At 35.6% G+C, this 72,089-nt stretch overlaps 6 protein-coding genes, 1 long non-coding RNA gene and 2 pseudogenes across 7 annotated transcripts; all 9 read left to right on the forward strand.

The window, feature by feature from the left end:
- Window positions 1–4,132: 4,132 nt before the first annotated feature.
- Window positions 4,133–5,782, forward strand: LOC149257982 (COBRA-like protein 1). Its single transcript, XM_089394638.1, has 4 exons — window positions 4,133–4,259; window positions 4,491–4,570; window positions 4,960–5,419; window positions 5,526–5,782. Exons 1-4 carry the CDS (start codon window positions 4,133–4,135, stop codon window positions 5,780–5,782), a joined length of 924 nt encoding a protein of 307 aa, XP_089250764.1.
- Window positions 5,783–5,800: 18 nt separating this feature from the next.
- Window positions 5,801–8,453, forward strand: LOC149257983 (protein MOTHER of FT and TFL1-like). The gene is made up of 3 exons (XM_089370507.1): window positions 5,801–6,051; window positions 6,164–6,225; window positions 8,408–8,453. Exons 1-3 carry the CDS (start codon window positions 5,851–5,853, stop codon window positions 8,451–8,453), a joined length of 309 nt encoding a protein of 102 aa, XP_089226633.1. The 5' UTR covers window positions 5,801–5,850.
- A 1,770-nt stretch (window positions 8,454–10,223) lies between these two features.
- LOC149257984 (dynamin-2A-like) lies at window positions 10,224–10,533 on the forward strand. The gene is made up of 2 exons (XM_089370513.1): window positions 10,224–10,333; window positions 10,432–10,533. Exons 1-2 carry the CDS (start codon window positions 10,226–10,228, stop codon window positions 10,501–10,503), a joined length of 180 nt encoding a protein of 59 aa, XP_089226639.1. The 5' UTR covers window positions 10,224–10,225; the 3' UTR covers window positions 10,504–10,533.
- Window positions 10,518–11,987, forward strand: LOC149257985 (GTP-binding nuclear protein Ran1B-like). Its single transcript, XM_089394745.1, has 5 exons — window positions 10,518–10,528; window positions 11,265–11,354; window positions 11,464–11,643; window positions 11,733–11,810; window positions 11,918–11,987. The coding sequence occupies exons 1-5, from the start codon at window positions 10,518–10,520 to the stop codon at window positions 11,985–11,987; spliced, it is 429 nt and encodes a 142-aa protein (XP_089250871.1).
- Window positions 11,988–26,403: 14,416 nt separating this feature from the next.
- LOC149257986 (COBRA-like protein 1) lies at window positions 26,404–34,579 on the forward strand (annotated as a pseudogene).
- A 68-nt stretch (window positions 34,580–34,647) lies between these two features.
- Window positions 34,648–40,375, forward strand: LOC149257987 (protein MOTHER of FT and TFL1-like). Its single transcript, XM_089394957.1, has 5 exons — window positions 34,648–34,848; window positions 34,961–35,022; window positions 37,222–37,290; window positions 40,080–40,169; window positions 40,279–40,375. The coding sequence occupies exons 1-5, from the start codon at window positions 34,648–34,650 to the stop codon at window positions 40,373–40,375; spliced, it is 519 nt and encodes a 172-aa protein (XP_089251083.1).
- Window positions 40,376–40,400: 25 nt separating this feature from the next.
- On the forward strand, window positions 40,401–40,901 carry LOC149257988 (uncharacterized). Its single transcript, XR_016245994.1, has 3 exons — window positions 40,401–40,458; window positions 40,548–40,625; window positions 40,732–40,901. It is a non-coding gene; the product is annotated as an uncharacterized LOC149257988 (long non-coding RNA).
- A 1,077-nt stretch (window positions 40,902–41,978) lies between these two features.
- Window positions 41,979–42,640, forward strand: LOC149257989 (protein DMR6-LIKE OXYGENASE 1 pseudogene; annotated as a pseudogene).
- An 8,722-nt stretch (window positions 42,641–51,362) lies between these two features.
- On the forward strand, window positions 51,363–52,121 carry LOC149257990 (germin-like protein 8-2). The gene is made up of 2 exons (XM_089395158.1): window positions 51,363–51,492; window positions 51,580–52,121. The coding sequence occupies exons 1-2, from the start codon at window positions 51,363–51,365 to the stop codon at window positions 52,119–52,121; spliced, it is 672 nt and encodes a 223-aa protein (XP_089251284.1).
- Window positions 52,122–72,089: the final 19,968 nt, after the last annotated feature.

Raw genomic sequence — 72,089 nt, forward strand, 5'->3', positions numbered from 1 at the left:
CAATATTGAACACGAGGCAACAAAAGGGAATAATAGAGTAACACAACAACAATTGAATTTCATTAAAGGATCCATAAATGGGGAGATGATATATTAATATATTGCATATATTTAATCAATTTTTTGTTAGATTTCATATCCTTAATCTAATTAGTTTATATTTATATGAATTTAGGTAAGATATACAAAGGAATGTGGAATTTTGGTCATAATTTTCGCATCAGAAAAGTTGATGAAAAGAGAAAAACTTATGATTGTGGAGTTTCAGCATCATTTGAGGTGAATTCGTTCACATGCAAATGATAGACAACCAATCACAAGAACACTTCGCTACTATGGAGTGTTGGAGGACATTATCGAGCTTGATTTTATGTCTTTCAAGAAAGTTATTTTTCGTGTTGAATGGTACAAGCTTATTGAAGTGGGACAAGAAAAAACTATCTTGCTCCATGATAATGGATTCCACATGATCAATACATCTAGGTTTGAAGCCACTTCTGAACCTTATGTGTTTCCAAGTCAATGTGACCAAAATTTTCTCATTCCAAATTTAGAACAACCTGGTTGGTCATTTGTGATTGATTATGATCCAAGAGGACGAAGAGTAACATTTGTTCAAGATGTAGAGGACCATGATTTAATTGAAGATGTAGAAGTCCCCCCTGAAGACATAGATGGCCAAGATGGAGATGATGAAGAATTTATTGTCAATGATGCATATCACCAAGATGAAGACCAAGACGAGTTTATTGAAGTTTCTGAAGGACATGAGCAACCACATGGGCATCAAATCCATGAAGATGATGAATTCATTGATTTTAATTTACCTGTAGTTGAAGGTGATGAAGACTATGAAAATGATGGTATTAATTTATTTGTGGATTTAGGGTCTATTAATGATGGGGTATATATGCCATTAGATGAGGAGATTTCATCCGAGAATGACATTTTATGAACACTATGTATACTTTAAGATAGTTTTAAGGATTCACTACAATATAATTTTTCTTTACAAGTTAGACATATGAGTTTTTAATTGTAATGAACATTAAGTAATTTGAATGTTTAATGTTTTACTTGTGAGGATGACATTTTTCGATCACTATGTTTACTTTAAGATGGTTATAAGGATTCACTGCAATATAATTTTTCTTTACAAGTTAAGTATTGAGTTTTTAATTGTAATGAACATCAAGTAATTTGAATTTTTAAGGTTTTACTTGAAAGACATATATATTTGGTGTTACCGATTCTATTTTCTTATCGGTTTTTTTATCAAGGTTTTCTTATTTTTATGTTATTATGTGTTTTCTTAAGAATGTACCCATGGGTGTTACCGATGCTACTATGGGGGATTCAATGATATTCACTACTTTTATGGAAATGTTAACAAATGCACGAGGGCAAGACGTTGCTATGATGATGCATGAGGTAAGCTTGAATATTGTCTTTTATATGTTCAATTATCTTATATTCCTTATTATATTATGCTAATTTATGTTTGTGGAATGCAGGCAATCACTAAAGTCATTCCAACCCCTATAACACCTTATAATACATCTAAGGTAATGATAGTGGTAAAACTTGATCAATATTTTTGTGCATTTAGTTAACTTATTTCACTATATATATTTATTAATATTTGTGTTTTTACTAAGCGTGCATTTTGTTGGCATGCAGGATTCATTTATGCCCCTCAATACAACCAATGTTGGCATGCAGGGATCATTAATGCCCCCATATACATCTAATGTTATGCAAAATGTAAGATTCAACCATTTATTTGTGTGAGTTTGATTATGTTATTTGTTGAGAAATCTAGGGCATATATTTAATAAAGTTTTTGCACAACGACTCCATGATTTATGAGGTGTTACGAAGAGCTACATCATGCCTTCAAATGGATCACCCCATCCATTTTTTCTTCTTGTACATACAATACTATTTTAACAAGTAACCCAAGCAATATATTATTCCAAAACATGATGTCAAGTTACTTTTCTAGGGTTTTTATGTAATCAAGAGGCCTTTTTAGGGTTTCTTAAATTCAAACCTAGATCATACTCTTTTCCCTTTATGTCATTCTAGAGTTTATCCCATGCCCTAGAAATCAAATCATAGGGAACAAATAATTAAGATTAAGGTTTCTAAATACTAGGGTATTTCTTAAAATATAAACCCATAAATTCAACCCTACTACATCTTATGATGGACCCTTTAAAAGAAAATTATTATACATACCTCATGGACACCTATCTGTACTGATTAGTATTTAGTAAACAACACTACATGGTAAACAGTAGAGGCCCCTTCATAAAAACCACTTACAACCAGTACTCCCCTCCGCTAACAGCTTGTGGTTTCAACATACAGCTGTTACAACTCAAGGAGGACAGGAAGCTGTAAATCCATGTGGTCAACCAGAAATAGCCCAGCTTATTCATCGTGATCCTGAAAGGTGTGCAAGTGTTTAGCTAATCCGACATCAAGATGTTGACAACCGTAAGGTTGGAGGGCCATTGTTGCTCAAATTCATCAATGTAGATATGTTGATGAGGGTATGACCAGAGCTTACTTATATTGAAGCATGTGAAGGGATTCAAGGGAGAAATGGTGACCAAATCTTCCATAATGTTGGGTCTTGAAGAATCTGATAAAGAGATAAAGAAAACAATGAATGACACATGTGCTATGGGTGTTGATATCCTTACAATGGAACAGTATTTGCAGCCCATGGCTTTCAAAGAACGAAATTTGATTAGTATTGTTGATACAAACTCTGGAAAAACAATGGCATATCCTTTACCTGCTATTGTTCATGTTAATATGCAACCTTATCTAGCTTCAGATTCTGAACCCTGAATGCGAGCATTCTTGCATTCATAGTCGCTGCATTATTATTTGTGGAAGCTTACGCACACCTTTCATGAAGAAAAGATTATGGTGCTATTACTATTGAGGAAGCTAACTCCACGACAATGTCCTAATTGTTTTGATTGACATTGCTGATTCTTTGGGTGATAGTCAACAATTTGGATGAATTTCCTGGCGATAGATTAGAATCTGGATAAATATGATGCCAAAAAGAAACTGCTTTGAGCACATTGTAGCTAAACTCCAATTCATGTGTAAATCACACCAATTCTGGATTGAGGATTGTGAAAGCAGGTTTACTATGGAATAGTTTCTGGTGTTGAATCATTAGGTCTCAAAAGATATAGGCCTATAATATTGGTTAAGAGGTGCCTCAATTTCCACTATTCTGGACCTGTAGCACTCAAAGGAAGGCATAAATCATGCCAAGAATATTGTGGCCAATAACACTGGACGGGTGAGGAAAATCGCACAAGTATAAACTTGTAATGTCAATAGAGAAGGGGTTAAAATATGTAGAGTGCCCCAATCCAGATCCACCACATCTATTCAGCTACCATAGCTTTATCACACAGATCTTGTATATACAGCATGAAAGGGTATTCAGATTTATTTACGAAAAATAGAAATCAATCTTAGATGCCTTATAAAGTATTGATTTGGCCGTAGATTCAATGTGTGCAAGGTCAAGTTGCAGATTGGGTATGGGCATCTTTTAGAGCCCAGTTTTGATACAGAGACAACAACTCTGAGCAAAAATAAGGAAAATTCTTTTGTGATTTCAAGTGTGACTGCTTTTTCCAAATATCGGTTGAGTTTTTACTGCATTTTCCCATTCTTTTATGTCACTCTTGAAGATATTTTTACTGCTTTTTCCAATTCTTTTATGTCACTCTTGGCCTCAGAGTTAATCGTTTCTTTGGATATTTTTACTGCTTTTTCCCATTCTTTTATGTCACTCTTGGCCTCAGAGTTAATAGTTTCTTTGGTCTGCCAGTTGTTGTTCTTCTTCTTCTTCCCTGGCTTTTGGCAAGCACTGTTCTTCTCCACTTTCACTACTCTGTTTGAAGAATGAAGAAACCAACCATTACAGGCCTGCAGGTTTATACACTTCAGTTATTGGTTCTTCATCATAAACTAATGTTTTCTCCATTCCCATTCCCATTGCATTTGTGGAGCTACAGCTGCTCAGAAGGGTTGTTGAACTCCTCCTCTGGGGTTTCTGCCTGATTCATTAATTGATAATATCAAAGGCATCATGGAGAGAAGAGAGTTAAAGTCTTCAGAGGGAAGAAGTTGCATGCAGAATTTCCATATGTTGATCAGGAATGCAGCTGGGTTTTTCTTGGCATTAACTCTCTTGGCTATTGCATTTTCACCTGCAGGTGATGTTTCAATTCAGGGGTTAAATTTTGCTAATTTCCATTTTACATGTTTAAATTTTGCAGTTTCTTTTCTATAACATGCCAAGATTTATAATATAAACTTATTTTTACCATAAAATTTGGCAAAATTTTAAGTTTTAAGATCAATTTCCATTCTTAAACTTTTCCATCCTTATCAAGGATATGAATACAATATTAACTTAAAATTTATCTACATTGTGTTCTTTACAGGTGCTTATGATCCACTGGATCCAAATAGTAACATAACGATCAAATGGGATATTGTGTCTTGGACTGCAGATGGATATGTTGCAAGTAATGCCCTTTCATCAAATAGGTCTTGAATTATAATTCGCCCTCCTCATTTTCCTGAAATAGATGTTGAGCTTTTCTAAATTTCATTCCTAGTAGCCTACAATTTAAATTCTCAAAGCTTGACATCATGACAAATTTGGAAAACCTTCAAGTCAGGTAGAGTTTATTTTGATATTGATGAAAATTTCTGATAAATTGTGTTGTATTGATTGGTATGTTCGATATTTTGAGTAAATACTTCACTCATTTTTAATTAGCTTTATGTCCCTGAAATTAAGTAAGTATTCACTAGAAACATTGGTACAATTTACTAAACATTCCTTGAAAATCTTCATGCTAGAACTTATTTTACTCTTTGCTGATTCTAATGAGCTTCCCTCTGTAGGTGGTCGTGACCATGCACAATTTTCAGCAGTACCGCCATATACCAAGCCCCCCAGGATGGACTTTGGGTTGGCACTGGGCAAAAAAGGAGGTCATCTGGGCTATGGTTGGTGGCCAGACAACAGAGCAAGGAGATTGCTCCAAATGGAAAGCAGGTGTTCCACACTGTTGCAAGAAGGACCCCACCATTGTTGATCTCTTACCAGGTGTGCCTTACAATCAACAATTTACTAATTGCTGCAAAGGTGGAGCATTGGCATCTTGGGCTCAGGATCCTCCAAATTCCATCACATCCTTCCAAGTTAGTGTGGGCAATTCAGGGACCACTAACAAAACTGTCAAATTGCCAAAGAATTTCACTTTGAAGGCTCCAGGACCGAGTTATACTTGTGGCCCTGCTAAGATTGTTAAACCCAGCCTGTTCTTTAGTCCAGATCGCCACAGAACCACTCAAGTTCTGAGTAATAAACTATTATAATCCCTCATAATTTATATATTTGTGAATGTTATGTGTTTCACTCTGAGCTGGCTAAGTCTTATATTTGAATTTCCCTTGTCCTTGTGCAGTGACATGGAATGTAACATGCACATATTCTAAGTTCCTGGCTCAGAAAAGTTCAACATGCTGTGTCTCCTTATCATCGTTCTATAATGATACTATAACACCATGCCCTGCTTGCACCTGCGCTTGCCAGAACAACATAACTCAACCTGCTTGTATTGAGTATGATTCTTATTCCCTTGCAAATTCATTCAATTTATTTACATGCCATAAGACACCTCCACTACATTCGCCACTTAACTTGAATCGACTTCGACTGTGAATTTGAAGGAGGTGAGAAAGGAGAAGGAAGGAAATCAGGAAGCAAAATTGGGATTCATCTCTGCTGCAATGGCTCATTCAGCAGATCCCCTGGTAGTAGGAAGAGTGATAGGCGATGTTATTGACATGTTCGTGCCTTCAATGGACATGGCCGTCTACTATGGATCCAAGCAGGTCACCAATGGCTGCGAGATCAAGCCCTCTGCTACTGTTGACCGCCCCAATGTGCAAATAGCGGGTCGACACTTCGATGAGAGTCTCTATACTCTGGTACCCATTTCATCAATAATTTAATTCCAACACCTTTGGTTTCATAGAATGAATATTTACATATAAATTTGTTATGGGTCTTCTATGAATGCATGCATTTACATTTGATCAGGTAATGACAGACCCAGATGCTCCTAGTCCAAGCGAACCCAACATGCGGGAATGGGTTCACTGGTATAATAAATTCCTTCCCTTCTCCTTTCTTCAATTTATACAAACATGCAGGAATGGCTTCACTGGTATAATAAATTCCTACCCTTCTGCTCTCTTCAATTTATACAGACAATACACTGCAAAAAATTGAAAGAGAGACACTCTAATGGTAATAATATTTGGTTATTATTACCAGGTCTGATATGCACATCGAGGTTGCAGAGTTCATATCTCCAGTTTTAGTATTCTAATATGCATGCTTGAGCTTCACAGCCTCTGCAATCTTATCAAAGTTTCTAGTGCATATTAGACTAGATAGGTCTGATTTTATTTGGTAGTGCTCACATTCAATTATAACTTGATGGTGTCTAAACAATGGCACCAGTTTAGATCGTGTTGTGCCATTGTCCATATTCAATGAACTCACTACCTTTGTCCATATTCAATGTACTCAGTGCTGCCACAAAATGGCACATACATAGAAGCTGAGTCATTCCCATCCTCACATAGAGTTGCCAGCACTTCCTCTTCCTCCTTTTGCATTTGTACTATCACCACTTCATTGCATATTTGCCACACCATACTATTTAGTATTTTTATATGGGCCAATACACTGTCCTAGTCATCCCAGCTATATAATGCACAGTTGTACCGTTGTAACACTAACATAGGCACCAGAAGCTATGCTACTAGAAAGGATTAAAAGTAAAGTAGGATGCTAAGACCTTAATGTCTTTGCATGTCAAACACTATGTAATAAATATTCAGGTTTGCACATGGAGTTCATAGGTTCAAGGGTAAAACATTGAGATCTATGGCCAGCCCTAATAGATTCAAGGTTGTTTGCTTCTGGACTGTAACACTATCTAAGAAACATTTTGTTTGCTCATTGAGTCTGTCGATCCAAAGTTAAAATCAATATTATCTAATAAAGAGTTTCTTTTCAGCAAGAGCTAATAGATTCAAGGTTAAAACATTCAGGTCTGCAACTAGAGTTAATAACTTAATAGATCCATATTCAAGGTTAAGACATCTTTTTTTTTTGGCCTGGGAAACACTATATAATAAATATTCAGTTCAAAATAATAGTCTTTGGACAATCAGGTATTATTTAATAAATATTTTGAGTATTTTCAAAAACCTAGCGATCATATATTCACTTTTAAAACATTAAAATAACATTTTTTGTCTTGTCAAAATGCCACATAATTGGTACTAGAGAATAATAGATTCAAATTTTTGAATATGAGGTTTGCACACAATTATTATTTTATTCTGGTTAACCAAAATAGATCTAGTGAAAATGGATCTATTATTTATGGTAGTTCTTTAAATTTGGTATCTCAGTGAACTTTGCACCCAGCTTAAAAATAGATTGATAAAGATGGATATAATGCTGGTTGGTTTTGGTAATGGGAGTTTATTCATAGTTTTTCTTATAATTTGGTATCTCTTTGAGGTTTGCAGCTGGTTGATGGATAGATCGTAGTTCAATTGGATCTACTCTAATTTTCATTTGGATTTAATACATCATGGATGGCTTTAATACATCATGGATTTTTGTGGACTTTAATGGTTAAGAAAATTCTATCATAGTGTATTAGGTTAAGATGGTTTATTTACTTATTTCTCCTGTCTTTTGTTAAGTTGATATATTCTTTGAGATTAAGATGCTTTTTTAATAGGTTTGATGAAGATTAATGTATTCTAGTTTACTAGGTTAATATTTTTTGTTTTAGTAATTTTTTTGTTCTCATCATCTTAAAGATAACATGAAGTTAAGATGAATCATTTTAGGTCTAAACTTTTTTGGTTTTAGGTTTAGTTAAGATTAGTCTCTTCTAGCTTGTGAGGTTAATTTGTTTTGTTTTACTTTTTTACTTTTTTTAATTGTTTTACTTTTTTAGTTGTTTTTACCTAAGGTGATAAACTCTTGAACCGAGATTTTTTTGTCAGTTTTTTTAAATACTGAATTTTAAGCATTGAGGTGTGATATTTTCGAGGTTTAGATAGATTTATACTATCTTTAGGTTAGATTAAATGGAACTGATATTCTTACGGAATAGATAGATTTTTACATTCTTATGTTAGATTAAATGGAACTATGTTGGATTCTACTAGGTTATTTACAGTTGTTTTAAGATAATGGTCAATAAGTTGAATAAATAATAATTTTTGTTTTTGTATTGGTGATCCCACTCAGGATAGTGACTGATATTCCTGGAGCCACAGATGTAGCTCAAGGCTAGCTAGCCTTTTCACTTGGTGGACTGTGTGGATTACATAGTACTTGGCCTTCATTCCTTCTATTTTTAACAGTTCAAAATGTTGTTTAATTTCATTATTTTATCTCAGTGGTTGAGTTTACAAGTTTTTGCAGGGCATGAAATAGATATGTTGTGATTTGTGACATGATGTACTTTCTATCCCATTAACTATTTTGGTCATATTTTTTTCGCATGCTTTGTAATACTAAGTACTTTTCCTGTCTATCAGCGGAAATCATGAAGTTCGATGCGTGCAAAGGAGTATGCTTCTGGATACCCTTGCAAAAGAATTAGCTCCAGGAAAGATCAGATTCAATGCTAAAGTTGTTTCCATTCAACAGTATACAGATTCTTATTTAACTATAGTAAAACTAGGAGATGGAACACTTATCAAAGCTAAGGTAGCATCTTAAATCCAAACTTCTGACTCCCATTTGAAGTAGTAAAACTTGGGCGTAATTCTAACAAATTACCTGGCAGTTACTCTACAATAAGCCTTCTGAAGCTGAAGCAGAATAATTACACATCCTTGGAATGTAACAATGTAACAAAGTGTTGAGCCCCTCTAGAGACATCCTTCTATAGACTTTGATTCTCAAATGATATTTGAGGCATCCCTGTTCTCCTATGTTTTTTACCTGTTTTCTATGGAATGGGGATGAGAACAGGAATGCCACAAATATCATTCGATGCATCTCCAGTTTTGTGGGAACAGCTCATTGGATGTCGCTGGGACATCCCCTACATGAAGGGACCATTCTTAGGATATTCCCAGCAAGAAAGGCACTAGTCTGCCATTCCTGAAATTTGGTTCTATGTTGGAGCCATTGGTGAAATTCATTTTCTTGCCAATTCTTGTTGGAAGATAGAGTCATTAACCTTTGTCCCATTACAATGTCAACCTGCAAAGACAATTAAAGCATTGGATAAAGATGCACCCTTTATACTACAACAAACCTTTCATAGGTTGTTTGAGACAAATAAAATGCAAGCTGAGTTGAGTTCACTGTTATATATCCATAAATAGAAGTTCCTCCTCAACTGTACATTGTATATATTATAACCACTGACATAATGATGGCATGATTTGGTGAGAAGCCTTCATTAACTGAATTACATTATGTAATATGGAATTGTCTTGATTTACTATCGAGTACTCACATGTGTGTTTAAGGTTAAAAATTTAGTAAACTGCATTCAAATGCATGTTAGTCACATTATTTTATGCTGGACAATTATATTGCAGATAAGTAGGCATTGTGCTGTTGGAAAATTGTTCAACTTATGAATAATTGCAGGCAACCAAAAAATTTGGTTTCTCTGGTAGAGAACTATTTAACAGACAATGAAAATAGATTGCTAGTCTTTACTTTCAGCTAGGACTAACATCCTTTGAGTTTTCTTCGATCTTCAAGACAAACTATTTCCACTGTTAAAACTTTAATAGATATAAGGTAGAGGGTAGGCAATATTTAGCTGGCCAGAGGCCAAGACTACTTTATGTAACCCAAAGTATAATCGTGAACAACTATAGCTTGTATTGAAACACTTGCATATAGGCAATGAAGCACATAAAGTTCCATCGTAAGTTGCACATGTACATAATCAAAATGTTTACTATTAAATAATTTAAGAATCAATACACATTTTAGCCTAGGAGACCATGACCATATACAATGATGAGAATAGAAAAATTATTTCCCAACTTAATATTCAACCTCAGTTTGATTTTCTTGTTTATAATCCAGGAAACCATGGTAAGAAGGCCTGTAGATCCAGAGGAGGAGCTCAGAATGATGGCTCAAGAAGTCCGTGGTTATGTGGAAGCTGTTCTGAATAGTCTTGCTGCAAATGTTCCCAAAGTAAGACATCCATGTGGATGAGCACACAATACAACCATACAGAATCTCAGTGTTTATTCAGTCCATGATACTTGAATTGATGATTTGATGATTTGCAGGCTATGGTGCTTTGTCAAGTTGAGAAAGCCAAGGATGAAATGCTGACCCAACTTTATAGCTCAGTCAGGTAAGGTTTAATGACAAAATGTGGTTAAGGTACGTCAATAATTAGTTTTATTATTTTCCCATTTCTGTATTTTGCCAGACTGATTTTGATTTTCACTTGAAATCAGGTCTCTTGGGACTTTATGAAAGTAGTGTTTTTTGTCATCCTCTGTAGGTGTAGTAGACACCTGTTGATTGGAGCACTGTACATTTGAGCTTTTGGGGTGCCTTTTCAACTTTTTGTTTAAAAAGGTCCTACATGGATTTAAACTTGGATCGATCCCAAGAGAACTTTTGACTTATCAATTCTATTTTCCCATGTTGATATGTATGTAGTGTGGGCTCAGTAGCAACACCTTTTAACCTCAATATCAATGAGAACGGAGCAACTATGAGCCCTTTTTTGGTTCCTTTTTATCAGCACTCCGTTTTACTTGTTTATGTCTCTTTATTTTGAATTTTAATTTAATTTAATTTTGAATTTATAGACAAACTGTGTTATTGGTTGTTTTGATCAATACTGGTTTTCTTTTCTTGCTTCTGTTGGCATTTTCCTGTTGAATTGGCGAGGGTTCTGTATTTTTCCACTTATATTTATTTGAATTTGAATTTAGTTTACTTTTGAATTTATAGACAGACTTTGTTATTGGTTGTTTTGATCAATACTGGTTTGATTTTCCTATTTCTGTTGGCATTTTCCTGATTGAATTAGCGAGGGTTCCGTGTTTTTCCACTTCTATTTATTTGTTTCCTTCTTATTTACTGATTGGGATTTTGTTTGTTGCAGTATTCATGGGCAATGTGAAGTTATCATGTTTGATGTTACTGCACGAATGACTTACAAGAATGTCCCAAAGTGGCACAGAGATCTTTGCAGGTATCTCTTTTGCAGAGGGGTTGGATCTCTAAGTATAAATGAAGGTTCCTTAATTGTGTGGTGGCACAATTGCCTGAACCGATTAGCTAAATATCTTTGTGAATTTCAGGGTGTGTGAGAACATTCCTATTGTTCTTTGTGGAAACAAGGTTGATGTGAAGAATAGGCAAGTGAAAGCTAAGGAAGTTACTTTTCATAGAAATAAGAATCTTCAGTACTATGAGATATCTTCAAAAAGTAACTACAACTTTGACAAGCCATTCCTGTACTTGGCACGGAAGCTCTCAGGGTGAGCCTTTAATCTAGTTTTTGATGCTCCCTAACATGAATGTTATATTAAAAAATTTGCATTGATTCTATAATGGGTTATTTTTATAGGGATCCAAACCTTGATTTTGTGGAGTCAACTGCTCTTGCTCCTCCTGAGGTTCAGATAGACCTTGCAACACAGCAGCAGTAAGTAGAATGCTATTTTCTTATTATTTTTTGTTAACTTTTATTGAAATAATTTGTTCCATGTCTAAAATATTGAAACTTTGGCTTACAATCTTTTATGTTGTCAGGTATGAGGCAGAACTTGTAGCAGCTATGGCCCAACCCCTTCCAGATGACGATGATGATGCTTTTGAATAGCTTTGTTAAGATGCTTTTGCATATTTATGGATTGGTGGATTCAATTAGTTTTGTACCATTGGAGTTTGCTCTTGAGTTCCGAAATTTAATTCTGATTTTTATTTGCGGCTTAGAATAGCATTATTGCATCTCTCTATATGTGATTTGGGTACTGTGCAGATGTTTTCATCGGTGGAGTTGGCTAAGCTATCTTAGTTCAACTCCATTACAGAGCTATTTTTATATGCTAAGACAATTTTTTCTGTTATATACTCTTGCACATTTTGCACAAGAACTTTTTGTACTCTTCAAATATTTCAAGAATGATCAAGTGCCTTTCGTTGTGTATTGTTGGGGGAAATGCTAGTTGCGATGATTGTTGCTTGTAATATATTATGGCTTGTTAAAACTTTCTCTGAAAATTCTAGCTATGTCTGAGGATTTATTTTAACTCTGAAATTGGTTTACATAAAGCTTGTAAAATGAACAGTTTACCTGCTAGACTATCAGAATAAATGATATTATAAAGTAAGCGCTAATACCTTGTATACGGGCCAAATCCTCCCTTTGCAATATTGTTTTCATCCGGGACACTTTCTGTTGCAACTGTCAATGTTTCCATGGTAAAAACTATTGGTTGACCCTACGTATAGCCTCTGTTTCCATTTGGGGCTCTACAGATTGCAATTTCTGCAATGCGAACTTGCAATTTCTAACTTCGATTAGAAGTCGTGCAACATCCATATGGAAAAAAGATTGTATTCGCAATAACATCAAGGGGAAAGAAAGATGCATGTCCTCTAGAATGGATCTTCACACTGAGACCAATGCTAATGGTGTTGAGAAACTATTGTGCAATGGAATAAACAATGTTGAGGTGTAGAACAAATATATTTTTCCTCCCCAGGAGCAACCCAACATGTCTCAAGTATCTTTCTGCGAGAGCATTCTAGTGGTGGATCTGAAACACCTGGATGGCCCTAGCAGAACCACTGTCATACAACAAATTCAACGTGCATGTCAGGAGGATGGCTTTTTCCAGGTACAACCTTCAATCTCCAATGTCCCAAGTTATGATTTTTTTTGCGGAAGGGATTGGATTCATGAGGCTTTGAATTTTGAATCTCATGATATTGGGATATAAACTGTTTTGAAGATTTGAATTTTGAATTTTAAGATTTGAATTTTGAATCTCATAATATCTCTCAATAAAATTCCAAAATCTCAATTATGAACATTAATTCTCAAAAAAATTTCTGTTCAAATTCAGTATTCATATGGTTGAAGCTGCATGATATGATCAGATAGTGAACCACAGGGTACCAGAGAGGGTGATGAAAAACATGATGGGAATCGCCAAAGAATTCTTCGAAATGCCGATGGAAGATCGTGCATGCCTCTATTTAGAGGATCCAAAGCAACTGGCTTAGCTTGCTACAAGCTTCAATATTCACAAAGATGAAGTCCTTAACTGGAGGGACTATCTGAGACACCGTTGTTTTCCATTACACGAAGTCATTGACTATTGGCCTAAAAAACCTGTAGCCTATAGGTAGCCATTAAACCTTATGTCAACCATTAAAGCAACAATCATAACTTGTTTGGCTTAATATATTATTGAAGCTTTTGTTACAGGGAAATTGCAGGCAAGTACATTGTGGAGGTGAGGGCACTGTGTTTAAGGCTACTTGCTGTAATTTCTGAAGCTCTAGGAGTCCATTATGATTACTTGAATAATATTTTTGGGGAACACAGACAACGATTACTTGTAAATAACTATCCACCATGCTCAAACCCAGATGTTACCCTTGCTTTAAGAAGCCATTCAGACACAGGTGGCATCATTGTTCTAATGCAAGGCGATGTCAGCGGTTTGCAAGTACTTAGAAAAGGGAAGTGGGTTGTTGTAGAACCCATTGCTAATGCCTTTGTTATCAAACGTAATAAATGAGTCTTCCTCGGTTAAAATCAAAATAATTCATGGGCTACATAAGAAACCTCACAAGCTTTTGATAAGTGATCAGTTAAAGAATATTTGTGATGAGTCTGTTCAGAGTATTAATTTTCAACAATGATCAAAAATATTTTGAAAAAGAAGTTAAAATCACTGGGCGGGCATAAAAACGTTCCATTACAGATCGTTCAAGCGAAAGAATACTCACTCTATAATATTGTGTAATCCAGTTCTAGATATCATACTCATTCTATAATACTGCGTAATCCAGTTGAGTGATGAAGCTATATTTTTGATAACATGATTGAAGCATAAAACTAAGCCATACCTGCCACCAACGAAATTCCTAAAATCTTGTACAGTTGATAACTGTGGCTATCAAGCCTACCTGGGTATTCTTGTGGGTATGTTGTCTGTCGAACACATAAAGGTATCACCATTTCATTAATTGGGATCTCGATTGATTTTTGCATAAATATTCGCATTGCCTAAATCTAAAGTCGTTTCCATTCAACAGTCTACAGATTCTTCTTTAACTATAGTAAAACTGGGAGATGGAACGCTTATCAAAGCTAAGGTAGCATCTTAAATCCAAACTTGTGACTCCCATTTGAAGTAGTAAAAATTGGGCGTAAATTTAGTAATGAATTGAATCCCCTCTTGCTAAACAAAGGTAATATTAATAACCCATATGCGTTGGTTTCTATCAGACAGGAATTTCTGTGGTGGTTTCTCTCATACACGAGTACTATTTGTGAAATTTGAATGTGAAACTGCTTTGAAAGAACATTCAAAATGATTTTATTTATTTTTTTTTAAATAATTTTTTATATTGTCTCTAGAGAGACAATAGTTTGAATTATGATTTTATTTATTTATTTTTAAAGAATTTTTTATATTGTCTCTAGAGAGACAATAGTTTGAATTATGGACATATTGTCTCTATAGAGACAATATGTTTTTAATCTCAGCTATTGTCTCTAAAAATACAAAAATGTAATTGTCTCTAAAGAGACACAAATGAAGTTGTCTCTAGAGAGACAAATGAAATTGTCTCTAGAGAGACAAATCAAATTGTCTCTTAATAGACAATAATTCTTGTCTTTATAGAGACAATAATAATATTTGTTCTATATTGTCTTTATAGAGACAAATGTTTGAGACACCCGCTTAGAGACAATATTTAAGACAATGCACAAGTTTCTTTTTTTCTTAAGTTAAGACAATTGACTCAAATATTGTCTTAAATATTGTCTTAAAACCCCCCTACATGTAGTAGTGGCATCAAAATCCAACCCATATTACTTCAATTGATGAAGTATTTATACAATTTCCTCACAGAATATCATGATAAAAATATCAAGAGCTATTACAAATATTTGAAAACTATATTACAAAAATAGAACACAAATAAAGGTAACTAAAACTATTTGAAGAGTTCTAGTACTATCCTTGAGGATTTTTTTGATAAAGAAGAGAAATTCGAATTTGGTTGCAACTCACATTTGATGAGGTGGCCTCCAAGTCACTAACTGTCTTTGAACTTTTTCCTCCCGAAATTCTGAAAAATAGGGTCATGTAATACCTTGTCTCCCAAAACATAATAGAGGTTAGAAATGTGAGAGAGGTTTTTGTAAATGATTATGTTAGCAACAAAAACCTATTTCATGTTTTGAAAATTTGTTCCCCCCTACTCGGAAACCGCATTTGAAAACCCTGGCTAAAATAAGGAAAATTATGGAAAACATGCCTGCAAAGATTCATCCAAATATCCCAAACCATAACCTCTGTTAATCTGAGGAACAAAAACCTCCTCCAATTTCCCAAGATTCATCTTTGTTTAGCCACCATATTCTCTGCAAAAAGGTGACTAAAACATGAAATTTCTAGAAAACAAGCCTTCAAAGATGTAATTGTATCTCCAAAACCATAACAACTGATAGAAAACTGAGAGTGGGTTTTGTAAATGAGGATGTTATAAACAAAAACCTCTTTCCATTTTTGAAAATTCATTTTCGGTTGTTTGTAAACCATGTTTGAATTTACTTTATTACATCATTTAATCATGTTTAAATGCATGATTAACTAAATCAACCAGCTAATGAGACTTAAATTTACATTTTGAGGGCGCATTTTACTCTTGCAGACCCATTTATTATTTCTAAACTACTAAAACCTATTATATCAGCAAACTTAAATTATCAAAACTAATCATGTTACAACATTGGCTCTAATGGGCACTGCTTCCGCCTGTGGGATGCAGAGAACTAGTAGACCGGTTGCCTTTAGTGTTGAGCATGGAGTCATAACATAAAATCACCAACCACTAATTTTCCATCTTATGTCAAAATATAATGAATCTCCATGGATCAGTGTTTTCATTTGAATACTCTGCTACTGCACACTACACACTACAACCTACAACTGTGAAATGCAACCATATGCTTGCACTAATTCAGATACTCTTTCATACTGAAATCTGAAAAATGAAAATTTCTAAAGACTAAAAATATAAGTTGATCTATCATATACTCTTGATATACTACATACTGAAACTCAAAATATCTATTTAATTCCCACACCTCTATCTAACTGAAGTGAAAAAATTTACACTATTGCGTGTAATCCGCTTTCCAATGTAACCAAGTGCGAAGTGGATTTATTGACAAACCATGTTGTGAGGAGCTGAAGATCTGAAGAAGATATACAATATGAACATAAAATCCCATGGAAAACTTATACTCATAGGTGTACTTTAAAAGTTGCATCCTCTGTAGACATTTTAAATTTTTGACCATGGCTGAGAGGGAGAGACATATACTACTGATTGAAAGTATCAATGAACCTTGCATAGCAGTAAAGGTAGTTGAAATTTCAAAAAAGTGGGATTGATCACCCAGCGGAATCGCCATATGACAAAGTGGAGTCACCAGGTGAAAGAAATGCAACCAATAATAAATGTCTACTCCTTGTTCACCATAAAAGAATAGATCTAATCTTTATCATTCCCCGGAGAAATATATATTCGTTACTTCGCTCCCCGGAAAGGACGCCAGATTTTGTACCCGTTTCGCATAGGCAGTCCTTGGATGCAAAAACTATGCCAGGAAACCAACTCAACTAGCCTTTAGGTTCAAGCTGGCCCTTGAAACAGAGGGGGCTCCATCAGTTGTTACGAGGCTTTGTTTAACATTGTTCACCTGTCACTGAACAAAAGCCTTTGAAGCACAATGGCCAGATTTATGGTTTTATTGGGGATGGTTGGTGATCAATGAAAATCCCTAATCATTATTAAAGGCCTCTCTCACAGGGTCCCTTCTAAAAGTGTCAGCTTCGAGCCTAACAGAATGACTTAGCTTTTTCAAGAATTATGGTAGAAGAATGTAAGGGGATTCCTAATAATTGAGCAGTCAGACTGACTACTTAACAACTAGGGAAATTTAGATGTGTGTAGAAGATTTCTACAGCCCAACAAAAACATATTCAAAGGTAACAGAAGGCCAGAGTGAAACTGATTCCAAGAGGAGCTATTTCAGAAAAATAGTCTAATAAGCTAATCTCTTTCTAAAGGTTATGATTTTGCAGTGAATTACAGGGAGATTAAGACTTAATCTACCTTACCCAAACCTTCCTACAATTTCTTTGAACATATGTAGAAACAAGTTATGAAAACACTAGAAAGGCATACAAGAATCACAAAATTTTATCATAACTGGAGTTGGAAGGCTTTCATTAGAATTCTATAGGAGAAGCTATTACATATTTTAAGAGCCTTTGCATCAAAATCCAACCCATATTACTTCAATTGATGAAGTATTTATACAATTTCCTCATAGAATATCTTGATAAAAATATCAAGAGTTATTACAAATATCAGAAAATTGTATTACAAAAATAGAACACAAATAAAGGTAACTAAAACTATTTGAAGAGTTATAGTACTATTCTTGAGGATTTTTTTGATAAAGAAGAGAAATTTAAATTTGATTGCAACTCATATTTGATCATGTGGCCTCCAAGTCACTAACTGTCTTTGAGCTCTTTCCTCCCGAAATTCTGAAAAATAGGGTCCTGTAATACCTTTGTGTCTCCCAACATAATAGATGTTAGAAAACTAAGAGAAGTGTTTATAAATGATGATGTTAGCAACAAAAACCCTTTGATTTTTGAAAATTCGTTTCCCCCACTTGGAAACTGCATTTGAAAACACTAACTAAGAAAAGGAAAATTCTGGAAAACATGCCTGGAAAGATTCATCTGAATATCCCAAACCATAACCTCTGTTACAAAAAGGAGATAGGTTTTTGTATAATAGAATTGTAGGAACAAAACCCTCCTCCAGGTTCCCAAGATTCATCTTTGTTTAGCCACCATATTCTCTGCAAAAAGGTGACTAAAACATGAAATTTCTGGAAAACATGCCTTCAAAGATGCATTTGTATCTCCAAAACCATAATAGCTGTTAGAAAAATGAGAGTGGTTTTTGTACATGAGGATGTTATAAACAAAAACCACTTTTTTTTTTTTTAAATTCATTCGCGGTTGTTTGTAAACCATGTTTGAATTTACTTTATTACATCATTTAATCATGTTTAAATGCATGATTAACTAAATCAACCAACTAATGAGACTTAAATTTACATTTTGAAGGCGCATTTTACTCTTGTAGACACATTTATTATTTCTAAAGTACTAAAACCTATTATATAAGCAAATTTAAATTATCAAAACTAGTCATGTTACAACAGCTGCTAGAACGGGCGAATTATTTTGCCTCTTTAATTTTGCTAGTGATCCTAAAAATTCGGTGGGAAACTTTTGACCATATTGTTTAAATAAAATGAAAAAAACATAAAAAAGGGGTGGTGTGCTGCCACCCCCAACGAAATTTTTATATGATATAGTCAAACAAGGTGGATGGGCCACCCAATGGCGGACCCACCCAACCAAACGGCACAACATGGCAGAATACAATGCTTTGACAGGGTTTGAACTCACGTCGACCAGTGGCTAGCCTGCCCAATATGGCAGCCTAATCAAAACAAAACCAAACTAAATGCGCCTCTACCACCAAATTGTGTAAAACACCAAAATCATTATGTAACCACAGGAAATTTCAAGTGAGGGCAGGGTTGGAACCACCGACCTCCCTTGCCCAACTTAACCCCGCCACCAATGGCCCAAGTGGCTTGTCTTTGTATTGTTTGTGAAAAAACACATATTTAAACCCAAACATTCATTCACCTGGGACAGAAGAGGCGGCACTGAACCCAATAATAGTGAAATTCAGAAGGCATGTTTTTGAAGACACAACCATTTTGAGAATATTCATTTTGCAGAAGCTTGAGGAATATAAAACATTCCCTTGGAGGCTGATTTTTTACAAAGGTAGAATGATGCCAACTTTATAGTCATTTTTATCAAAATTTTACAAGGAGCAAGATGGTGGACTCAGAATGGTCATCTGAGCAGCAAGATTTCAGGGAGTCATTAATAAGGAATCTTTGGAGAATCTTTGAGATTCCTGAGGGTCCAGATTTGACAGTGTTAGAAAGGGGTCAAGTTTATAGTTGTTTAACATGATTTTGTGCCGCAAATTCAACGATGATGTCTATTTTTGTAACTAAGATTTGCATTTTCATGCCATCCCCGGAAGTGGAGGTATATGATGTAGTGATGCTATGTCTTTCTTTTGATTTGCTAAGATGATGATTTTGTTGTTGAGATCCTTGTTACCATTATGTTGAAAGATACTTGTATGCCATGTCATATGAGAATTTATTATCTTGTCATGCTGAAGGAGGGCCCATATAAGTGAGAGCTCTTATAGGAGAACGTCTCATGGAGGGAAATCCCACTCTATTTGACGGAGTTTACCCTTGTAATGACAAATAATGTACCATGTACTTAACATCATTCTTCAACATTTAATGAAGCAGCCTCCCCACTCTTAACATCTAGCCCATAGACGTAACCCACACTTGGTGAACTTCATTATCAACTTGTTTGTGTTCTTTGATTTGATGGTTGTCATTATTTCTCCTCTTCTTTAAACCACGCACATACGGTTTTTCATACTCTTTCACATGAAATTTTGTTAACGTCACAGAATTAAAAGATCTTGGTTAATTCTAGTAGCAGAGAGAATCCAGATCAAACTATGAAAGCAAAGTGCCTATGGAGTCTCTGGCATTCTCAAATCCATATTAAAGGGTTAAAAGACATTATGGAGTGACGATAAATAAAGGAAAACCTTTGGATGTAATTCCAGAAGAAATTTAGGGAAATTTGTGTTACTACAAGATTGTTGCAAGATACCTCCATTATGCTACACGAAACTTCTACCAAGCTTATTTCTCGAGTTAACCTGCCAAATTCCTAAGCTAATAAAATGAAAATGTTGCGGGAATTTTTTATATTAATTTTAATTTTTTTAGGATTAAATCTATGTGGAACCAACATGAAAGATCTTCATTAGCATGTGCTAAAATTTAGCAGAAATTTACAACTAAAAACCGGAAATTTCAGAAGAATGAAGTAGTAAGTTGATCTAAATACTAAAATTACTCACCTAATATAGTGAAAATGCTATGGGGTGAATTTTTTTGATTAATTTGAATGTTTTTAAAATTCAACATAAGTGGAATAAACTCAAAATAGGTTCATTAACATGTGCTAAAATTCAACAAAACTTTATTACTCAAACTAGAAATTTCATAATTATAAACTAGTAAACTAATCCAAGTAACTCAATGATGAATATGAATTTGTAGAGTTGTTATAAGGATGCTTCATAATTTTAACTATATGTATGACCTAAAAATCAAATTATTTCGATCATTTAACTAATTTAACCTACAACAAATGAAACATGAATACTAAATGCAAAAATACGAAATGCAAGAATAAGATATGTAAGTGACTAAGAAATGCAAAGCAGATAAATAAATTGTATAGTAAGAACCTGAGGCTCCTACGATGGCTAATCCCAAGGATACTCAAATTCCTATGAGGGAAACCAAGCCTCAGAAGTTGGAAATGAAACCAAACTTCATTACTCAGATCAAATCAAGTACATGCCTGCTATAAATGAAAGTAGAATTGCTAAATAACAATTTTTCTTCACAAGGCAAAACATTTCATGCCCCTAGGAGCTAATTTGAATTGGTACTTATACAATTTGATGGGGAAGCATCCCCCTTGAAAGGAGGCATCTTTCCCCTCCAAAATCCCTCAAAATTTGGATCTAGTCCTCAACAATAGGAATCTTCTTTAAATACTGAGTTTTGATTTCTCTTGTAGCAGGGAATACATCCCTAGATTTTCTCAAACAATGGAGCTGCAAAATTTGTTCAATAATTGTATAATATCCTATTCATTTGTTGTTCCATCAAAGAAAGTTCCGAAATTCTCTCATTCTACGTATCTTCAAAATTCGCTCAATATTCTCTCAATATTCTACAAGTTAATTAATATTAGGCACATGATAAGCAATTATCTCTCAACCTTCCTACAAACTTATTAAAGCTAAGAGAACAATATTAAGTGTAAAATGATAGATTTAATATAGCCTTTATGTGCCTAGGAAAGGTTAGATAGGCTTTATTTTGCACCGAATTGGGAAGCCCATCACTAATTTCCATTGAGGCCTGTGTGCTTGCTTATCTATAATTTTTTAGGTGAGTGGGCCATTGTATTGATACATTGTAAGACCAAAGTTCCCATGTGATTAGGCTACATAGACTATGTGGTAAAAGCTCAATGAGCCTAGTATACATATTATGTAAATACAATGGGATTAACATAATACCACCATGGTTGTAGACCGAGGTACAAAAATTGTATGGGGCGCTAGGACTCCATGATCATAAAAGTGCTTTGATACATTATAATATTATAGTATATCATTAAAAAATGTAAAAGTAAGGGGTATCATTCCTACAAAATGGAGGTTCTCCTATTCAATTGGATGTGGCTAAGTGGGGACAAGTGTCTATATGTGAGGGCCTGGAGGGTAATTAGAGACTCATAAAGGTAGTAGGAACTCTTGGAAGCCACACGGTCTGGGAAATACATGGTCGACCAATTTGGTCACCCTGGAGGTAGTGGTATCGCCCGATTGACTGTTAGTGAAAAGAAGGGGGTGCATTAATTGAGTGCGGGGCAAATGGGGCATATGAGATTATTGGTTAGAGGTTGTTATGGTTTGGTACCTTGGCCTTATTTGTATCTCGTTGTGGAGATGTACCTGGCTTTAGCAGGCATTACCATCATGGAGTAATGTCCCTAACTCGACGGTGATTGAAAGCTAAGAGAGCACGAGTAACATAGTATATGGTTGGATGGTATGTCTAAGTCATATAGCTAGTCAACGAATTTCATAGATAAGTGCTTGAAACTTGTCATCTACATGTTTTATGTATTATCTATCATGTTATTTTACTATCTTGTCATTCTATATGTTTTTATATTGTGATTATGGTATCAAAGTCAGAAGCGGTGGCATTGCCTCAGTTGGGATACTAGGGGGTGTTACACAAGGCATTATTATTATTGTATCTCTTTGATAATTCTTTTCCCTTTTTGGTAGGTAAGCACCCACGGGGGATTAGAACCAGTGACCTATCACAAGGAGTGTCTTAACAGTGCACCCATTCACCGTCAATCGAAAGCCCCATGGGCAATCTCTTTGACAAATCAATATGTATATATATATATATATATATATATATATATATATATATATATATCTTCCTCCCCACTCCATCACCATGCCACCTAGTTACCCATCCCACTTGATTCCCTTACCCTTGAACCCTCCCACACCGACAAGATAAGGAAAAAAAAACTCTCTGATTTATTAACCTTTTAGCATCTATTAAATAATTAAATTGTATAGATAAAAAATAAAATAATTATGCATGAAAACTTAGAAATATTATTATACCCGAAAGCATTGTATGTTTTCTTTTTCCCATTTTTAAATAACAATGTGAAAAATATTACATAGAATTAGATTTTTTTTCTATCTTAAAAGATAATGCCAAACATGTCAACAACTCAAAATAATTTAATAGCATAAATGATCAACATCATTACCAACTAATTTAATAGCATATATGAATTGGTACTTATACAAGTTGATGGGGAAGCATCCTCTTTGAAAGGAGACAACTTTCCCCTCGAAAATCCCTCAAAATGTGGATTTGGTCCCCAACAATAGGAATCTTCATTAAATTTTGAGTTTTGGCTTCTCCTGTAGCAAGGAACACATCCCTAGATTTTCTCAATCCTGAGATTTAGTGGAGCTCCAAAGTTTGTTCAATAATTTCATAACATCCTATTCATTTATTTGTCCATCAAAGCAAGGCCCTAAATTCTCTCATTCTAAAGAACTTCAGAATTTACTCAATAATCTCTCAATATTCTGCAAAATAAATAATATTAAGCACATAATAAGAAATTATCTCTAAATCTTTTAAATCTTGTTTAGTTGTCCTTGAATGTTGGCTTATTCATGCTAAGAGTTGTGTTGGACCTCTTTGGAGCTCTATTTTTTGTGTCTAGCTAGTGCTTGAGTGCTAGTGCTTGAGCACCAATGCTTTGTTCGTGGTGTTATGTATCTTGGTCAAACATAGTTTGATTTTCATTTGCATTATGAGACAAGCCCCATGCAACGTCAGTGCATGAGGAGAAGAAGGGGAGGATGGGGAGGATGAGGCCCCTAGGACCATAATCGAGCCCACAGTAAGCCCAAGAGGTTGATGAGTCATTTCACTTGTATGTTCCTCTTGATATTTGGAGTAAATTTCAAAACCTTGAGACCATGGCATCTAGAGAAAGAAATTTCTTCTCATATTCAGAGCTAGTGGAGGAATGTGGGTAGTGGATTTCGGATACTAGCCAGGCTGAAAATAGTAGTATCTTTTCATTATTTATTTATTCGAAAATGAAAACCTTGATAGGAAGTATTCTTATGGAAAAATAGGATGATAGGTATAATGTTTTTGGTAGCCTTCATGATGTGAAAATAGAATAGCAGAACTTGTGGTTCTATGTGGAGAGGATGGATACTTTCCTTCCTCAAAATGAGTGTCATATTCTATGCACTGGCACAACGTTTGAGCCTCTAGGATCTAGTGTGAGAGATGAGACAAGTGTCACTTCTTCTTATTCATAATTGTTAAATGTTGGTTGATATCACGTCTTGTGATTCATAATTGTTAAATGTTGGTTGATATCACTTCTTTGATTCATAATTGTTAAATGTTGGTTGATATCACTTCTTTGATTCATAATTATCAAATGTTGGTTGATAGTTTTTTATGGTATGATGACTCCATAGACACTGTAGTGCACATGTTACAATTTTTTCAATTTTAGAGTAATAACTCTATTGGCAGATGGTCAAATTATATAGTTTCCCAATAGGTAGGTTGCTCTATAACTCTATTAGGAGATGAATAAAATTATATAGTTTCCCATTCGTAAAGTTGCTCTAAAAACCATGTACGAATACTTTGATTTTGTTAAGCTATACAATCTTACTTTATATATATATATATATAATAAACACCATTATCAATTAATTATTTTGTGTGATTAAATATTAACTTTCAAACGGTATCCAACTCTGGATCATTGTACAATTTTTTTAGTTTGAAAAAGTAAAACATGTTATATGAAATCAAACTTTTTCATTCTTAAAAGACAATCTAAAACATATTAGATAAAGGTAGACTTTTTTTATTTTTGAATGTGGAAGGAAATACGCAACTGGCCATATCCTCCCGATATAGATATGTATATATATTCACAAAATATACATATACAAAAATGGGTTGGGAACAGCTACAAATCAATTATGTTGTTTCGTTGTGGTCGATAAGCTGCTGTGAATCACGGAACTGCTGCAATATGCCGTGCGGTCAACACCTGCGCTCCATAATCGGCGGTCATAACATGTCTTAGTGGTTCGCATAGGTAAAACCCTCATGACTCTACTCCATTAATTAAATATCCCAAGAGACGATAAAAGGGGGAATTACCTCATAGTTTTACACAGTAAATATATGCAAACGAATACAAAAGGGATGAAAAGAGGAGTGGAAATGCAGGGGAAAAGATAGGCCAATTTGGTGCCCAACAGCAGCTAGAGAAACACATTTCTTCTCAGATTCAGAGCTAGTGGTGGAATGTGGGCAGTGGATTTCGGACACTAGCCACACTTAAAAGAGTAGTATTTTTTCATTAGTTGTTATTGGAAAAAGGAAACCTTGATAGGAAGTATTCTTATGGAAAAACGAGATGATAGGTACAATGTTTTTGCTAGCCTTGATGATGTGAAAAGAGAATAGTGGAACTTGTGGTTCTATGTGGAGAGGATGGACACTTTCATTGCTCAAATTGAGTGTCATATTCCATGCACTAGCACAACGTCTACCCCTATAGGATCTAGTGCGAGAGATTGAACACGTGTCACATCTTCTGATTCATAATTGTTAAATGTTGGTTGGTATCACTTCTTATGATTCATAATTGTTATATGTTGGTTGATATAACTTCTTTTGATTCATAATTGTTAAATTTTGGTTGATATTCTTTTGTGGTATGATGACTCCATAAACACTCCAATGCAGATTTTACAATTTTTGTAGTTTTAGAGAAAAAACTCTATTGACAGATGGTCAAAATTATATAGTTTCCCAATAGGCAGGTTTCTCTATAACTCTATTGGCAAATGGGAAAAATTATATAATTTCCCATTCGGCATATTTCTCTATAACTCTATTAGGAGATGGGCAAAACTATATAGTTTCACATTCAATAAATTGCTCTAAAAAATACTAGTAATGGTAGTAGATAGTAGAACTATGCACCGAAACTTTGATTTTGTTAAGCAATAGAATCTTACTCTTTATATATATATATTGAACACCATTATCAATTAATTATTTTTTGTGATTAAATATTAACTTCCAAACTGTATCAAACTCCCGATCACTGTACAATTTTTTTAGTTTGAAAAAGTAAAACATGTTATATGAAAGCAGACTTTTTCATTCTTAAAAGACAATCTAAAACAAACTCCGGATGATTGTACACTTTTTTTAGTTTGAAAAAGTAAAACACGTTATATGAAACCAAACATTTTCATTTTTAAAAGACAATCTAAAACAAATTAGATAAAGGTAGACATTTTCTATTTTTGAATGTCGAAAGAGAATACGCAACTGACCATATCCTCCCGACAGACATATATATATATATATATTTCACAAAACATAACTATAGAGTCTAGACTCTAACTAACCAGAACTCTGACACAGTCGTATGCGGCAGAGGGGATTCGGTGGGTGGACCTGCAACGCCGGGTCATTTACCATAGTTATAAAAGGGAGCAACGCTCTCCATTCATAATCAAATTCAGTCCATCTCTATTTATTTTCGAATAGAAGAAAAGAAAAATAGTGAGTTATAGCCATGGAATCCTTTCCGGCGTTAGCAGTTGCAGTACTAGTGATCTTATCATACGCGAATAGTATTGTTATTGTGCGTGCAAGTGATCCAGATCCTTTACAAGACATTTGCGTTGCTAATATGCAAAGCAATGGTAATGTTTCCATGTTGTAATTACATGTCCAAAGTGTCACACAAATAGGTATCGTCAAGATCAATTATCCAAGAAGGGTCCTTATAAAGTATTACGACACATTCCACTAAAGCCAAGGTTTGAGAGAATGTTCAAATGCAAGGAGTTGGCAAACTATATGGATCATCATGCACAAGGGAGTAGCCAAGATGGTGTCATGCATATGGTTGCGGATAGTAAATATTGGAAAGATATTGAGGTAAAATGGCCACATTTCATAAATGAGCCAAGGAATGCAAGAATTTCTCTAGCAATGGATGGCATAAATCCTTTTGGAGATCTTAGAACAACGTATTCTGTTTGGCCAGTGTTAATTATAAACAAAAATATCCCCCCTTTGATGGCAATGAAAAAGGAACATGCAATGTTAATTCTTATCATACCAGGTACTAGAACATGTGAATGCAATGTTTTCTTGAAGATTATATAAAAATATTTCAATTCAGTTAATCCTAATAAATAACTCTTTGTTCACTTAGGGAAATATCAGGTAAAGGATATGGATGTATACATGGAGCCCCTCATTGATGAGCTTCGTGAATTATTGGATGGTGTAAATATGTTTGATGTATCAAGACCTATCAATTATAGAAACTTCCTATTTCATGCGATTCTTATCTGGACAATTCATGATGCCCCGGGGCTCTCTATTTGTTGTGGTAATATAATATAAATTACATTTATAATTATAATTATTATGTTTATTTTAGCATTTACTAAATATGGGTTCCAATCTTATTTTAGGACTACAAACAAAGGGGAAACATGGTTGTCCATCATGTGGGCCAAAATTGTTGCATAGGCAGTCAAGGGATCTCAATAAAACTGTCTATGATGAGTATCGACAATTCTTACCACAAAATTATCGCTATCGAGTGCGTGATAAAGATATGTTCAATGGAAAGGAAGTGGAAATGAGGAAGCCAATAAAGATGAACCCTGCTAGGTGGAAAGCGATGTATGACAAAAAAGAAGGGACAGGCTTTCCCCTAGGAATGAAAAGACTCTCTATTTTCTACAAATTAGAATATTATGAGAGCTTGCCAATAGCCCACCTATTTGATACTATGCACATCGGGAAAAATGTGGCAGAGTGCTTGTGGAAACATCTAAATGGAAATAACATTGAAGCACAAATAAAGTTAAGAAAGGACCTTCGAGTTTCCAATATCATGCCGAACATGTGGTTGCACGAAGAAAACTCATATGTTCATGCTCGATGGACATTTACATCAAATGAGAAATAAAACATCATTTCTACTATGAAAAGCATAAGATTTCCTTCTGGCTTTGGTGCAACATTAAAAAACTTATTCACAAGAGATGGATCAGAGTTCTCAGGCCTAAAAACACATGATTGGCACAATTGGATAAAGGTAACGTTGTCACATGTTATATTTGTTGGAAACTTAATTATAAAATTGTATATCTTAGTGATAATATCAGTTCATGCATATTTTAACATGGTTATTTGTTAATAGACATGCTAGTATAGTGATGAAATTAGTTCATGCATATTTGAACATGGTTATTTTTTAATGGTCATGCAGTATGTGTTGCCTGCAGCAATGCCAAGTACTTTTGACCACAAAGTCACTTTGACTATTTACAAATTATGTAAATATCTGAGGTATTTTTCAATCCATCATGCATACTCTTCCATTACTCTTATCATTTGAAGTGAAATATTGGTTATGCCTTTATATTTGTTTCTACTTTTAGTTCAGAATAAATAACAAGTCTTTATTGTAATACTTGTAGGTGGGTCTCATCTAAAGAGATACATCAGGATGACTTGAAGTATTGGAAGAGGAATGTTTCACTTTTGATGTGTGATATTCAAATGTGCTTCCCTCCAAGCTTCTTTAATTCTCAAGAGCACTACCTTGCACACCTAGTAGAAGAGATTGAACAGCGTGGTCCTATTCATATTTGAACAATGTGGCTCGTGGAGAGATATATGAAGGTCTTGAAACAATTTGTGAGGCAAAAGGCTCGACCAGAAGGGTCCATAGTTGAGGGGTACATGTTTTTCTAGGCCATGGTTCATTTGAGTGAGTACTTACCTCAATTGCATCTTGAAGCTCCGTGATTATGGAATTATAACCAATCTCAATCATTTGAAGGAGAAAAATTAGAGGGAGAAGGGACTTCAAATAAGATAAAAGGTATAAAAAAATGTTAGGAGTTAATTTGTATCTTAGGTTTTATATTACATGGCTTTAAATAATTATTAATTCATTGAACGAAAAAAAATTTCATTGTAGATGCGAAGGAGTGGGAGGCATTACATTTGTATGTTGCATACAATTCTGACTTTATGTTGGAATGGATGGAGAAGTACGCTGAAAAAAAAGATATTAGAAGATGAAAATGCATGGGCCAATATATATAATAGACATGGTCAAAACACCACTCGAGGATTGCCTGCAAGCCATAAAAGAAAGTGGCTAGAGAGATGCTTGTGGAATTGGCTAAAGGCCAATATTGAGCACGAGGCAACAAAAGGGAATAATAGAGTAACACAACAACAATTGAATTTCATTAAAGGATCCATAAATGGGGAGGTGATATATATTAATAGATTGCATATATTTAAGAAATTTTTTGTTAGATTTCATATCCTTGGAGGACATTATTGAGCTTGATTTTATGTCTCTCAAGAAAGTTATTTTTCGTGTTGAATGGTACAAGCTTATTGAAGTGGGACAAGAAAAAACTATCTTGCTCCATGATAATGGATTCCACATGATCAATACATCTAGGTTTCAAGCCACTTCTGAACCTTATGTGTTTCCAAGTCAATGTGACCAAAATTTTCTCATTCCAAATTTAGAACAACCTGGTTGGTCATTTGTGATTGATTATGATCCAAGAGGACGAAGAGTAACATTTGTTCAAGATGTAGAGGACCATGATTTAATTGAAGATGTAGAAGTCCCCCCTGAAGACATAGCTGGCCAAGATGGAGATGATGAATAATTTATTGTCAATGATGCATATCACCAAGATGAAGACCAAGACGAGTTTATTGAAGTTTCTGAAGGACATGAGCAACCACATGGGCATCAAATCCATGAAGATGATGAATTCATTGATTTTAATTTATCTGTAGTTGAAGGTGATGAAGACTATGAAAATGATGGTATTAATTTATTTGTGGATTTAGGGTCTATTAATGATGGGGTATATATGCCATTAGATGAGGAGATTTCATCCGAGAATGACATTTTATGAACACTATGTATACTTTAATATAGTTTTAAGGATTCACTACAATATAATTTTTCTTTACAAGTTAGACATAGGAGTTTTTAATTGTAATGAACATTAAGTAATTTGAATGTTTAATGTTTTACTTGTGAGGATGACATTTTTCGATCACTATGTTTACTTTAAGATGGTTATAAGGATTCACTGCAATATAATTTTTCTTTACAAGTTAAGTATTGAGTTTTTAATTGTAATGAACATCAAGTAATTTGAACATTTAAGGTTTTACTTGAAAGACATATATATTTGGTGTTACCGATTCTATTTTCTTATCGGTTTTTTGATCAAGGTTTTCTTATTTTTATGTTATTATATGATTTCTTAAGAATGTACCCATGGGTGTTACTGATGCTACTATGGGGGATTCAATGATATTCACTACTTTTATGGAAATGTTAACAAATGCACGAGGGAAAGACGCTGCTATGATGATGCATGAGGTAAGCTTGAATATTGTCTTTTATATGTTCAATTATCTTATATTCCTTATTATATTATGCTAATTTATGTTTGTGGAATGCAGGCAATCACTAAAGTCATTCCAACCCCTATAACACCTTATAATACATCTAAGGTAATGATAGTGGTAAAACTTGATCAATATTTTTGTGCATTTAGTTAACTTATTTCACTATATATATATATTTATTAATATTTGTGTTTTTACTAAGCGTGCATTTTGTTGGCATGTAGGATTCATTTATGCCCCTCAATACAACCAATGTTGGCATGCAAGGATCATTAATGCCCCCATATACATCTAATGTTATGAAAAATGTAAGATTCAACCATTTATTTGTGTGAGTTTGATTATGTTATTTGTTGAGAAATCTAGGGCATATATTTAATAAAGATTTTGCACAACGACTCCATGATTTATGAGGTGTTACGAAGAACTACATCATGCCTTCAAATGGATCACCCCATCCGTTTTTTTCTTCTTGTACATACAATATTATTTTAACAAGTAACCCAAGCAATATATTATTCCAAAACATGATGTCAAGTTACTTTTCTAGGGTTTTTATGTAATCAAGAGGCCTTTTTAGGGTTTCTTAAATTCAAAACCTAGATCATACTCTTTTCCCTTTATGTCATTCTAGAGTTTATCCCATGCCCTAGAAATCAAATCATAGGGAAAAAATACTTAAGATTAAGGTTTCTAAATACTAGGGTATTTCTTAAAATATAAACCCATAAATTCAACCCTACTACATCTTATGATGGACCCTTTAAAAGAAAATTAGTATACTTACCTCATGGACACCTATCTGTACTGATTAGTATTTAGTAAACAACACTACATGGTAAACAGTAGAGGCCCCTTCATAAAAACCACTTACAACCATTACTCCCCTCCGCTAACAGCTTGTGGTTTCAACATACAGCTGTTACAACTCAAGGAGGACAGGAAGCTGTAAATCCATGTGGTCAACCAGAAATAACCCAGCTTATTCATCGTGATCCTGAAAGGTGTGCAAGTTTTTAGCTAATCCGACATCAAGATGTTGACAACTGTAAGGTTGGAGGGCCATTGTTGCTCAAATTCATCAATGTAGATATGTTGATGAGGGTATGACCAGAGATTACTTATATTGAAGAATGTGAAGGGATTCAAGGGAGAAATGGTGACCAAATCTTCCATAATGTTGGGTCTTGAAGAATCTGATAAAGAGATAAAGAAAACAATGAACGACACATGTGCTATGGGTGTTGATATCCTTACAATGGAATAGTATTTGCAGCCCATGGCTTTCAAAGAATGAAATTTGATTAGTATTGTTGATACAGGCTCTGGAAAAACAATGGCATATCCTTTACCTACTATTTTTCATGTTAATATGCAACCGTATCTAGCTTCAGATTCTGAACCCTGAATGCGAGCATTCTTGCATTCATAGTCGTTGCATTATTATTTGTGGAAGCTTACGCACACCTTTCATGAAGAAAAGATTATGGTGCTCTTACTATTGAGGAAGCTAACTCCACGACAATGTCCTAATTGTTTTGATTGACATCGCTGATTCTTTGGGTGATAGTCAGCAATTTGGATGAATTTCCTGGCGATAGATTAGAATATGGATAAATATGATGCCAAAAAGAAACTGCTTTGATCACATTGTAGCTAAACTCCAATTCATGTGTAAATCACACCAATTTTGGATCGAGGATTGTGAAAGCAAGTTTACTATGGAATAGTTTCTGGTGTTGAATCATTAGGTCTCAAAAGATACAGGCTTGTAATATTGGTTAATAGGTGCCTCAATTTCCACTATTCTGGACCCGTAGCACTCAAAGGAAGACATAAATCATGCCAATAATATTGTGGCCAATAACACTGGACAGGTGAGGAAAATCGCACAAGTATAAACTAGTAATGTCAATAGAGAAGGGGTTAAAATATGTAGAGTGCCCCAATCCAGATCCACCACATCTATTCAGCTACCACAACTTTATCACACAGATCTTGTATATACAGCATGAAAGGGTATTCAGATTTATTTACGAAAAATAGAAATCAATCTTAGATGCCTTATAAAGTATTGATTTGGCCGTAGATTCAATGTGTGCAAGGTCAAGTTGCAGATTGGGTATGGGCATATTTTAGAGCCCAGTTTTGATACAGAGACAACAACTCTGAGTGAAAATAAGGAAAATGCATTTTTGTTTTGAAGTGTGACTGCTTTTTCCATTCTTTTATGTCACTCTTGAAAATATTTTTACTTCTTTTTCCAATTCTTTTATGTCACTCTTGGCCTCAGAGTTAATCGTTTCTTTGGATATTTTTACTGCTTTTTCCCATTCTTTTATGTCACTCTTGGCCTCAGAGTTAATAGTTTCTTTAGTCTGCCAGTTGTTGTTGCTGTTCTTCTTCCCTGGATTTTGGCAAGCACTATTCTTCTCCACTTTCACTACTCCGTTTGAATAATGAAGCAACCAACCATTACAGGCCTGCAGGTTTATACACTTCAGTTATTGGTTCTTCATCATAAACTAATGTTTTCTCCATTCCCATTCCCATTGCATTTGTGGAGCTGTAGCTAGTCAGAAGGGTTGTTGAACTCTTCCTCTGGGGTTTCTGCCTGATTCATTAATTAATAATATCAAAGGCATCATGGAGAGAAGAGAGTTAAAGTCTTCAGAGGGAAGAAGTTGCATGCAGAATTTCCATATGTTGATCAGGAATGCAATTGGGTTTCTCTTAGCATTAACTATCTTGGCTATTGCATTTTCACCTGCAGGTGATGTTTCAATTCAGGGGTTAAATTTTGCCGTTTGTTTTCTATAACACACCAAGATTTATAATATAAACTTATTTTTACCATAAAATTTGGAAAAAATTTAAGTTTTAAGATCAATTTCCATTCTTAAACTTTTCCATCCTTATCAAGGATATGAATACAATATTAACTTAAAATTTATCGACATTGTGTGCTTTACAGGTGCTTATGATCCACTGGATCCAAATAGTAACATAACGATCAAATGGGATATTGTGTCTTGGACTGCAGATGGATATGTTGCAATTAATGCCCTTTCATCAAATAGGTATTGAATTACAATTCCCTTTCCTCATTTTCCTGAAATAGATGTTGATCTTTTCTGAATTTCATTCCTAGTAGCCTACAAGTTAAATTCTCAAAGCTTGACATGATGACAAATTTGTAAAACCTTCAAGTCAGGTAGAGCTTATTTTGATATTGAAGAAAATTTCTAATAAATTGTGTTGTATTGATTGGTATGTTCGATATTTTGAGTAAATCCTTCACTCATTTTTAATTAGCTTTATGTCCCTGAAATTAAGTAAGTATTCACTAGAAACATTGGTACAATTTACTAAACATTCCCTGAAAATCTTCATGCTAGAAATTATTTTACTCTTTGCTGAGTCTAATGAACTTCCCTTTGTAGTTGGCCATGACCATGCACAATTTTTAGTAGTACCACCATATACCAAGCCCCCCAGGATGGAATTTGGGTTGGCACTGGGCAAAAAAGAGGTCATCTGGGCTGTGGTTGGTGGCCAGACAACAGAGCAAGGAGATTGCTCCAAATGGAAAGCAGGTGTTCCACACTGTTGCAAGAAGGACCCCACCGTTGTTGATCTCTTACCAGGTGTGCCATACAATCAGCAATTTACTAATTGCTGCAAAGGTGGAGCATTGGCATCTTGGGCTCAGGATCCTCCAAATTCCATCGCATCCTTCCAAGTTAGTGTGGGCAATTCAGGGACCACTAACAAAACTGTCAAATTGCCAAAGAATTTCACTTTGAAGGTTCCAGGACCGAGTTATACTTGTGGCCCTGCTAAGATTGTTAAACCCAGCCTATTCTTTAGTCCATATCGCCACAAAACCACTCAAGTTCTGAGTAATACACTATTATAATCCCTCATAATTTATATATTTGTGAATGTCATGTCTTTCACTCTGAGCTAGCTAAGTCTTATATTTGAATTTCCCTTGTCCTTGTGCAGTGACATGGAATGTAACATGCATATATTCTCAGTTCCTGGCTCAGAAAAGTTCAACATGCTGTGTCTCCTTATCATCGTTCTATAATGATACTATAACACCATGCCCTACTTGCGCCTGCGCTTGCCGGAACAACATAACTCAACCTGCTTGTATTGAGTATGATTCTTATTCCCTTGCAAATTCATTCAATTTATTTACATGCCATAAGACACCTCCGCTACATTCGCCACTTAACTTGAATCGACTTCGACCGTGAATTTGAAGGAGGTGAGAAAGGAGAAGGAAGGAAATTAGAAAGCAAAATTGGGATTCATCTTTGCTGCAATGGCTCGTTCAACAGATCCCCTGGTAGTAGGAAGAGTGATAGGCGATGTTATTGAAATGTTCGTGCCTTCAATGGACATGGCTGTCTACTATGGATCCAAGCAGGTCACCAATGGCTGCGAGATCAAGCCCACTGCTACTGTTGACCGCCCCAATGTGCAAATAGCGGGTCGACACTTCGACGAGAGTCTCTATACTCTGGTACCCATTTCATCAATAATTTAATTCCAGCACCTCTGGTTTCATAAAATGAGTATTTACATATAAATTTGTTATGGGTCTTCTATGAATGCATGCATTTACATTTGATCAGGTAATGACAGACCCAGATGCTCCTAGTCCAAGTGAACCCAACATGCGGGAATGGGTTCACTGGTATAATAAATTCCTTTCCTTCTCCTTTCTTCAATTTATACAAACATGCAGGAACGGATTCACTGGTATAATAAATTCCTACCCTTCTGCTCTCTTCAATTTATACAGAAAATACACTAAAAAGACAATACACTGCAAAAAATTGAAAGAGATACACTCTAATGGTAATAATATTTGGTTATTATTACCAGGCCTGATATGCACATCGAGGTTGCAGAGTTCATATCTCCAGTTTTAGTATTCTAATATGCATGCTTGAGCTTCACAGCCTCTGCAATCTTATCAAAGTTTCTAATGCATATTAGACTAGATAGGTCTGATTTTATTTGGTAGTGCTCACATTCAATTATAACTTGATGGTGTCTAAACAATGGCACCGGTTTAGATCGTGTTGTGACATTGTCCATATTCAATGAACTCACTGCCTTTTTCCATATTCAATGTACTCAGTGCTGCCACAAAATGGCACATATATAGAAGCTGAGTCATTCCCATCCTCACATAGAGTTGCCAGCACTTCCTCTTCCTCCTTTTGCATTTGTACTATCACCACTTCATTGCATATTTGCCACACCATACTATTTAGTATTTTTATATGGGCCAATACACTGTCCTAGTCATCCCCAGCTGTATAATGCACAGTTGTACTGTTGTAACACTAACATAGGCACCAGAAGCTATGCTACTACAAAGGATTAAAAGTAAAGTAGGATGCTAATACCTTAATGTCTTTGCATGTCAAACACTATGTAATAAATATTCAAGTTTGCACATGGAGTTCATAGGTTCAAGGGTAAAACATTGAGATTCGTGGCCAGCCCTAATAGATTCAAGGTTGTTTGCTTCTGGACTGTAACACTATCTAAGAAACATTTTGTTAGCTCATTGAGTCTGTTGATTCAAATTTAAAATCAATATTATCTAATAAAGAGTTTCTTTTCAGCAAGAGCTAATAGATTCAAGGTTAAAACATTCAGGTCTGCAACTAGAGTTAATAACTTAATAGATCCATATCCAAGGTTAAGACATCTTTTTTTTTGGCCTGGGAAACACTATCTAATAAATATTCAGTTCGAAATAATAGTCTTTGGACAATCAAGTATTATTTAATAAATATTTTGAGTATTTTCAAAAACCTAGTGATCATATATTCACTTTTAAAACATCAAAATAACAGTTTTTGTCTTGTCAACATACCATATAATTGGTACTAGAGAATAATAGATTCAAATTTTTGAATATGAGGTTTGCACACAGTTATTATTTTATTCTAGTTAACCAAAATAGATCTAGTGAAAATGGATCTATTATTTATGGTAGTTCTTTAAATTTGGTATGTCAGTGAACTTTGCACCCAGCTTAAAAATAGATTGATAAAGATGGATATAATGCTGGTTGGTATTGGTAATGGGAGTTTATTCATAGTTTTTCTTATAATTTGGTATCTCTTTGAGGTTCGTTGCTGGTTGATGGATAGATCGTAGTTCAGTTGGATCTACTCTAATTTTCATTTCGCTTTAATACATCATGGATGGCTTTAATACATCATGGATTTTTGTGGACTTTAATGGTTAAGAAAATTCTATCATAGTGTATTAGGTTAAGATGGTTTATTTATTTATTTTCTCCTGTCTTTTGGTTAAGTCGATATATTCTTTGAGATTAAGATGCTTTTTTAATAGGTTTGATGAAGATTAATGTATTCTAGTTTACTAGGTTAATATTTTTTGTTTTAGTAATTTTTTTTTCTCATCATCTTAAAGATAACATGAAGTTAAGATGAATCATTTTAGGTCTAAAATTTTTTGGTTTAAGGTTTAGTTAAGATTAGTCTCTTCTAGCTTGTGAGGTTAATTTGTTTTGTTTTACTTTTTTAGTTTTTTTAATTGTTTTACTTTTTTAGTTGTTTTTACCTAAGGTGATAAACTCCTAAACCGAGATCTTTTTGTCAGTTTTTTTAAATACTGACTTTTAAGCATTGAGGTGTGATATTTTCGAGGTTTAGATAGATTTATACTATCTTTAGGTTAGACTAAATGGAACTGATATTCTTACGGATTAGATAGATTTGTACATTCTTATGTTAGATTAAATGGAACTATGTTGTATTCTACTAGGTTATTTACAGTTGTTTTAAGATAATGGTCAATAAGTTGAATAAATAATAATTTTTGTTTTTGTATTGGTGATCCCACTCAGGATAGTGACTGATATTCCTGGATTCACAGATGCAGCTCAAGGCCAGCTAGCCTTTTCACTTGGTGGACTGTGTGGATTACATAGTACTTGGCCTTCGTTCCTTCTATTTTTTACAGTTCAAAATGTTGTTTACTTTCATTATTTTATCTCAGTGGTTGAGTTTACAAGTTTTTGCAGGGCATGAAATAGATATGCTGTGATTTGTGACATGATGTACTTTCTATCCCATTAACTATTTTGGTCATCTTTTTTTTCGCATGCTTTGTAATACTAAGTACTTTTCCTGTCTATTAGCGAAAATCATGAAGTTCGATGGGTGCAAAGGAGTATGCTTCTGGATACCCTTGCAAAAGGATTGGCTCTAGGAACGATCAGATTTAATGCTAAAGTTGTTTCCATTCAACAGTCTACAGATTCTTATTTAACTATAGTAAAACTGGGAGATGGAACGCTTATCAAAGCTAAGGTAGCATCTTAAATCCAAACTTCTGACTCCCATTTGAAGTAGTAAAACTTGGGCGTAATTCTGACAAATTACCTGACAGTTACACTATAATAAGCCTTCTGAAGTTGAAGCTGAATAATTACATATCCTTGGAATTAACAATGTAACAGAGTACTGAGCCCCTCTAGAGACATCCTTCTATAGACTTTGATTCTCAAATGATATTTGAGGCATCCCTGTTCTCCTATGTTTTTTACCTGTTTTCTATGGAATGGTGATGAGAACAGGAATGCCACAAATATCATTTGATGCATCTCCAGTTTTGTGGGAACGGCTCATTGGATGTCGCTGGGAAATCCCCTACATGAAGGGACCATTCTTAGGATATTCCTAGCAAGAAAGGCACTAGTTTTCCATTACTGAAATTTGGTTCTATGTTGGAGCCATTGGTGAAATTCATTTGCTTGCCAATTCTTGCTGGAAGATAGAGTCATAAACCTTTGGCCCATTACAATGTCAACCTGCAAAGACAATTAAAGCATTGGATAAAGATGCACCCTTTATACTACAACAAACCTTTCATAGGTTGTTTGAGACAAATAAAATGCAAGCTGAGTTGAGTTCACTGTTATATATCCATAACTAGAAGTTCCTCCTCAACTGTACATTGTATATATTATAGCCACTAACATAATGATGGAATTATCTGGTGGGAAGCCTTCATTAACTGAATTACATTATGTTATATGGAATTGTCTTGATTTACTATCGAGTACTCACATGTCTGTTTAAGGTTAAAAAATTAGTAAACTGCATTCAAATGCATGCTAGTCACATTATTTTCTGCTGGACAATTATATTGCAGATAAGTAGGCATTGCGTTGTTGGACAATTGTTCAACTTATGAATAATTACAGGTAACCAAAAAATTTGGTTTCTCTGGTAGAGAACTATTTAGCAGAAAATGAAAATAGCTTGCTAGTCTTTGCTTTCAGCTAGGACTAACATCCTTTGAGTTTTCTTCGATCTTCAAGACAAACTATTTCCACTGTTAAAACTTAAATAGTTATAAGGTAGAGGGTAGGCAATATTTAGCTGGCCAGAAGCCAAGACTACTTTATGTAACCCAAAGTATAATCGTGAACAACTATAGCTTGTATTGAAACACTTGCATATAGGCAATGAAGCACATAAAGTTCCATCGTAAGTTTCACATGTACATAATCAAAATGTTTGCTATTAAATAATTTAAGAATCAATACACATTTTAGCCTAGGAGACCATGACCATATACAATGATGAGAATAGAAAAATTATTTCCCAACTTAATATTCAACCTCAGTTTGATTTTCTTGTTTATAATCCAGGAAACCATGGTAAGAAGGCCTGTAGATCCGGAGGAGGAGCTCAGAATGATGGCTCAAGAAGTCCGTGATTATGTGGAAGCTGTTCTGAATAGTCTTGTTGCAAATGTTCCCAAAGTAAGACATCCATGTGGATGAGCACACAATACAACCATACAGAATCTCAGTGTTTATTCAGTCCATGATACTTGAATTGATGATTTGATGATTTGCAAGCTGTGGTGCTTTGTCAAGTTGAGAAAGCCAAGGATGAAATGCTGACCCAACTTTATAGCTCAGTCAAGTAAGGTTTAATGAAAAAATGTGGTTAAGGTACGTCAATAATTAGTTTGATTATTTTCCCATTTCTGTATTTTTCCAAACTGATTTTGATTTTCACTTGAAATCAGGTCTCTTGGGACTTTACGAAAGTAGTGTTTTTTGTCATCCTCTATAGGTGTAGTAAACACCTATTGATTGGAGCACCGTACACTTGAGCTTTTGGGATGCCTTTTCAACTTTTTGTTTAGAAAGGTCCTACATGGATTTAAACTTGGATCGATCCCAAGAGAACTTTTGACTTATCAATTCTATATTCCCGTGTTGATATGTACATAGTGTGGGCTCAGTAGCAACACCTTTTAACCTCAATATCAATGAAAATGGAGCAACTATGAGCCCTTTTTTGGTTCCTTTTTATCAGCACTCTATTTTACTAGTTTATGTCTCTTTATTTTGAATTTTAATTTAATTTAATTTTGAATTTATAGACAGACTGTGTTATTGGTTTTTTTTATCAATACTGGTTTGCTTTTCCTGCTTCTGTTGGCATTTTCCTCGTTGAATTGGCGAGGGTTCTATATTTTTCCACTTATATTTATTTGAATTTTAATTTAGTTTAATTTTGAATTTATAGACAGACTCTGTTATTGGTTGTTTTGATCAATACTGGTTTGCTTTTCCTATTTCTGTTGGCATTTTCCTGATTGAATTAGCGAGGGTTCCGTGTTTTTCCACTTCTATTTATTTGTTTCCTTCTTATTTATTGATTGGGATTTTGTTTGTTGCAGTATTCATGGGCAATGTGAAGTTATCATGTTTGATATTACTGCACGATTGACTTACAAGAATGTCCCAACGTGGCACAAAGATCTTTGCAGGTATCTCTTTTGCAGAGGGGTTGGATCTCTAAGTAGAAATGAAGGTTCCTTAATTGTGTGGTGGCACAACTGCCTGAACCGATTAGCTAAATATCTTTGTGAATTTCAGGGTGTGTGAGAACATTCCTATTGTTCTTTGTGGAAACAAGGTTTATGTGAAGAATAGGCAAGTGAAAGCTAAGAAAGTTACTTTTCATAGAAAGTAGAATGTTCAGTACTATGAGATATCTACAAAAAGTAACTACAACTTTGAGAATCCATTCCTGTACTTGGCACGGAAGCTCTCAGGGTGAGCCTTTAATCTAGTTTTTGATGCTCCCTAACATGAATGTTATATTAAAAAATTTGTGTTGATTCTATAATGTGTTATTTTTATAGGGATCCAAACCTTCATTTTGTGGAGTCACCTGATCTTGCTCCTCCTGAGGTTCAGATAGACCTTGCAACCCAGCAGCAGTAAGTAGAATGTTATTTTCTTATTATTTTTTGTTAACTTTATTGAAATAATTTGTTCCATTTCTAAAAGATTGAAACTTTGGCTTACAATCTTTTATGTTGTCAGGTATGAGGCAGAACTTGTAGCAGTTGCGGCCCAACCCCTTCCAGATGACGATGATGATGCTTTTGAATAGCTTTGTTAAGATGCTTTTGCATATTTCGGGATTGGTGGATTCAATTAGTTTTGTATCATTGGAGTTTGCTCTTGAGTTCCAACATTTAATTCTGATTTGTATTTGGGGCTTAGAATAGCATTATCGCATCTCTCTATATGTGATTTGGGTACTATGTAGAGGTTTTCATCGGTGGAGTTGGCTAAGCTATCTTAGTTCAACTCCATTACAGAGCTATTTTTATATGCTAAGACAGTTTTTTCCGTTATATACTCTTGCACATTTTGCACAAGAACTTTTTGTACTCTTCAAATATTTCAAGAATGCTCAAGTGCCTTTCGTTGTGTACTCTTGGGGGAAATGCTAGTTGCGATGATTGTTGCTTGTAATATATTATGGCTTGTTAAAACTTTCTTTGAAAATTCCAGCTATGTCTGAGGATTTATTTTAACTTTGAAATTGGTTTACATAAAGCTTGTACAATGAACAGCTTACCTGCTAGACTATCAGAATAAATGATATTATAAAGTAAGCGCTAATACCTTGTATACAGTCCAAAGCCTCCCTTTGCAATATTGTTTTCATCCGGGAAATTTTCTGTTGCAACTGTCAATGTTTCCATGGTAAAAACAATTGGTTGACCCTACGTATAGCCTCTGTTTCCATTCGGGGCTCTACAAATTGCAATTTCTGCAATGCGAACTTGAAATTTCTAACTTCGATTAGAAGTCGTGCAACATCCGTATGGAAAAAAGATTGTATTCGCAATAACATCAAGAAGAAAGAAAGATGCATGTCCTCTAAACTGGATCTTCACACTGAGACCAATGCTAATGGTGTTGCGAAACTATTGTGCAATGGAATAAACAATGTTGAGGTGCAGAACAAATATATTTTGCATCCCCAGGAGCAACCCAACATGTCTTGGGTATCTTTCTGCGAGAGCATTCCACTGGTGGATCTGAAACACCTGGATGGCCCTAGCAGAACCACTGTCATACAACAAATCCAACGTGCATGTCAGGAGGATGGCTTTTTCCAGGTACAACCTTCAATCTCCAATGTCCCAAGTTATGATTTTTTTTGCGGAAGGGATTGGATTCATGAGGTTTTGAATTTTGAATCTCATAATATCTCTAAATAGACTTCCAAAATCTCAATTATGAACTTTAATTCTTAAAAAAAATTCTGTTCAAATATGATGAACCACGGGGTACCAGAGAGGGTGATGAAAAATATGATGGGAATCGCCAAAGAATTCTTCGAAATGCCGATGGAAGATCGTGCATGCCTCTATTCAGAGGATCCAAAGCGACTGGCTCAGCTTGCTACAAGCTTCAATAGTCACAAAGATGAAGTCCTTAACTGGAGGGACTATCTGAGACACCCTTGTTTTCCATTACACGAAGTCATTGACTCTTGGCCTAAAAAACCTGCAGCCTATAGGTAGCCATTAAACCTTGTGTCAACCGTTAAAGCATCAATCATAACTCGTTTGGCTTAATATAATATTGAAGCTTTTGTTACAGGGAAATTGCAGGCAAGTACGTTGTGGAGGTGAGGGCACTGTGTTTAAGGCTGCTGGCTGCAATTTCTGAAGCTCTAGGACTCCATTCTGATTACTTGAATAATATTTTTGGGGAACATCGACAGTGGTTAATTGTAAATTACTATCCACCATGCCCAAACCCAGATGTTACCCTTGCTTTAAGAAGCCATCCAGACACAGGTGGCATCATTGTTCTAATGCAAGGCGATGTCAGCGGTTTGCAAGTACTTAGAAAAGGGAAGTGGGTTGTTGTAGAACCCATTGCTAATGCCTTTGTTATCAAACATAATAAGCGAGTCTTCCTTGGTTAAAATCAAAATAATTCACGGGCTACATAAGAAACCTCACAAGATTTTGATAAGTGATCAGTTAAATAATATTTGTGATGAGTCTGTTCAGAGTATTAATTTTCAACAATGATCAAAAATATTATGAAAAAGAAGTTAAAATAACTGGGAGGGCATAAAAACGTTCCATTACAGATCATTCAAGCGAAAGAATACTCACTCTATAACACTGTGTAATCCAGTTCTAGATATCATACACACTCTATAATACTGTGTAATCCAGTAGAGCGATGAAGCTATATTTTTGATAACATGATTGAAGCATAAAACTAACACATACCTGCCACCAACGAAATTCCTAAAATCTTGTACAGTTGATAACTGTGGCTATCAAGCCTGCCTGGGTATTCTTGTGGGTATGTTGTCTGTTGAACACATAAAGGTATCGCCATTTCATTAATTTGGCTCTCGATTGATTTCTGCATAAAGATTCGCATTGTCTAAATCTAAAGTTGTTTCCATTCAACAGTCTACAGATTCTTCTTTAACTATAGTAAAACTAGGATATGGAACGCTTATCAAAGCTAAGGTAGCATCTTAGATCCAAACTTCTGACTCCCATTTGAAGTAGTAAAACTTGGGCATAAATTTAGTAATGAATTGAATCCCCTCTTGCTAAACAAAGGTAATATTAATAACCCATATGCATTGGTTTCTATCAGACAGGAATTTCTGTGGTGGTTTCTCTCATACACGAGTACTATTTGTGAAATTTGAATGTGAAACTACTTTGAAAGAACATTCAAAATGATTTTATTTATTTTTTTTTAAATAATTTTTTATATTGTCTCTAGAGAGACAATAGTTTGAATTATGATTTTATTTATTTATTTTTAAATAATTTTTTATATTGTCTCTAGAGAGACAATAGTTTGAATTATGGACATATTGTCTCTATAGAGACAATATGTTTTTAATCTCAGCTATTGTCTCTAAAAAGACAAAAATGTAATTGTCTCTAAAGAGACACAAATGAAGTTGTCTCTAGAGAGACAAATGAAATTGTCTCTAGAGAGACAAATCAAATTGTCTCTTAATAGACAATAATTCTTGTCCTTATAGAGACAATAATAATATGTGTTCTATATTGTCTTTATAGAGACAAATTTTTGAGACATTATATTTTGAGACACCCGCTTAGAGACAATATTTAAGACAATGCACAAGTTTCTTTTTGTCTTAAGTTAAGACAATTGACTCAAATATTGTCATAAATATTGTCTTAAAACCCCCCTACATGTAGTAGTGGCATCAAAATCCAACCCATATTACTTCAATTGATGAAGTATTTATACAATTTCCTCACAAAATATCTTGATAAAAATATCAAGAGCTATTACAAATATCTAAAAACTATATTACAAAAATAGAACACAAATAAAGGTAACTAAAACTATTTGAAGAGTTCTAGTACTATCCTTGAGGATTTTTTTAATAAAGAAGAGAAATTCGAATTTGGTTGCAACTCATATTTGATGAGGTGGCCTCCAAGTCACTAACTGTCTTTGAACTTTTCCTCCCGAAATTCTGAAAAATAGAGTTATGTAATACCTTTGTGTCTCCCAAAACATAATAGATGTTAGAAACGTGAGAGACATTTTTGTAAATGATTATGTTAGCAACAAAAACCTATTTCATGTTTTGAAAATTTGTTCCCCCCTACTCGGAAACTGCATTTGAAAACCCTGGCTAAAATAAGGAAACTTCTGGAAAACATGCTTGCAAAGATTCATCCAAATATCCCAAACCATAACCTCTGTTAATCTGAGGAACAAAAACCTCCTCCAGTTTCCCAAGATTCATCTTTGTTTAGCCACCATATTCTCTGCAAAAAGGTGACTAAAACATGAAATTTCTCGAAAACATGCCTTCAAAGATGTAATTGTATCTCCAAAACCATAACAACTGATAGAAAACTGAGAGTGGGTTTTGTAAAGAGGATGTTATAAACAAAAAACCTCTTTCCATTTTTGAAAATTCATTTTCGGTTGTTTGTATTTACTTTATTACATCATTTAATCATGTTTAAATGCATGATTAACTAAATCAACCAGCTAATGAGACTTAAATTTACATTTTGAGGGGGCATTTTACTCATGCAGACCCATTTATTATTTCTAAAGTACTAAAACCTATTATATCATCAAACTTAAATGATCAAAACTAATCATGTTACAACATTGGCTCCAATGGGCACTGCTTCCCCCTGTGCGATGCAGAGAACTATTAGACCAAATGCCTTTAGTGTTGGGCATAGAGTCATACCATAAAACCATCAACCACTAATTTTCCATCTTATGTCGAAATATAACGAATCTCCATGGATCAGTGTTTTCATTTGAATACTCTGCTACTGCACACTACACACTACAACCTACAACTGTGAAATGCAACCATATGCCTGCACTAATTCAGATACTCTTTCATACTGAAATCTGAAAACTGAAAATTTCTAAAGACTGAAAATATAAGTTGATCTATCATATACTCTTCAAATCACACCACTCATAAAAATCGAACACGTTGATATACTACATACTGAAACTCAAAATATCTATTTAATCCCCACACCTCTATCTAACTGAACTGAAAAAAATTACACTATTAGGTGTAATCAGCTTTCCAATGTAACCAAGTGCGAAGTGGATTTATTGACAAACCATGTTGTGAGGAGCTGAAAATCTGAAGAATATATACAATATGAACATAAAATCCCATGGAAAACCTATACTCATAGGTGTACTTTAAAAGTTGCATCCTTTGTAGACAATTTAAATTTTTTACCATGGCTGAGAGGGAGAGACATATACTACTGATTGAAAGTATCAATGAACCTTGCATAGCAGTAAAGGTAGCTGAAATTTCGAAACAGTCGGATTGATCACCCAGTGGAATCGCCATATGACAAAGTGGAGTCACCAAGCGAAAGAAATGCAACCAATAATAAATGTCTACTCCTTGTTCACCATAAAAGAATAGATCTAATCTTTATCATTCCCTGGAGAAATATATATTCGTTACTCCGCTCCATGGCAAGGACGCCAGATTTTATACCTATTTCCCGTAGGCAGTCCTTGGATGCAAAAACTATGCCAGGAAACCAACTCAACTAGCCTTTAGGTTCAAGCTGGCCCTTGAAACAGAGGGGGCTCCATCAGTTGTTACGAGGCTTTGTTTAACGTTGTTCACCTGTCACTGAACAAAAGCCTTTGAAGCACAATGGCTAGATTTATGGTTTTATTGGAGATGGTTGGTGATCAATGAAAATCCCTAATCATGATTAAAGGCCTCTCTCATAGGGTCCCTTCTGAAAGTGTCAGCTTCGAGCCTGACAGAATGACTTAGCTTTTTCAAGAATTATGGTAGAAGAATGTAAGGGGATTCCTAATAATTGAGCAGTCAGACTGACTACTTAACAACTAGGGAAATTTAGATGTGTGTAGAAGATTTCTACAGCCCAACAAAAACATATTCAAAGGTAACAAAAGGCCAAAGTGAAACTGATTCCAAGAGGAGCTATTTCAGACAAATAGTCTAATAAGCTAATCTCTTTCTAAAGGTTATGATTTTGCATGGAATTACAGGGAGATTAAGATTTAATCTACCTTACCCAAACCTTCCTACAATTTCTTTGAACATATGTAGAAACAAGTTATGAAAACACTAGAAAGACATACAAGAATTACAAAATTTTGTCATAACTGGAGTTGGAAGGCTTTCATTAGAATTCTATAAGAGAAGCTATTACATAGTTTAAGAGCCTTGGCATCAAAATCCAACCCATATTACTTCAATTGATGAAGTATTTATACAATTTCCTCACAGAATATCTTGATAAAAATATCAAGAGTTATTACAAATATCAGAAAACTGTATTACAAAAATAGAACACAAATAAAGGTAGCTGGAACTATTTGAAGAGTTATAGTACTATCCTTGAGGATTTTTTTGATAAAGAAGAGAAATTTAAATTTGATTGCAACTCATATTTGATCAGGTGGCCTCCAAGTCACTAACTGTCTTTGAGCTTTTTCCTCCCGAAATTCTGAAAAATAGGGTCCTGTAATACCTTTGTGTCTCCCAACATAATAGATGTTAGAAAACTGAGAGAAGTGTTTGTAAATGATGATGTTAGCAACAAAAACCCTTTGATTTTTTGAAAATTCGTTTCCCCCTACTTGGAAACTGCATTTGAAAACACTAACTATGAAAAGGAAAATTCTGGAAAACATACCTGCAAAGATTCATCCGAATATCCCAAGGAGAGAGGTTTTTGTATAATAGAATTGTAGGAACAAAAAACTCCTCCAGGTTCCCAAGATTCATCTTTGTTTAGCCACCACACTCTCTGCAAAAAGGCGACTAAAACATGAAATTTCTGGAAAACATGCCTTCAAAGATGCATTTGTATCTCCTAAACCATCATAGTTGTTAGAAAACTGAGAGTGGTTTTTGTACATGAGGATGTTATAAACAAAAACCACTTTCTTCTTTTTTAAATTCATTCTCAGTTATTTGTAAACCATGTTTGAATTTACTTTATTACATCATTTAATCATGTTTAAATGCATGATTAACTAAATCAACCAGCTAATGAGACTTAAATTTACATTTTGAAGGCATATTTTACTCTTGCAGACCCATTTATTATTTCTAAAGTACTAAAACCTATTATATAAGAAAATTTAAATTATCAAAACTAATCATGTTACAACAGCTGCTAGAACGGGCGAATTATTTTGCCTCTTCAATTTTGCTAGTGATCCTAAAAATTCGGTGGGAAACTTTTGACCATATTGTTTAAATAAAATGAAAAAAACATAAAAAAGGGGTGGTGGGCTGCCACCCCCAATGAAATTGTTATATGATATAGTCAAACAAGGTGGATGGGCCACCCAATGGCGGACCCACCCAACCAAATGGCACAACATGGCAGAATACAATGGGTTGACAGGGTTTGAACTCACGTCGACCAGTGGCTAGCCTGCCCAATGTGGCAGCCAAATCAAAACAAAACCAAACTAAACGTGCCTCTACCACAAAATTGTGTAAAACAGCAAAATCATTATGTAACCATAGGAAATTTCAAGTGAGGGCAGGGTTGGAACCACCGACCTCCCTTGCCCAACTTAACCCCGCCACCAATGGCCCAAGTGGCTTGTCTTTGTATTGTTTGTGAAAAAACACATATTTAAACCCAAACATTCATTCACCTGGGACAGAAGAGGCAGTGCTGAACCCAATAATAGTGAAATTCTGAAGGCATGTTTTTGAAGACAACCATTTTGAGAATATTCATTTTGTAGAAGCTTGAGGAATCTAAAAGATTCCCTTGGAGGCTGATTTTTTACAAAGGTAGAATGATGCCAACTTTATAGTCATTTTTATCAAAATTTTACAAGGAGCACGATGGTGGACTCAGAATGGTCATCTGAGTAGCAAGATTTCAAGGAGTCATTAATAAGGAATCTTTGGAGAATCTTTGAGATTCCTGAGGGTCCAGATTTGACAGTGTCAGAAAGGGGTCAAGTTTATAGTTGTTTAACATGATTTCGTGCCACAAATTCAACGATGATGTCTGTTTTTGTAACTAAGATTTGCATTTTCATGCCATCCCCGAAAGTGGAGGTATATGATGTAGTGATGCTATGTCTTTCTTTTTATTTGCTAAGATGATGATTTTGTTGTTGAGATCCTTGTTACCATTATGTTGAAAGATACTTGTATGCCATGTCATATGAGAATTTATTATCTTGTCATGCTGAAGGAGGACCCATATGAGTGAGAGCTCTTATAGGAGAACGTCTCCTGGAGGGAAATCCCACTCTATTTGAGGGAGTTTACCCTTGTAATGACAAATAATGTACCATGTACTTAACATCATTCTTCAACATTTAATGAAGCAGCCTCCCCACTCTTAACATCTAGCCCGTAGACGTAACCCACACTTGGTGAACTTCATTATCAACTTGTTTGTGTTCTTTGATTTGATGGTTGTCATTATTTTTCCTCTTCTTTAAAGCACGCACATACGGTTTTTCATACTCTTTCACATGCAATTTTGTTAACATCACAAAATTAAAAGATCTTGGTTAATTCTAGTAGCAGAGAGAATCCATATCAAACTATGAAAGCAAAGTGCCTATGGAGTCTCTGGTATTCTCAAATCCATCTTAAAGGGTTAAAAGACATTATGGAGTGATGATAAATAAAGGAAAATCTTTGGATGTAATTCTAGAAGAAGTTTAGGGAAATTTGTGTTACTACAAGGCCAAAAATTTCATGCCCCTGGGAGCTAATTTGAATTGGTACTTATACAATTTGATGGGGAAGCATCCCCCTTGAAAGGAGGAATCTTTCCCCTCCAAAATCCCTCAAAATGTGGATCTAGTCCTCAACAATAGGAATCTTCTTTAAATACTGAGTTTTGATTTCTCTTGTAGCAGGGAATACATCCCTAGATTTTCTCAAACAGTGGAGCTACAAAATTTGTTCAATAATTGTATAATATCCTATTCATTTGTTGTTTCATCAAAGAAAGTTCTGAAATTCTTTCATTCTACATATCTTCAAAATTCACTCAATATTCTCTCAATATTCTACAAGTTAATTAATATTAGGCACATGATAAGCAATTATCATTAAAGCTTCCTAAGAACTTATTAAAGCTAAGAAAACAATATTAAGTGTAAAATGAGAGATTTAATATAGCCTTTATGTGCCTAGGAAAGGTTAGATGGGCTTTATTTTGCACCGAATTGGGAAGCCCATCACTAAGTTCCATTGAGGCCTGTGTGCTTGCTTATGTATAATTTTTTAGGCGAGTGGGCCATTGTATTGATACATTGTAAGACCAAAGTTCCCATGTGATTAGGCTACATAGACTATGTAGTAAAAGTTCAGTGAGCCTAGTATACATATTATGTAAATACAATGGGATTAACATAATACCACCATGGTTGTAGATCGAGGTACAAAATGTGTATGGGGGGCTAGGACTCCATGATCATAAAAGTGCTTTGATACATTATAATATTATAGTATATCATTAAAAAATGTAAAAGTAAGGGGTACCATTCCTATAAAATGGAGGTTCTCTTATTCAATGGATGTGGTTAAGTGGGGACAAGTTTCTATATGTGAGGGCCTGGAGGGTAATTAGAGACTCATAAGGGTTGTAGGAACTCTTGGAAGCCACACGGTCCGGGAAATACATGGTCGACCAATTTGGTCACCCTGGAGGTAGTGGTATCGCCCGATTGACTGTTAGTGAAAATAAGGGGGTGCATTAATTGAGTGCGGGGCAAATGGGGCATATGAGATTATTGGTTAGAGGTTGTTATGGTTTGGTACCTTGGCCTTATTTGTATCTGGTTGTGGATATGTACCTGGCTTTAGCAGGCGTTAACATCATGGAGTAATGTCCCTAACTCGAGGGTGATTGAAAGCTAAGAGAGCACGAGTAACATGGTATATGGTTGGATGGTATGTCTAAGTCATATAGCTAGTCAACGAATTTCATAGATAAGTGCTTGAAACTTGTCACCTACATGTTTTATGTATTATCTATCATGTTATTTTACTATCTTGTCATTCTATATGTTTGTATATTGTGATTATGGTATCAAAGTCAAAAGCAGTGACATTGCCTCAGTTGAGATACTAGGGGGTGTTACACAAGGCATTATTCTTATTGTATCTTTTTGATAATTCTTTTTTTTTTTGGTAGGTAAGCACCCACGGGGGATTAGAACTAGTGACCTATCGCAAGGAGTGTCTTAACAGTGCACCCATTCACCGTCAATCCAAAGCCCCATGGGCAATCTCTTTGATAAAACCTTGAGACCATGGCATCTAGAGAAAGAAATTTCTTCTCATATTCAGAGCTAGTGGAGGAATGTGGGCAGTGGATTTTGGATACTAGCCAGGCTGAAAAGAGTAGTATCTTTTCATTATTTATTTATTCGAAAATGAAAACCTTGATAGGAAGTATTCTTATGGAAAAATAGGATGATAGGTATAATGTTTTTCCTAGCCTTGATGATGTGAAAATAGAATAGCAGAACTTGTAGAATTGCTCTAAAAAATACTAGTAATGATAGTAGATAGTAGAACTATGCACTCAAACTTTGATTTTGTTAAGCAATACAATCTTACTATATATATTGAATACCATTATGAATTAATTATTTTTTGTGATTAAATATTAACTTCCAAACTGTATCAAACTCCCGATCACTGTACAATTTTTTTAGTTTGAAAAAGTAAAACATGTTATATGAAAGCAGACTTTTTCATTCTTAAAAGACAATCTAAAACAAACTCCGGATCATTGTACAATTTTTTTAGTTTGAAAAAGTAAAACACGTTATATGAAACCAAACTTTTTCATTTTTAAAAGACAATCTGTAGACATTTTCTATTTTTGAATGTCGAAAGAAAATACGCAACTGACCATATCCTCCCGACAGACATATATATATAAACATAACTATAGACTCTAGACTCTAACTAACCAGAACTCTGACACAGTCGTATGCGGCAGAGGGGATTCGGTGGGTGGACCTGCAACACCGGGTCATTTACCATAGTTATAAAAGGGAGCAACGCTCTCCATTCATAATCAAATTCAGTCCATCTCTATTTATTTTCGAATAGAAGAAAAGAAAAATAGTGAGTTACAGCCATGGAATCCTTTCCGGCGTTAGCAGTTGCAGTACTAGTGATCTTATCATACGCGAATAGTATTGTTATTGTGCGTGCAAGTGATCCAGATCCTTTACAAGACATTTGCGTTGCTGATATGCAAAGCAATGGTAATGTTTCCATGTTGTAATTATGTATGTCTTGTGCGTTTGCGAATGTTTGTGAATAACATTTTATATATATTTTGAATTGTGCAGTTATTGTGAACGGGTTTCCATGTAAGAATGCGAAGACGGTCACAGCAGACGACTTCCGGTTGAGGGGCCTAGATAAACCAGGAGATACCAGTAACCAGTTGGGATTCGTTGTAACGCCAGCTTTTGTAACGCAGCTACCAGGCTTAAACACCTTGGGAATTTCGTTGGTCCGCCTTGATTTCGCTGCTCCTCTCGGCCTCAACCCTCCTCACACACATCCGCGGGCCACCGAAATCTTGGTGGTGATCGAGGGTACTCTCTTGGTTGGCTTTATCACCACTAACAACACTCTGTTCTCCACAACGCTGGAGAAGGGAGACGTGTTTGTCTTCCCTCGAGGTCTTGTGCATTTCCAACAGAACATTGGCCCTGTCAACGCAGTGGCCTTCTCTGGACTGAACAGCCAGAATCCAGGAACTCAGCAGGTTGCGCCGGCCTTGTTCGGAGCCTCTCCTCCTGTTTCTGCCTCTGTGCTCGCCAGAGCTTTCCAGATCGATGACAAGCTCGTCCAAATTATCCAAAGCAGGTTCACATCCTCATGATCTTGATCCGATGCTGTCATCGCTCTTTCCTTCCTTCAATTGAGGTGGTATTTATATAGTTAAATAAAACCAACCTCCCGATGTTGTTATCTGAGAGAGGTAATTATAATAGCAGACGCTGCGTTTAATTATAATATAAATAAAAGTTCAATATTTCAAATCTGACGCTGCGTTTGATATCAGTGTTAATTTGGATTATGAAATTTCTCATGTTAATCAATATTCAACTGTTCAGAGGAAGAAGTCGTCCACCATTCTCACAAAGAGAACAACATCCTTCTTTTAAAAATGTAGTCTACTCAAAACTGCAGGAACGGCTTTGATACACCGCCTAAATTACCAAGAACTACATAGATTATAGAAAAAATTGAACAAAAGATCAAGTAATAAACATCACTCACACAGGATTTTTCCACAATTCCACGATCATGTACAAAATATTGAACGAGCAATAGAATTCATTCTTCTTGGACGGCCTCTTGCCATTGTCATATTCACTTCGCTATCACTCAGATTAAAGTAATTTCATATATATCGTCAAGATTAAAGTAAATCATACTAAATAATTAATTTATAACTTTATTATTAATAATTATAAAATGGAATCTAATTTTTAATCATGGAAATTCTTAATTGGTAAATCAAATGACTAAAAAACCGTAACTCTTTTCATGTTCAAAATATTTATATTTTATTTTTATTTATTTTTATTTTTATATTTTATTTTAAGGCATAAAGCGAGCAGTCCACTCCTTCTTCAAAGATCTTTACTCTGCCCCGTAAGACCTTCCTATCGATTCTCAAGCCTATCCGATTGATCTTATTCCTCATTGTGTTCAAGATTCTGACAATATTATACTGACTGCTCCAATTAGTATGAATGAGATTAAAGAAGCTTTGGATTGCATGGATCTAGATAAAGCCCCGGGCCCTGATGGGTTCACTGCAAGGTTCTATCTGACTTGCTGGCCTACAATTAAAAAATGCCTTCTGAGAATGATCCGTAAATCTCAAACCTGCACCAAGATTCGAGGCAGTACCAACTCGGCCTTCCTTGCCTTGATTCCGAAAGACAAAGGTGCCACCGATTTCAGCAGATTCAGGCCCATCTCTTTGTGTAATACAAGTTATAAGTTGATTACAAAAATAATAGCCAACCGTATTAAGAAAATTCTCCCGGTCATCATCCCTGAAAACCAAGGAGAATTCATAAAAGGGAGAAAGATTCTTGACAATATTGTGCTGGTGCAAGAAGCAATTCATTCGAGGTGTCATCGAAAAGAGAAAGGCATGGTGATTAAGCTAGATTTGACAAATGCCTTTGACAGGGTGAGACATGATTTCTTGTTTTCTGTGATGGAGAAATTTGGCTTCTCAAAAGTTCTCATAACTTGGGAGAAACCCTGCATTGCCTCCCCTTGGATAGCGCCTCTGGTTAATGGTCGTTCAACAGAATTTTTCCAGGCCTCGAGGGGGCTAAGACAAGGTTGCCCTTTGTCCCCACTTCTTTACGCCATTCAAGCTTCGGTGCTCAGCTTCTAGCTAGACTATTGTCAACAGATCCAAACTCTGCCAGGCCTGAGAATGGCTCACAATGTTAAAGAAATAAATCATGCCCAGTTTGCTGATGATACATTATTTCTTGGAGGAGCTAGCATAAATTCTGCTAGAACCTTCAAGAAGGAGTTGGACATTTATAGGGAGGTTTCGGGCAGCAAGATTAACTATCTAAAAAGCACGATCTATGGCTGGAATTGCTCGATAAAAGATTTGATAGACATAGCAAGGCTATTAGAAATGGAAATAACCCTGACTTGGGAGTCATTTAAGTATCTTGGGATCCCCCTGCTAGACAAGCTAAAACTCATAATACAAGCTTGGGGAGCCTCATGGTTGAATAATGCTGGGAAGGTAATCCTTATGAAATCTATTCTCATAAGTCTCCCAGTTTATCAGAACTCCATTGTACTAGCCCCTAAAACCTTTATTAGTAAAGTGGATGGTCTCCTGAGAATATTTCTGTGGGAGGGAGGGAAAAATAATGAAAGAAGGCTCCATTTAGTTAATTGGGACACTATTAAGAAGCCATTCTTGAAAGGAGGTCTCCAAATGTGGGATCTGGCAGCCCAAAATCATGCTCTGGGCTTCAAGCTCCTTTGGAACATTGTTTCTGGGAATCCTAGTTGGAGCAAGAGAGTTCTGTGGAAAAAATATTTTCATGGGCAGCGTTTGAGGTGCTTTGACCAGCCTCCTAAAATTTCCAAAGGATCACCAGTTTTCAAACTCTGTCTCACAACTTTAAAACTTTTCAGTCATAAGCTTTATTGGATCCTAGGTAGTGGGAAAAAAATAAAAATTTGGGAAGATTCGATTCTTGGAGATCAGCCTTGAATCAGATGGCAGAACTGGAAAATATCAGAGCTTGGCTTCAGGCCAGCAATCTGGAAACCCTTTGGGACATCTCCAATTGGACAAATGATGCAGAAAGTCTATGGGATGGTTGGAATTTGGGGGAGGTCCCTCATTGGCTGGATGGTGAAGCCAATTTATTGTTGGATTTGCTCCAAGGAAAATCTTCCTTAAAGGTCTCTTCTAAGGACAAAAGAGGGTGGGGTTCTCTTTCAGGCTCTTACTCAGTAGCAAAAGATTACAAAAGTATGATGGTTGTCCCTAGCATCTCCCCAGAGCCAACTCAATGGAAATTTATTTGGTCTTTTCCTGCTCTCCCCAAAATTGACTTCTTTTGCAGGACTCTGGCGCATAAAAGTATCCTCACTAGAGATAACCTGAGGAAGTGTGGAATGGAAGGTCCCTCCAAGTGCCCTCTTTGTGCATCGGATGAAGAAACGGCTAAAAACCTATTCTTATTGTGCCCCTTTGCTCAAGAAGTTTGGAAGGGTGTCCTGATGTTAGGACCTGAAAAATAGAGCTTTCAGGAAATATTCAGGACATACTAAGAAACTGGGACAAGTTATCCCTGTTCTGTCTCTCCAAAAAAAGCCTTCTCAAGACTGGCTGGATGTGGATACCCAAATTCACATGCTAGAAACTGTGGTTGGAGAGGAACAACAGAATATTTAGGAAGGAGAGTTGTAACCTGGTCAGAATTATCACTAAGATCAAAGCTCTGTTGGGGGAGGCCTTAGAAACCAAACCCAACATAAGAAATGGCATGATTCTGGACAGCGAGGAAGACAATGGTTAAAATAGCTTGTTCCAAATCATCAGAATAGATCCATTCCTCCTGCTAAAGCCCCTTCTCAATGGGAAATTCGTCTGGAAGAATAGGAATTCATCAAATGGAGATCTACTTTGGATGATCACTGCCTATTCTTCGATGGGGCCTCTAAAGGTAACCCAGGAAAGGCAGGTGGCGGGGGAGTTATCTTAAGCCCAGGTGGCTCAACTGAGTTGCGCTTTGCTTGGGGTCTGGGGCATGAAAAAAACAACAAAGCAGAGGGTCTTACTCTGTGGCAGGGTCTAAATTTGGCTATCAAGAGGAATCTCCTCTCCATCTCAGTCTTTGGAGACTCCAGACTAATTATACAAGCTATGAACTCTCAAAAGATCCCTTCTCAGGTGCAGTTAGCCCCCATCCTCAAAAAAATCAGACTACTGTTGTCCAAGTTCCACAAAATATCCTTCTATCGTGTTCTGAGGAAGTTAAACTCATAGGCGGACTTGGCAACCAACCTAGGCTCTCTCAGGAGAAGGAGATCTCTGTTAGTAAATGATGTTGAATCGAACTGCAACATTCCTTAATTTTGGAGTTGTCTAGGCCACTGTTCCTTTGAGCATTTCACTAATTCACATTCTCCAGACTTTGGGACTGAACCATTTTGAGCTAGCTGCTATTAGGAAATGCGGACTCATCCACAAGGGAAAATTCAGAACGCAATCGTGGCATTTTCGATCTCTGTTCGTCGTTGGAACTCACTGCTGCATCTGGGTAAGTGCTGGGGAGTTCACGAGGGTCTCTTCAAGGCCAATTTACTGCTCTTCGAATTCTTGAACACTATATAACACTCCGCCATACATTTCAAAAAGAAAACATAGTGATTCTTCGGATGATTCGGCACTTCGACGTGTTGGATCTCCTCTCTGCAAGCTAGGAAGTAGAGCTACGTCACAGAAAGCAAAAGCAGCGGAATTTCAAGGCACCATTCTGAAACCAAATCAAGTTCTTTTTCAAGCCTCTATCTGCATTCACAGTGTAACTCATTCAGCGGACTATTCAAAAGAAAAATCTTCTTTCCCCGCCGACTGTAACAAGGAAATACAGGGTTTCAGTGTTAAAGTCCTCGGCAGCTAATTTGCTGAATTTTAAATAAAAACTAACCGTTTATGTCAAAAAAAAGAAAATGGAGAGCGGAGCACTTAGGGTTTGATGCTACTCTACTACTAGCAGACCTTCACAGACTGCGTCGTTCTGCCATTAACCTTCAACCATAAGGCAGCTACAGCACAATAAGGAACAACTATCGCTCAATGGAATCCCCTCAGGGGGAGGACATGATGCCTCCCCCCACTGATACAAAAAATAGCTTGTGACAGACGGAAAATGTCAGGATGGACCATCCAGAATATACAGCAACAGAGAATGAAAATACGCCAACGAATAACAACACAAATGAAGAACCACGAGTGATGTCAAACACCTGCAAGTCGGTAGCAGTTGACAGACCCAAAATCGAGCACCCAAGTCAGCGCATCAACACTCAGATCCAGTTTATGAGAGATCATGCTTTGATAGGAAAGTTCATAGGCCTTTGGCCAACGGAGAAAGATTTGCACGGCTGGATCGCAGCCAAATGGAAGCCAAAAGGGCACATAACACTGCAGTTAGGGCCTAAGGGCTTCTTTACTACCCTTTTCAATTGTCTAGAGGACCGAAACAGGGTATTGGATGGAGGACCATATTTCTTCAACGCAGTAGGGCTATACCTAAGAGGATGGATCGAGCGCTTGAACCCGGAAAAAGAAGATCTGAGCTGGGCCCCGGTGTGGTTGCGCCTTTATTCTCTCCCTCTGGAGTATTGGGATGAAGACTCTTTGCGAGACATTGGGAATCGTTTAGGCGAATTCATCAAAGTGGCAGAGGAGACAAAGCTGAAGCGATACACCTCCTATGCACGAATTTGTGTATAGATGCACCTCAGCAAAGCTCTCCCAGACGTGGTAAGCCTCTACCATGATGATTATGAATGGTTACAAATAATAGATTACGAGCATGTACCATTCCACTGTCGAAAATGCCACGCCCAGGGCCATTTATTCCGAGACTGTCCCTCCAATATGAAATCCATGACCACCCCTTCAATGGACAAATCCGACTCGGATGGGTTCACAAAAGTTCCCAATTGCAATAGACCCATAAAAAGCCCTCTCCCTCAGTCAAAAAACCTATCACCAGCACCTCCTTACCTTCAACAAGCAACAACTTTGAAATCCTGCTCCAGCCGGAGGTTCATATTTTAGATCATTAGAAACAACCTGAAGCCATTCCTAAGACTTCCGCCCATTCTGCTCCATCAAGCTCAAAGAAAGCCCTCACTTCTAAGCAACTCACGGACACCAAAACGCCCTCTCGCAGTAACATGCAGAAAAGGACTGCTCATGGTATGGAGGTAGATAGCACTCAGATGCAACTCACAATTGTAGATGATACAGAGGCAGAGAAAGAAACAGTACAACACATGGAAGAGGAACTGGAGAGCTTCGACATCGGAGATCTAGATATACTGGGACTTCAACAGGCTTATAAGAAAAAGGAATATGACAAAATTCCGGAGTGACAGCTAGAGAACTTAGAAGTAATTCTCTCAAGAGCACAGAAGCAAAGATCATTAGGCATCCAAATTGGTAGTCAGTGGGATGGAAGAAATATCTTCAAAGACAGATGAAAGATGTTTGATGATATGTATGTAGTCAATACACTCCTCTGCATTACTCCTTTGCATTAATCCTTGCTTTGTATCTTGCATGTACCCTCACCGCTTGTCAGATTTGGCTACCTGCTGCCAATAGTCTCTTAGCTCTTTCCTGACAAAGAAGGTGAAGGAATTTCCTTCAACCTGATTTCTTCAAGGCTCTTCATAGAAATTATAGAGCTAAGATAAGGAGATGTGGAATCTCACTGTCAAACTCTTGAAAATACTTTGCATGTTCGAATATATCGAAACAATTAAGCTACCGCTCAACAACATTGTCAATCTTGGAAGACTCAAGAAAGATCATATCTCTAGATATTATAAACTTCTTATTCACTTCATCATAGAGATGGTATGCTTTGGAGGTATGAGTACCCAAAGAAGATACATTTGTGATTCCTTGCACTGAGTTTTTTTTATCTGTTCCTTAGGTATGAAGGCATAATATGAGGAACCAAAAACCCTGAGATGCCTCACCTAAGGAATGTGGCCATACCACATTTCATAGGGAGTCTTGTTTCTAATAGCAAGAGTTGGACACCTATTATTTATATACACAACACATAGAACCACATCAGCCAAAAACCTTATGAACTTAACATGTGAACTATGCCAAGTTCATAGTGAAAGTAATACATTCCAATGAACTATGTGTTGAAAAATGCAACAAGAAATTCTCAATTTGATTTTTCCTTGATTAAATTGAAAAAAATTCAAATTTCCACATCAACAGACAACTTGGATGATGTTAACTTGTGTGACATGGCTTGTGTCACCTAGTTTACTCAATAAATTTGAGTTGGAGGAGTTAGAGTTCAGTTCTACATATGCGATTGCTAACTTGTGGCAATAAAGGTCAATTATCTCAAGTTGTTGTCAGTTAAACTAGTTCTAACTTTTGGAGGAACTAGTGGAAGGTCATTTAACCAGTGAGACTTCAGTCAAACTTGGTGATCATCTAGTTAACTAATCAATCAACCCAGAATAGTTGGGGCATGAAGAGAAGTCAAGTCCCCTAAAATTGGTGGAGATTCGAAGGTAGTTTTAATTTCTTGTAGCTCACACAGTTGCAAGAACTTGCTATAACCATAGTGGAGGAGGTAGCTTGATTAGGAACTTCTTGTGAAATTAGAGAGCGAATGATTGTTGGTAGCATTAATAGCCTACCAGCAATTTGTTTTGCACCACACTTCAATGTTTTGGGCATGGTTTTTGAGGGTGGATATTTTTTTTTATGCTTTTTGGTCATGCACGTCATCAATAAGTATCTTGGGAGGTCTGTAATAGTTCCTTGCATGCACATCCTCACTAAATATCTTTTGGGATGTCTGTATTAGGTCCTTGTAAATTTTTGTTTGCCAAGGCTTAACTACTTATGATCTTAGGTGCTCACAACAATTCGACAGTTTATGGCACTTTCCAAATCACCATTCCTGAAAGGATCCAACAAAACGACTTCAGAGGAAGATGAGAAGGGAACACTCTTATTGGAACTAGCCTAGAACTAGTGAAATTGGTTGGTCCCAATGGTTTTAGAGTTGTACTAGTCTAGTTTGGTGGTTCAGATTAGATAAGGTTGGTCTCGTATTGAACTGACCTTAAAACACCAAATTCACTAGTTCTCTAATAAACTGACCAATTCTGAAGAATGTAGTGCAACATAGCTAATGACCACCAAATAATAATTTTTTAATAAAAAATACTGAAAAGGAAAAAAAAAAATATTAACTCGAGGGCCCTACAAAACCTAACCCTAGTAATTAATGGTAATATTTAATTTTTTAAGTTAAAGTAAAAGTTGATATTCTCCTTATCTTTCCTTTTTGAAAAGTAAAGATAAGGATAATGTCAACTTTTACTTAAATTTTTAATATTAACATTAATTGTTTCGAGTTGTTTCAGAGTGGTTCCAACTTCATTCAATTTTGAGAAATTCAAATTTTAGATCCCATTCAAAACTTAGTGGTTATTGTTTGAACCGCTTCTTTATAATTAGTCCTAGACTTTGACTTCCAATTTTTCAGGTGCAGTTATTGCATAATCATATTCCTCGTGAGATTTTGCAGCAGAAGTTGATCTTTAATCCATTGCAAGCACTTGACCTAGCATAGGGAACCATCAGCTACCCCTCCCAAGTTTCACCTCAACATTGAAATTTTCTTTTCCAATAGACATTCATTTTATCCATTAGATCATTTCTTCCATTGTGACAGTACAACAACACCCCTGCCATCATATGCTTGACAATCCATCTCATCTTTACTGCTACCTCATAAATACTCTTAAATCTTGTGTCTCCAATATAAAAGAGGAAGAACCAGAAAGGGCCTTCTTGGCCCTCTTCACAACCCACAATATGTTTACCTTCTCTCTGGTGCTTACACTCTAGTCTTCTTGTAGCTTCAAGACGGTGAATCTTAAACACAGTCTCATGATGTCCATTCAGGAAAGCATAATTCACCCTTTGTTTGAATCAAATTACCCCCCTAGTATTCCCTTTACCTTTAAATGCAGGCATATATTTTCCTTCTGGATGACTGTTAAGCTTCCCATCTCTATTTCGCCTCCCTCTCCTACCCTCATGAACCCAATAAGCTGAATTTAACCAATCTCAATGTATCTGAGATAAACAATCCATCCAACTAGGTAGATTGAGTTGAGACCCTTTTAGAAACTAAATCCATCCCTCCACAATGATATATCCGTCCCCAACAACATCATCATGCTCTGTTCGAGATCTATCATTCCCATGATCACTATAAATTTCTGAGTCCTTCACTTACATATTTGGTAACATCATCATTCAGATCACTTATACTTTGTTGTGTTGTTTCTTGTGTTATGATTTCCTTTAATGGAAATATCTCCCTAGTAGGCACGAGTAACTAAATTCAAGTTCTTATTGAACTCTTGCATTAACATACTTAATTTTCATTTTGACCTATTCGGTTTCAAATTCTTGTGTGGTTGGTTTATTGGTTGACTACTAGCATTCACCAAGTGGTTATTGTTGATCATAGTTAGTCTAGAGTGAACGTTGGACTTTGCCTTGAAAACCAATCCCCAAGAATAAGCACTTATCATGGAACATTTCAAAGCCCATACTAGTGGAAGGCCAATTGTGCAGTGGGACTTTAGTCAAACTCAGTTATCATCCATTTAATTGATCAATCAACCCAAAATATCTAGTGCATGGAGAATTCGAGTTACCCAAATATGGTGGAGATTCCAAGGCAATGTAACATCAATTGTAGACTAGCCTTGAGTGTACAGGTGTTAGATACTTTCCCCCTTTTCTTGCTTATTCATTCATTGCCAAACACTAGACCACTAGTTCTAAGAATCTTGTGGATACTATCACCAAAATAAATGTATATTTTATTTTATAGGAGACAAGAATTATATATTTACCTTTGGGACACTCCAAAAATATTTTGATGCACCTTTGTGACCTTTATGACTTTATGACCTTAATTCCCATTCCATGTTCATCCATGTGGACGCACTTTATGATGTTCTACGACAACCTAATGTCCTTGTCAACTTCCTCTCATCTTCCTTGTCATGTTTTCAGGACTTGTGTGTCCAACAAGAAATTTGGGAGATGAATGCCATCAAGGTAGAAAATCAAGGGGGTTTCAAGTCATTTATTTAGGGTTCCCACTAGCATAGTCCCACCATATGATCCACCCAATCCCTAAATTGGGGTCTACTGCTATTTCAATTAATTATTAGATGATCATGGTGGGCCATAATTCCAGGTTAAATATTATGACTCTTCATATGATATTATTGGAGATACTTGAGGAGACATCTTTTTGGCTAAAGGGTTAAGGGAGGATTTTGACTTCAATATTGACCCATATTCTAATTCTAGAGAGCCATATTGTAATAAGGTGAAAAGCTCCAATACTAACTGGAGATTTGTGGAGTTTTAAATGACAACTCGTTAAAATTCCATCAACTGACAAAGTCTATAGATAAATTTTAAGGAAACCCTTTGGAAGAACTTTATAATAAATGATCATTAGACCCACCTCTGATTATGCCTTGATCCAACCTCAGAAAGAACTTTGAACAAACCTTTCAAGTGACATCACTCCAATATCCAATCCAACATAAGAGAACACATGGATGCCCCACTTTAGTGAAAAGAGGATATTTAGTGAAGTACAAGACCCTCCCAAAAATATTTGAAACATAGGCTCAAGTTGCCTTAGGAGGTCTGAAATGAAACCACATTCCTACACTCATTAAGATGCCACCGAAAACATTTATAAGGAATGAAGTAGTTTTATATTAAATTCCACAAAGGGTTGAATGAGACTCAAAACATAGCCACCTAATTTCTTGTGAAAGATCCTTAGCAAAGGCTTCTCTAGGCCTCAGAATAGTGTCTGAAATAGGGCTTTGACTTGTGAGAATTAGGGCTTAGATTTCCCCTACCAAATAGGGTTGAAAAAGATCTCTATTAATTCAATCATAATGTATCTCTATCCTAGGGCCAAAAGATAAAAACCGGGCAAACGAGCTTTATCCATTGAGATAGATTTGGATGCAAGAATCAATGTTTTTGGGTCCAAGACCATCTTCATATGATTCTCTTCATTGTGTCGATTCCAATGGTAGGTGGAATACCACATAACTCCTCATGTTTGACGAGATATGCTTGATCAAATTTAGTGCCTCAAAAGTATGGTAAATATCCCCAAAATGAGTTGATGAAGGCAACTTGATGTTGTGGTGAATTAATGGAACTTATTCTCAAATGGTTGATTAACATTAAAGGTATCTAATGGGTTTCCTTAAAAGTTATCTATAGGCACATTTAAGAATTAATATGGTTATACACAAAATCAACAAATTAATAATATCTATCAGCATTAAGTTATAGAAACGTTTTTCTCACTCAGCTTTGGATTGATGGTTAATGGGTCCACTGTTAAGGCACCCCTTGCGTTAGGCCACCAGTTAAAATCCCCCATCACTTCTAGCCTACAAAAAAAAGTTATATAAATGTTTTATAAATTAGAGCTCACAATTATATTATTGTCTTATCTCAGTCTAAACATAAATGGATGGATATAGTTAGAACTATAGCATATGTAGATGGCTTAATCAAATAATTGACGCAATCAATTGCTGAATGTTGTTGTCATTTATCCCAACCTTAGTCTTTGAAACACTCTTAATATCCATCTATGGATTTCATTGATAGGAATACCCAATGGTCACGAAACCCTAAAAGGAAGAGAAGAAAGCAAGCCATTGTAGTGTAGCCATGATACTCTGCATTTAGGAATTTGGATGCAAGAATCAATGTTTTTGGGTCCAATACCATCTTCATTTGATTCTCCTCATTGTGTCGATTCCAATGGTAGGTGGAATGCCACATAACTCCTCATGTTTGACGGGATATGATTGATCAAATTTAGTGCCTCAAAAGTATGGTAAATATCCCAAAAATGAGTTGATGAAGGCAACTTGATGTTGTGGTGAATTAATGGAACTTATTCTCAAATGGTTGATTAACATTAATATTGGGATTATTAAAGATCATCCTAGTTAGTTTTAACTTACAAAGAAAGACTTTGTAAAGGGATTATTTATTAAATATTTTGAATCCCATGTCAGCTTTTAAGGATGATTTTTTTGGCTCCAAAATTTAAAAAATCAAGTTTCATTTTGTCTATGTCGGCGCCATGTGTTAGGATGATGTTCACCCCTCTAGAAGCTTTCTCCACTTTATATTTGAGCTTGACATCTCCTTGGAGTGCATTGAAATTTTATCCAATCCTAGAATTATCTCTATTCTAGTAGGTGGGGAATAGTCGCATTCACCTATGGATGAGGATGAATTTCATTGTGAGCTATTAAGATTGATCTAAGGCTATTGTGAATTTTCTGAGGAGAACACTTGAGGTTTTTTGTGGAGTTTTTTTACCTATTTTGAGGCCTAATTTGAATCACCTCTATGGAATAATTTCAGATTCTATTGTGGCTGAACTCACTGGCATAATCAAGGAATCTTCACTATTTTTTGAGGTAATTTCATTGGTAGTCCAAGGATATTTTTATATTAATATTGAGCCCTATTCCAAGATTTCTCTAAGGAAACCTAGTTTTCTATTTCTGAGCGCTAATTTGTAACTGTTTAAAGAAATTTTCACAAAGCTCCAATACTAACCGGAGCGAGTTTTGGAAGTGGGAGATATTGTAATAAAGATTCACATTGTCTAATTCTATGACTTCAATTGTAGGATTTCAGTGGCTCGCAGCGATGGATAAAGTTGTTTGAGTGAAAATGGAAGTTGAAGCACAACATGAGAACTCTGTTGCTCTGTGCGAGGCCTTATGTGCCTTGAACCATCTCTCGGCGCGTGGCTTTGAATGTGGAATATATCTCTACATTTGATTTATGGCTACGACCCATGTCTCTGCGCGTGGCATTCCCTATATCCAGCTACCCTACGCGTGTCTTTTGTTTTTCAGGTAAGATGTCTTCATGATTCAAAACATCATTTTGGTCTAGTTAGTCTACCATTAATGTTTCCTATCTAGACGAGTGGATCTCAATTTTTATCCTTGTAGCTGTGCGTGGTCATCTTTAGTCTGGCGTATGGCCTTTCCCTTTCTGTTTTGCCTGGTGTGTGGTATGATTCTAAATTGGTTAGATCTTTTTTGGCACCTCGCATACTAGTTATGGCCTGACAATTGCAGGAACATAGAGGGTTTCAAGGAGAGGGTTTCTGCAAGGAACAGAGGAATGAAAAAGATAGAGGTTTTCAAGGAACAGAGAGGGTTTCTGCAAGGAACAGAGGAACGAAAAATATTGAGAAATGTTTGCAGATTCACGAAGATGGTGACAGTGCCACACTAATGTCACTTTGTTTCTGTTGTGCTAAGAGATGGCTAGAGAATCGCCTCGATTTGTTCCAGAGGGATTCTCCAGATGGCACGAGAAATTGGGCAGAGAGGGTTTCTGCAAGGAATAGAGGAAAGAAAAAGATTGAGAAATGTTTGCATATTCACGAAGATGGTGACAGTGCCACACCAATGTCACTTTGTTTTTTTTGTGCTAATTGATGGCTAGAGCATAACCTCAATTTGTTCCAGAGGGATTCTCCAGACGGCACGAGAAATTAGGCTTTCGGGAGGAATTGATGGAACGGAATCCAGCGGTGGGCCTGGCGGAACTACTCCATTCCCTGCCTGATTCCTGCCACGACTTTCCATTATGAATCCACAGGAAAATGGTGCCGCATCTTCATCAACCAAACCTTCCTCCACACTGCAATGAACCAACACCTTTACTTCTACAACCAAACCTTCCTCCTCGTCATCAACCAAACCTTCCTCCTCATTTGCCCCATTGCAATGGAGGGTTTGTCGAGAAAATGGAGAGACAAACACCAATGTTTGAGAGCCACGAGACTAGGGTTTCTGTGATGGGCATTAAGGGCATGAGGCCCAACGGCAGCAGAGCACATACTCGTTTATTCGTGGGTGGCGGGAGATAGATATTAAGACCCTCATTCTTAGGAAAAGTGGGAGACATGGGCACCGATTGAGTGGGAAACAACAGGAAACAGCAGGCTAGGCCATCTTAAAATGGAAACAAGCTGGCTTAAAATGGAAACAAGATAGCTGAAACCACTGAAACTTCTTTGGTGTAGAGGCCAAAAATCTTTTTGGCGCCAAATTGTTTTAGTTTTTATATGCTGGGGCTTTCACTGTTATTTTGCAAAGGAACTCGAAGCTGAGCTAGAAGTTTCAAGGAAGACATCAAAGGGTTTATTTTCCATAGGTATTTTCCTTTCAATTTGATGTATTTCCTTTGCAAAGATGTTGGCATTGGTATTATTTTCCTTGCGTAGCTGTATTCATTGGTATAGCTATAGGAATTGGGATTATTTTCATGGTATAGATGTATGCATTGGGATTATTTTCAGGGTATATTTGGGTTTGTGAGTATAATTTAACGTGTTTTCCAACTAGGGAAAGTACTTTTGAATTATACTAGTGCATGAACATGGAACCCCAACCTAATTTGAATTAATTGGTCTCTAGCAGAGTCTATATATTGCATTCATGTTCATCAATAACATATTATTACATTTTATTAGAAATTTGAATTGTCTCTCTCGTTCATTAGTTAATTTCTTAGTGGTTTTATTCTCTCTTGTTTCTTGTTTTGCAAGTAACTATCTAGTATTTTTTCACACTTATATCTTTCTATTATAGTTTTATCTTGGCTAAGAAACTCATCTTGGTACCATTTCCTAAAGTCTTGCATTATTGTGATTTGAATCTATTCTCCTTCAAGGAAGTTTTGTTCAAGAATGCTTATTTTTATTTTTCTTATGTAATTCCCTCTTGGAACCATTTCCAAGAAGCTCATATGAATTGACTATCCCAACCTTAGACAAATCAAATAATGATTTGTTACTAAATGTATCTATCCTTTTAGCATGGTGTATTTTTATGGAGGTGATTTTCCTCATTTTATTTGTAGATAATATGTGTTTTTTAACCTCTCAACGAATCTTTATCTTTGAAATTAATCATTGGTATCATTAGGTCTTTGTTGCAATTTCTTGTGAATTTCAGATAGATTTTCTAGCAACAATGCATTCAATTCTAATGGTCTTTCTCTCTCTTGGATTATCCTTTCATTATCTATCACGTAGCTTTAGAGTATTTATTTTAGGATCCTCACTATTTCTACAAGATTTAGGAGTGTTTCTACTTTAGGATCCTCACCATTTCTGCAAGATTTAGGGGTTTTTCTACATTCATCCTCTCTTGATATTCCTCACATTTGACATGGTTGGTTTCTTCAAGAGGACATCATACCATATTGGGTTTTTCTTGTGATGTTGGTTCCACTTTTTTCACTCAATTATATTTTATTTTTAGTGTTGTAATGCAAAAAATTCAATAATTAGTTGTAAATTAGCATCACAATTTAAATTAATAATGGAGTATAACCTTTTATATGCAATTGTGTCTTATAACATGATAGTGTTGCACCCTAACCCAACATAGAACATTGTAACAATCCTAGTTCCTTTGGGTGTGTTTTGAGAAATGAGGTCATCCTTTTATGAAAATGCACTCCCCATTGGCTCATTGCTATATAATTCAACTTCTGTGCAATAAATGGCCACATTGTGTCACTTGATATCTACCATTCTAGGAGATGGATACGTGATCATGTGTTTGGCACTAGACTCTAGTTATTTAACATGAAATAGGTCCATATCACACACAACTTGCTTTTTATACCAGCAAGATAAAATCACATATAATATGGAAATTTTCTTTATCAACAATATAGGGAATGGTTCTTGTAAGTCCAATTGAAAATTTTGTAATCTATTGCTCAAAGTCAGTGCGCTGTCTACAAGTTTGGTTCTTCTTGAATCCCCTTTACTAGGAACATTCATATCATCCAAAATAGTATAACCCTCAGCTACTTCTCCAGATTCTACAGGATTTTATGTGAGGAGAATACTTTCAAAATGATCTGTCCCATCAAAAACCGTAGCATGCTTCTCCATGACACACACATGGTCTCCAAGTGGGACATGCAGTGACAAATATTCAGTCTCTGATGTCACATCAATTTCTATAAGCTCAAGATTTTTCACTAGGGTATCATATTCTGGTCCCTCGGCATGTTCAAGCCTCTTCAATGGATTATCCAAGGAAAGTTGTTGATTGCACACATCCTTGTCTTCTAGAAGAGATTCATTTATACTTAAACAAGGGGATATATTGTAACTTTTTCTAAGTTCCTGAACTTTTGGATGGAATACTGGAGTCCAGGCCAAATCAGGTGCTTAAACAAGGAGATATATTATATCCCTCCGTAACCTCAGGGATCCTCAACAGAGTATCAAACTGGGAAGGTTCCTACTTTCTCACCACAATCTGTATATTTTCTCCAACTTTGAAATTTTGGGTCTCTCCAGCTTCCTGGCCATTGTTTCCCTCAATTTTGGCAGTGTCAATGAATCACTCATGTTTTTCATTGTTGTCCATATCAAACAATTGTTCTCTAATTGGACTTGCATCAGTTATGCCATCAACAATAAAAATGCTTTCCTGGCATGCTCCATATTCAACTTTATTCTTTTCCACAACTATATTATATCCCTATGTAACCTCAGGGGTCTTCAAAGGATTATCCAATTGGTAAAGTTCCTACTTGTCATATATTTCAACATTTATTTATGTAATGATCCTAACTAGTGTCCACAAATGTTTCTTCGCAAATTTCTATTACATTATTCTATACAAAATGGCAGACCAGGTATTTATGTTGCTTTTGGTATGTGTATTATTTATGTTGTTGATTTAGTTAGAGGTTGGATTTGTTTTTAGAAATAACTTTAAAATGATACTTCAAAAGTTTGTTTGTGACTAGTTAAATGCTTGTTGGAACACTCTGATAAGCTTGCCTCAAAGTGTTGGACAGATCTTCAATGCTCACTCAACACATTGGTAGAGTTTTGTTCAGGGTTTTGAACCTAGTTCTCAATTTTTTTCATATCTAATTCCTACAGAAGCACTAAACACTACCTTGAAACAACAAAAAAAACAAAAGTACAAACAATCAAGTGATCAAAGAGCCAAAAAATACATTGAAAAACTACATATTCATAGATTCACTCCCTAGGTTTATTCATTGGTCATGTTCTCTTGAAAAATAAGTAATACCCAAGTTAAAAATTGCATTGTTATTGTTTAAAAAACTTGGTGCATTCAGGGAAATAGCACATCATCATCTGAATATTCAGATGAACGAGAAACAAGACCTACTCCAGTTACAGATGAATACTTCAATGAAATGATATATTTCAGTTGCAAAATGTGCCAAAATAGGAAACTAAAGAAGCGAAGGCTTGTTGGTATCCATAGATTGGAACATGGAGTTTATATAGAAGAGATACATTATAATTAACAAATTGTTATTCTTATAATAAATAAATATGCACATTATTTAATACATTATTATTGATCATTTCATTTGATTTTTTTATTTATGAAAAGCTGCTTCCAGTTCCCAATATTCGTGAAGAACCAATGGATGATATTGATAATAGCAACTCTCAAGATGAAGGACAAGACACATTTATTGAAGAAGCCACTTTGCAGATAAATGAGGCTGGTGTCAATGAATTTATCCAAGATTTCTACACATCTTTTGAAGAAGTTGTTGATTCACCCCTAGCTCATTTGGCTAGGACACCTCTTTATGCAAATGTTGAATCTTCTATATTGGCGACACTTATGTTGTTGTTGAACTTGAAGGTTACACATGGACCGAAAAACACATGCTTTACTGATATATTAAGGTTGGATTGATATTCCTACAAATTAATTCTCTAGATGTCTTAAAAGTTTTGAATATTGTGTATACTTATAAAAATCATTTGTTGCACTATGCAGACTTTTGGCAAACAAAATACTTCCAAAGGACAATAAGTTGCCTCATTCTCATAGAGAAGTATCTTCAATAATGAAAGACATTGGAATGAAGTACAAGACATATGACCATATATTGTAGTATGGAAATAATGCAAATTTACAACAATGCCCAAAGTGTCACACAAATAGGTATCGTCAAGATCAATTATCCAAGAAGGTTCCTTATAAAGTATTACGACACATTCCACTAAAGCCAAGGTTTGAGAGAATGTTCAAATGCAAGGAGTTGGCAAAATATATGGATCATCATGCACAAGGGAGGAGCCAAGATGGTGTCATGTGTATGGTTGCGGATAGTAAATATTGGAAAGATATTGAGGTAAAATGGCCACATTTCATAAATGAGCCAAGGAATGCAAGAATTTCTCTAGCAATGGATGGCGTAAATCCTTTTGGAGATCTTAGAACAACATATTCTGTTTGGCCAGTGTTAATTATAAACAACAATCTCCCCCTTGGATGGCAATGAAAAAGGAACATGCAATGTTAATTCTTATCATACCAGGTACTAGAACATGTGAATGCAATGTTTTCTTGAAGATTATATAAAAATATTTCAATTCAGTTAATCCTAATAAATAACTCTTTGTTCACTTAGGGAAATATCAGGTAAAGGATATGGATGTATACATGGAGCCCCTCATTGATGAGCTTCGTGAATTATGGGATGGTGTAAATATGTTTGATGTATCAAGACCTATCAATGATCGAAACTTCCTATTTCATGTGATTCTTATCTGGACAATTCATGATGCCCAAGGGCTCTCTATTTGTTGTGGTAATATAATATAAATTACATTTATAATTATTATGTTCATTTTAGCATTTACTAAATATGGGTTCCAATCTTATTTTAGGACTACAAACAAAGGGGAAACATGGCAGTCCATCATGTGGGCCAAAATTGTTGCATAGGCAGTCAAGGGATCTCAATAAAACTTTCTATGATGAGTATCGACAATTCTTACCACAAAATCATCGCTATCGAGTGCGTGATAAACATATGTTCAATGGAAAGGAAGTGGAAATGAGGAAGCCAATAAAGATGAACCCTGCTAGGTGGAAAGCGATGTATTACAAAAAAGAAGGGACAGGCTTTCCCCTAGGAATGAAAATACTCTCTATTTTCTACAAATTAGAATATTATGAGAGCTTGCCAATAGCCCAACTATTTGATACTATGCACATCGGGAAAAATGTGGCAGAGTGCTTGTGGAAACATCTAAATGGAAATAACATTGAAGCACAAATAAAGTTAAGAAAGGACCTTCGAGTTTCCAATATCATGCCGAACATGTGGTTGCACGAAGACAACTCATATGTTCATGCTCCATGGACATTTACATCAAATGAGAATCAAAACATCATTTCTACTATGAAAAGCATAAGATTTCCTTCTGGCTTTGGTGCGACATTAAAAAACTTATTCACAAGAGATGGATCAGAGTTCTCAGGCCTAAAAACACATGATTGACACAATTGGATAAAGGTAACGTTGTCACATGTTATATTTGTTGGAAACTTAATTATAAAATTGTATATCCTAGTGATAATATCAGTTCATGCATATTTGAACATGGTTATTTGTTAATAGACATGCTAGTATAGTGATGAAATTAGTTCATGCATATTTGAACATGGTTATTTGTTAATGGTCATGCAGTATGTGTTGCGTGCAGCAATACCAAGTACTTTTGACCACAATGTCACTTTGACTATTTACAAATTATATAAATATCTGAGGTATTTTTCAATCCATCATGCATACTCTTCCATTACTCTTATCATTTGAAGTGCAACATTGGTTATGCCTTTATATGAGTTTCTACTTTTAGTTTACAAGAAATAACAAGTCTTTATTGTAATACTTGTAGGTGGGTCTCATCTAAAGAGATACATCAGGATGACTTGAAGTATTGGAAGAGGAATGTTTCACTTTTGATGTGTGATATTCAAATGTGCTTCCCTCCAAACTTCTTTAATTCTAAAGAGCACTACCTTGCACACCTAGTAGAAGAGATTGAACAGTGTGGTCCTATTCATATTCGAACAATGTGGCTCGTGGAGAGATATATGAAGGTCTTGAAACAATTTGTGAGGCAAAAGGCTCAACCAGAAGGGTCCATAGTTGAGGGGTACATGGTTTTCCAGGCCATGGTTCATTTGAGTGAGTACTTACCTCAATTGCATCTTGAAGCTTTGCGATTATGGAATTATAACCAATCTCAATCATTTGAAGGAGAAAAATTAGAAGGAGAAGGGACTTCAGAGAGGATAAAAGGTATAAAGAAATGTTAGGAGTTATTTGCATCTTAAGTTTTATATTACATGGCTTTAAATAATTATTAATTCATTGAACGGAAAAAAAAATTCATTGTAGATGCGAAGGAGTGGGAGGCATTACATTTGTATGTTGCATACAATTCTGACTTTATGTTGGAATGGATGGAGAAGTACGTTGAAAAAAAAAATTAGAAGATGAAAATGCATGGGCCAATATATATAATAGACATGGTCAAAACACTACTCGAGGATTGCCTGC

The sequence above is a fragment of the Pinus tabuliformis genome, chromosome 6 (genome assembly GCF_031772625.1).
Source record: "Pinus tabuliformis cultivar Carrire ecotype Pingquan chromosome 6, CPIR1, whole genome shotgun sequence".
NCBI lineage: Eukaryota > Viridiplantae > Streptophyta > Pinopsida > Pinales > Pinaceae > Pinus > Pinus tabuliformis.

Bases quoted from the DNA above. Each gene is read 5' to 3' on its own strand.
- LOC149257982 (XM_089394638.1), top strand. From the start codon at position 4,133: ATGGAGAGAAGAGAGTTAAAGTCTTCAGAGGGAAGAAGTTGCATGCAG. The intron at 4,571-4,959 runs GCAAGTAATGCC...TTCCCTCTGTAG, and splicing joins GGACTGCAGATGGATATGTT to GTGGTCGTGACCATGCACAA. The intron at 5,420-5,525 runs GTAATAAACTAT...GTCCTTGTGCAG, and splicing joins CAGAACCACTCAAGTTCTGA to TGACATGGAATGTAACATGC.
- LOC149257983 (XM_089370507.1), top strand. From the start codon at position 5,851: ATGGCTCATTCAGCAGATCCCCTGGTAGTAGGAAGAGTGATAGGCGAT. The intron at 6,052-6,163 runs GTACCCATTTCA...ACATTTGATCAG, and splicing joins ATGAGAGTCTCTATACTCTG to GTAATGACAGACCCAGATGC. The intron at 6,226-8,407 runs GTATAATAAATT...GATCCCACTCAG, and splicing joins ATGCGGGAATGGGTTCACTG to GATAGTGACTGATATTCCTG.
- LOC149257984 (XM_089370513.1), top strand. From the start codon at position 10,226: ATGGTAAGAAGGCCTGTAGATCCAGAGGAGGAGCTCAGAATGATGGCT. The intron at 10,334-10,431 runs GTAAGACATCCA...GATGATTTGCAG, and splicing joins TTGCTGCAAATGTTCCCAAA to GCTATGGTGCTTTGTCAAGT.
- LOC149257985 (XM_089394745.1), top strand. The intron at 11,644-11,732 runs GTGAGCCTTTAA...TTATTTTTATAG, and splicing joins TTGGCACGGAAGCTCTCAGG to GGATCCAAACCTTGATTTTG. The intron at 11,811-11,917 runs GTAAGTAGAATG...TTATGTTGTCAG, and splicing joins GACCTTGCAACACAGCAGCA to GTATGAGGCAGAACTTGTAG.
- LOC149257987 (XM_089394957.1), top strand. From the start codon at position 34,648: ATGGCTCGTTCAACAGATCCCCTGGTAGTAGGAAGAGTGATAGGCGAT. The intron at 34,849-34,960 runs GTACCCATTTCA...ACATTTGATCAG, and splicing joins ACGAGAGTCTCTATACTCTG to GTAATGACAGACCCAGATGC. The intron at 35,023-37,221 runs GTATAATAAATT...GATCCCACTCAG, and splicing joins ATGCGGGAATGGGTTCACTG to GATAGTGACTGATATTCCTG.
- LOC149257990 (XM_089395158.1), top strand. From the start codon at position 51,363: ATGGAATCCTTTCCGGCGTTAGCAGTTGCAGTACTAGTGATCTTATCA. The intron at 51,493-51,579 runs GTAATGTTTCCA...TGAATTGTGCAG, and splicing joins TGCTGATATGCAAAGCAATG to TTATTGTGAACGGGTTTCCA.